Here is a 72,089-nt window from a genome sequence, read left to right on the forward strand (position 1 = left end):
CATTATATTAACAATATCGTCGACGATCATTTTATATCGGTTCTACTATTACCCAATAAAGACATACCTTATTGAGATCTCTTTTTCTTATTATTTTCAGGTACCTGAGCCTCTCCCATGAGGTCTTATGAAGTATTATGTCGTGGTGCTCTTCTAGAGCACTTGCCTCCTTATTATGACTATCTTGAACATTTGCTCCTCTCCTTCTTCAAGGAGTTTTATCTTTAGAATCGATTAGTCTATTATGCTTTATGCATGCCATAAACTATATTCATTATGAATTTTATTTTATTTGGAGTATTAGTAGTTGAATATGATATTTAGCTTTGGGTCAGCAAATACGCCTGGCAATATTTTACAAATAAATTATCACTTGAACTTAAAGTTCACAATTTTCTCGTACGAGAATCTAGATGTACTCATAATAATTCATTACATGCATTACTTTTTCAGCTGTACATTTTCTCCTCCTATTGTTGGGATCACCAACACATACCCTTAGCTTTATTTGGGGATCCATCTTTGTGCATTATGGTGGAATAATTAAATCATATAGCACATTCATATTTCTAGATGGAAATTATTTGGTTCCTCACACTGAATCAATTGTGATAGGGAGAACTTATCATAACTTAGCTAGATGCGTATAAGTGTTGTTGTATATTAAATAATACATCACATACCAAATTTTATTTTGGCAGTTTTCTTATTATAACCAATGGTTTAGATATAATTGGAAGCATACAATTTCTGCTAAACCAACTTGAATTTAAACCAGTATTATCAAGATAAATCATCAAAATTTATATTCTGGAACTGTACTCTAATAATTTGAGCAATCAATCTTACAAAAACCAAACTGCAAGTTGATAACAAATGCACATGTGACCATATAATAGATGCATCTATTAAAATTATATAATAATAAACGGTCCACATGGCAGGTGACTGGGCCCATATACTTGTTACCTTTTATTTGTTCCAGAAATTAAGAGATTCAATCGTGTCATGACCCGAAATTCCAACCTCCGGACCGTGATGACGCCTAACATTTCACTTGCTAGGCAAGCCAACGTTAGAATAACATTATCCATTTTTAAAATAATTTTTTAAATTTATAAATAACAAGGAAGGAAATGCGGAAGCAATTTTGAAATAATTCATAATAATAACGATGTCTAAATACCATCCCATAATTGGTGTCACAAGTGCACGATCTTCTAGAATAAATACAAATAAAGGTCTGAAAAATATAAAACTGTCTGGAAATAAACACATAACTAAAGTACAATAGATGGGGACTTCAGAACTGCGGACGCCATGCAGTTATACCTCAAGTCTCCTCCGAGTAGCTGAAGTCCGAGCAAAGCTGTGGCACGCAGCTGGGACCAACTCCAAAATCTGCATAAGAAGTGCAGAGTATAGTATCAGTACAACCGACCCCATGTACTGGTAAGTGCTGAGCCTAACCTCGACGAAGTAGTGACGAGACTAAGGCGGGTCACTTACATTACTTGTACGCAATATTAGATACAACAACAATAATAGAAATAAATCAAGTAACTCATTTATAATAATTGAAGCCAACTCAACAGTCATAACCAATTATCATTTCCATCAATTCAGTTGCAGCGTGCAACCCGCTCTCACAATATATTCACATTCAATTCTGTTGCAGCGTGTAACCCGCTCTCACAATATATTCACATTCAACCAAGTCTGTTGCGGCGTGCAACCTGATCCCCCAATATTGACTTTTTAATAAGTCTGTTGCGGCGTGCAATCCGATCCTCCAATATTGACTTTTTAATAAGTCTGTTGCGGCGTGCAACCCGATCCTCCAATATTGACTTTTAATAAGTCTGTTGCGGCGTGTAACCCGATCCTCCAATATTGACTTTTTAACAATATATTCATATTCAATCAAGTCTGTTGTGGCGTGCAACCCGATCCTCCAATTTTGACTTTTAATAAGTCTGTTGCGGCGTGCAACCCGATCCTTCAATATTGACTTTTAATAAGTCTGTTGCGGCGTGCAACCCGATCCTCCAATATGGACTTTTTAATAAGTCTATTGCGGCGTGCAACCCGATCCTCCGATATTGACTTTTAATAAGTCCGTTGCGGCGTGTAACTCGATCCTCCAATATGGACTTTTAATAAGTCTGTTGCGGCGTGCAACCCGATCCTCCAATATATTCATTATAATCAATCCTGTTGCGGCGTGCAACCCGCTCCTCCAAGATATTCATTTACCAATCAATTCTTATAGAAAGAATTCCCCAATAAACGCAACAATTAATGTAAAATCATAAGACAACAAGCATACAATAATTATGATTTAATTATGAAGCAAACAATGACAAATAACAAATTATTATGCAAATCAGGGAACAAATAGGCAGTTTAATATTTAATATGCTAAATGTCAAATAACAATTAAGGCACATAATTCAAATAACATGTAACAATTAATGCAGGAATTCAAGAATTAATATTTGACAAAGAATAAGAGAGAAACAATTATTATAATAATTAATTTATGATTAAAAATAATTTATGATTTTTTAAGTAAGCAGGCAAACAATTAATTTGACGACGTATAGACACTCGTCACCTTGCCTATACGTCGTTTACATGTAATTTACATAACAAACAATTTAAGGGTTCTATTCTCTCAAGTCAAGGTTAACCCCGACACTTACCTCACTTTGCAAATTCCAATCAATTATTCAACCATAGCTTTTCCTTTTAAATTTGCCTCCGAAAGCTTCAAATCTATTCACAAACAATTCAATATATTCAATGCTAATCATATGAATTAATTCCATATGAATTTACAAATTTTCCGGATAAAAATCCGAAATTCATTAAAATATTCGACAATGGGACCCACATCTCAAATCCTGAAAAAACTCACAAAATCCGAACACTCGTTCCGATACGAGTTCAACCATACTAAATTTGTCCAATTCCGATATCAAATGGACCTTCAAATCTTAATTTTTTCGTTTTTGAAAAGTTTTACAAAAATTCCAATTTCTTCAATCTAAATACGAAATAAATGATGAATATAGACATGAATTTGTGAAATATAATCACTTTTGGTTATGGAACACTTACCCAATCCAAAGTCGTGAAAATCTCCCTTGATATCGCCCAAATCCGAGACTCAAAACTCAAAAATGAGTAAAAATGGCTAAGACCTGATTTTATGTATTCTGCCTAGCATTTTCGCATCTGCGGTGCCTGGGCTCGCACATGCGAGCTCGCATCTGTGAGAAAAATCTCGCATCTACGAATAGGGGCTGCCGGGTGAGGTTCCGCATCTGCGGACAAAATGTCGCACCTGCGACGTCCGCTTCTGCGCACAAGGGCCGCACCTGCGAAGGCCGCATCTGCGATGGATGTCTCGCTTCTGCGAGCTCGCACCTGCGGTCAAAATTCCGCAGGTGCGATTATACTAGAACCCAAATTTCAGATTTTCGCTTAAGTCCAATTCTTGTTCCGATTTCAATCCGTTTCACTTTCGGGGTATTCGGGACCTCGTTCGAATATACCAACAAGTCCCGCAACACAATACGGACTGACTCGGGGTCTAAAATCACGTCAAACAATACTGAAATTACAATTCACACCCCGATTCGAACTTTGAGTTTTAAACTTTCAATTTGCAAATCTCGTGCCAAAACATATTAAATGAATCCGGAATGACTTTAAATTTGGCACACTAAGTCATAAATGACATAACAGAGCTGTTCAAGTTTCCAGAATCGAATTCCGGTTCCGATATCAAAAAGTCAACCCCGTGGTCAAACTTGGAATATTTAGGTTTTAAATTGCTAGTTCCGTGGTCATAACTTGAGCTAGGGACCTCCAAATTAAATTGCGGGCAAACACCCAAGTCCCAAATCACGATACGGAGCTACCAGAATTTTTTCAAAATACTGATCCGGATCCGTTTGCTCAAAATGTTGACCAAAGTCAACTCACTTGAGTTTTAAAGCTCTATTTCCCATTTTAATCTATTTTTCACATAAAAACTTTCCGAAAAATTTTTCGGACTACGCACGCAAGTCGAGGAATAATAAATAGTGCTTTTTGAGGTCTTAGAACACAGAATTACTTATTAAATTTAAAGATGATATTTTGGGTCATCACATTCTCCACCTTTAAAACAAACGTTCGTCTTCAAACGAAGTTAGAAAAAGTACCTGAGCTGGAGAAAAGATGTGGATATTTACTCCGCATGTCCGACTCGGACTCCCAGGTAGATGCCTCTACCGGCTGACCTCTCCATTGCACCCGAACTGAAGGATAACTCTTTGACCTCAACTGTCGGACCTGCCAGGCTAGAATAGCCACCGGCTCCTCCTTGTAAGTCAAATCTTTATCCAATTGGACTGAGTTGAAATCTAACACATGGGACGGATTACCATGATATTTTCGGAGCATAGACACATGGAACACCGGATGAACCGCTAATAAACTAGGTCGTAATGCAAGCCTGTAGGTTACTTCACCCACCCTTTTAAGAATTTCAAAGGGTCCGATATACCTAGGGCTCAACTTGCCCTTCTTTCCGAACCTCATTACACCTTTCATAGGTGAAACCCGAAGCAATATTCGTTCTCCAACCATGAATGCAATATCATGAACTTTACGGTCGGTATAACTCTTTTGCCTAGACTGAGCTATGCGAAGTCGATCCTGAATAATCTTGACCTTATCCAAGGCATCCTGTACCAAATCGGTACCCAACAACCGAGCCTCTCTCGATTCAAACCAACCAACTGGCGATTGGCATCGCCTTCCGTATAATGCCTAATATGGAGCCATCTGAATGCTCGACTGGTAGCTATTATTATAAGTAAACTTCGCAAGTGGTAAGAAATGATCCCAAGAACCTCCAAAGTCTATAACACAAGTGCGAGGCATATCTTCCAATATCTGAATAGTGCACTCTGACTGTCCGTCTGTTTGTGGATGAAATGATGTACTCAACTCCACCCGCGTACCTAACTCACGTTGTACAACCCTCCAGAAATGTGGGGTAAACTACGTACCTCGATCTGAAATAATAGACACGGGCACACCATGAAGGCGGACAATCTCACGAATGTAAATTTCAGCTAACCTCTCTAAAGAATAGGTAACTGCCACTAGAATGAAATGGGCTGACTTGGTCAACCTGTCCAAAATGACCCAAACTGCGTCAAATTTTCTCTGAGTCCGTGGGAGCCCAACAACAAAATCCATAGTGATACGCTCCCACTTCCACTCAGAAATTTCTAACTTCTGAAACAAACCACCAGGTCTCTGATGCTTGTACTTAACTTGCTGACAATTCAGATACCGAGCTACATGTGCAACTATATCCTTTTACATTCTCCTTCACCAATAATGTTGCCGCAAATCTTGATACATTTTAGCGATACCTGGATGAATAAAATACTTGGAACTGTGTGCCTATTCGAGAATTAATTCACGAAGCCCATCCACATTAGGCACACAAATACGGTCCTATATTCGCAGAACTCTATCTTCCTCCACAACAACTTATTTGGCATCACCGTGCCGCACTGTGTCCTTAAGGACAAGTAAATGAGGATCATCATACTGCCTCTCTCTGATGCGCTCATATAAAGAAGACCGAGCAACTGTGCAAGCTAGAACCCGACTGGGTTCTGAAACATCTAACCTCACGAACTGGTTAGCCAAAGTCTAAACATCTTCAGCTAATGGTCTCTCACCAACCGGAATATACGCAAGACTACCCATACTCACAACCTTTCTACTCAAGGCATTGGCCTTTCCGGGGTGATACAAAATGGTGATATCATAGTCTTTCAACAATTCCATCCATCTTCTATGCCTAAAATTAAGATCCTTTTGTTTGAACAGATACTGGAGGCTACGATGATCAGTAAATACCTCACACGAGACACCGTAGAGGTAATGCCTCCAAATCTTCAGCGCATGAACAATGGTTGCCAATTCTAAGTCATGAACAGGATAATTCTTCTCGTGAACTTTCAACTGCCACGACGCATATGCAATTACCTTGCCATCTTGCATTAATACTGCACCAAGCCCAATGTGAGATGCGTCACAATATACCGTATACGATCCTGAACCTGTGGGTAATACCAATACTGGCGCCGTAGTCAAAGCGGTCTTGAGCTTCTGAAAGCTCAACTCGCACTCGTCTGACCATGTGAATGGAACACCCTTCTGGGTTAGTCTGGTCAAGGTGCTTGCTATAGATAAAAACCCTTCCACGAACCGACGATAATAACCTGCCAAACCCAAGAAACTCCGAATCTCTGTAACCGAAGTAGGTCTAGGACAATTCTGAATAGCCTCAATCTTCTTAGGATCCACCTTTATGCCTTCTGCCGATACAACATGTCTCAAAAAGATAACTGAGTCTAACCAAAACTCGCATTTTGAAAATTTGGCCTATAATTGATTATTCTTCAAGGTGTGAAGCACACTTCGAAGATGCTGCTCATGCTCCTCTCGACTGCTAGAGTAAATCAAGATATCATCAATGAATATAACCACAAAAGAATCCAAATAAGGCTTGAACACCCGATTCATCAAATCCATAAATGTTGCTGGAGCATTTGTCAAACCAAATGACATCACTAGGAACACGTAATGCCCGTACCGAGTCCAAAAAGCTGTCTTAGGGACATCAGACGCCCTAATCTTCAACTGATGGTAACCAGATCTCAAATCAATCTTCGAAAATACCTTGGCACCCTGAAGCTGATCAAATAAGTCATCAATTCTTGGCAACGGATATTTGTTCTTAATAGTTGTTCATGATCAATTATCGAACTGCAAATTAACTTCATGTTAAAAAACAAATCTCGTTGCAAACCTTCACAATACTGATAACAAGATGTGAGGCATGAAGACCTCATAATTATTTACCCGAATTAACGAGTAACATTTAACGTTACCTGGGCGAGCACCTACTTCGTAAGTTAAAATTCAATAATTACAAACACGAATTTTGGCAAATGTGCACAGAGAATTTCATACAAGAATTCTCAAATAAGCCTAACAGGCATGACGCCCTATTAGTACTATAGTACAAATTTAATTTCACAAGGGAGAGCTTAAACACAAGAATTTTCATCACAAGGATCGCGTCCTTATATAACTTCCACCGCAGCTCGTAGCCCGATTTAAACATATCAATTTATTTTCTTTTAAAAAGGAAGGATCTCGTCCTCAGTTCTGAATCACAAGTAATATGCATATCGTGCTAATCAAAAATTTTCATTTTTCTCCTTTTAAATAATTTCGGTTACACAAAATCACAACAAATAATGAACCCCACACCGATAGGGCATATAATTCATAATTTGTAATTAATTATCCGTAAATCACATCAAAACTTACCGAAATAAGCAACCGAAAGCCACATTTAGCCTTACAGCTCTTATTAGTGACCAACATGGAATGATAGGTGTAGTTATCTCCATAGAATCTCCCAACAGGAGTAAACACATAAGTAGATTATAGAATTACGAAGCTTTCACATATGTGGAGCACAATAGGAGGACTCGTCTTGACATTCAGAATCGAATCAAGTTAAGGAAATTATTCCTATATTTTAAATTGAGGTCGTACCCATAACGACACCACCTGATGTAACGACCTCCGCTATACCATAAAACAAATATAACAATGGTTGGGTCTCCACCTCTAGGACGCCTTCTACCCGCTTGTCCTCCACCTCTAACGGTCTGACCTCCACCTTTAGGTACCTGACCCCTGGCATAAGTACCCCTGCCTCCAGACGAGGCACCACCGAAACCACCGAACTAACGAGGCCTCTTATCAGACCTCTGTCCTCCCTCCTGTGCAAGAACCATCTCGATCTTTCTCGTGACATTAGTAGTCGCCTGAAAAGAAATCACACTCCCGGTCTCCTTGGCCATCTTAAGTTTGATAGGATGAGTGAGTCCCTCCATAAACCTCCTCAGTCTCTCTCCCTCAGTAGGTAGTAAAAGGAGAGCATGACAGGCCAAATCTACTAAACGGGACTCATACTGAGTAGCAGTCATACTGCCCTGCTGTAGACGCTCAGATTGCTTTCGGTAATCCTCCCTCAGTGTGATAGGAAGGAACTTCTCCAGAAATAGCTGAGAGAACTGCTCCCAGGTAAGTGCAGGCGATCCAACTGGTCTAGTCAATGTATAATCTCTCCACCACCTCTTGGCAGAACCCGTCATCTGGAATACAGCAAAATCAACCCCATTGGTCTCAACTATACCCATATTCCGCAGTACCTCATGGCAGCGTTCAAAATAATCCTGTGGGTCCTTAAAAGTTGTACCACTGAAGTGAACTGGAAAGAGCTTAGTGAACTTATCCAGTCTCAATAAGGCCTCAAAAGACATGGCGGGCCTATCACCGGTCTGTGCCGCAACAACTAGCTGAACTACCCCAACTGGCGGGGCTGCTGGAGTGGCTATGAACCTTCCGGGACCTGAACTGGTCCAATTGGTACATTTTGAACTGCAACCTCCTCCTGAAGATCCACCTAAGGTTCTACAACAGGTGCAGATGCTCCAGCTCTGGACTAAGCTCTACCTCTGCTTCTACCTCAGCCTCTGGCGCGACTTCGGCCTTGGCCTTTGCCCCTAATCGTCGTTGTCACTGGGGGCTCTGGCTCCTGTCCAGTTGTAGATGCAGTGCGTGTTCTCGCCATTTGCGAGAGGACAAGAATAGAAGAGTTCAATCGTCGATGATAGAAATAAATCGCACGACAGAGTAGAATAGAAGTGAAACTTGTTCCTAAACTTCATAATTTCTGGAAGATAAGCACAGACGTCTCCATACCCATCCTCCAGATTCTACTAAGCTTGCTCGTGACTCGTGAGACCTATGTAACCTAGTGCTCTGATACCAACTGTCACGACCCAAAATTCCCATCTCCGGACCGTGATGGCGCCTAACATTTCACTTGCTAAGCAAGCCAATGTTAGAATAACATTATCCATTTTTAAAATAATTTTTAAAATTTATCAATAACAAGTAAGGAAATGCGGTAGCAATTTTGAAATAATTCATAATAATAACGATGTCTAAATACTATCCCAGAATTGGTGTCACAAGTGCACGAGCTTCTAGAATAAATATAAATAAAGGTCTGAAAAATATAAAACTATCTGAAAAGAAACACACAGCTAAAGTACAATAGACGGAGACTTCAGAACTGTGGACGCCATGCAGTTATACCTCAAGTCTCCTCCGAGTAGCTGAAGTCCGAGCAAAACTGTGGCACGCCGCTGGGACCAACTCCAAAATCTGCACAAGAAGTGCAGAGTGTAGTATCAGTACAACCGGCCCCATGTATTGATAAGTGCTGAGCCTAACCTCGACGAAGTAGTGACGAGGCTAAGGCGGGTCACTTACATTACCTGTACGCAATATTAGATATAACAACAATAATAGAAATAAATCAAGTAACTCATTTATAACAATTGAAGCCAACTCAGCAGTCATAACCAATTATCATTTCCATCAATTCAGTTTGCAGCATTCAACCCGCTCTCACAATATATTCACATTCAATTCTGTTACAGCGTGCAACCCGCTCTCACAATATATTCACATCAATATGGACTTTTAATAAGTCTGTTGCGGCGTGCAACCCGATCCTCCAATATATTCATTATAATCAATCCTGTTGCGGCGTGAAACCCGCTCCTCAAACATATTCATTTACCAATCAATTCTTATAGAAAATATTCCCCAATAAACGCAACAATTAATGTAAAATCATAAGACAACAAGCATACAATAATTATGATTTAATTATGAAGCAAACAATGACAAATAACAATTTATTATGGAAATCAGGGAACAAATGGGCAGTTTAATATTTAATATGCTAAATGTCAAATAATAATTAAGGCACATAATTCAAATAACATATAACAATTAATGCAGGAATTCAAGAATTAATATTTGACAAAAAATAAGAGAGAAATATTTATTATAATAATTAATTTATGATTAAAAATAATTTATAATTTTTCAAGTAAGTAGGCAAATAATTAATTTGACGACGTATAGACACTCGTCACCTTGCCTATACGTCGTTTACATGCAATTCACATAACAAACAATTTAAGGGTTCTATTCCGTCAAGTCAAGGTTAACCCCGACACTTACCTCGCTTTGTAAATTCCAATCAATTATTCAACCATAGCTTTTCCTTTTAAATTTGCCTCCGAAAGCTTTAAATCTATTCACAAACAATTCAATATATTCAATACTAACAATAGGAATTAATTCCATATGAATTTATAAATTTTCCAGATAAAAATCCGAAATTCCTTAAAATATTCGGCAGTAGGACCCACATCTCAAATCCCGAAAAAACTCGCGAAATCCGAACACCCGTTCCTATACGAGTTCAACCATGCCAAATTTGTCCAATTCCGATATCAAATGGACCTTCAAATCTTAATTTTTTCATTTTTGGAAAGTTTTACAAAAATTTCAATTTCTTCCATCTTAATCCGAAATAAATGATGAGATTTGTGAAATATAATCACTTTTGGTTATAGAACACTTACCCAATCCAAAGTCGTGAAAATTCCCTTGAAATCGCCCAAATCCGAGACTCAAAACTCAAAAATGAGTAAAAATGGCTAAGACCTGATTTGATGTATTCAGCCCAGCATTTTCGCACGTGCGGTGCCTAGGCTCGCACATGCGAGAAAAATCTTGCATCTGCGAATAGGGGCTGCCAGGCGAGGTTCCGCATCTGCGGACAAAATATCATACATGCGACGTCCGCTTTTGCGCACAAGGGCCGCACCTGCGAAGGTCGCAGGTGCGATTATACCAGAACCCAAATTTCAGATTGTTGCTTAAGTCCAATTCTTGTTTCGATTTCGATCCGTTTCACTTTCGGGGTATTCGGGACCCCGTTCGAATATACCAAAAAGTCTCGTAACATAATACGGACTGACTCGGGGTCTAAAATCACGTCAAACAACACTGAAATTATAATTTACACCCCGATTTGAACTTTGAGTTTTAAACTTTCGATTTGCAAATCTCGTGCCAAAACATATTAAATGAATCCGGAATGACTTCAAATTTGGCACACTAAGTCATAATTGACATAACGGAGCTGTTCAAATTTTCAGAATCGGATTCCGGCTCCGATATTAAAAAGTCAACTCCGTGGTCAAACTTGGAATATTTAGCCTTTAAATTGCTAGTTCCGTTAAATAGTCATAACTTGAGTTAGGGACCTCCAAATTAAATTCCGGGCATACGCCCAAGTCCAAAATCACGATACGGAGCTACCAAAATTTTTAAAATACTGATCCGGATCCGTTTGCTCAAAATGTTGACCAAAGTCAACTCATTTGAGTTTTAAAGCTCTATTTCCCATTTTAATCCATTTTTCACACAAAAACTTTTCGAAAATTTTTTCGGACTGCGCACACAAGTTGATGAATGATAAATGGTATTTTTCGAGGTCTTAGAATACAGAATTACTTATTAAATTTAAAGATGATATTTTGAGATATCACAAATCCCAACCTTAACTGGTATATCATGAGAATAAGCAGCACAAGCTAATTTTTGAAGAATCTTCTATTTCTTCAATGTATGCCAATGTAATTCTCAATTAATTTTTCGCATCATAATTGAATCGGGATGGTCAACCAGTCATGCCAACTAATATTTGTTTCAGTAAACCTCTAGTTTACTTGTGACATATGATTCCATCATCATGCTTATATTTGTGTAGTACAAATAGAAAAAAAATCGGGCAACCTTTCATATTTACCCGTTATGATTATAGAAATATGAAGATATTCAATATTTCTTTCATTTATAGTCTCAATATGCCAACCACTTTGACTTATACATTTGAAATTCAAAAAGTTTCTTTTGAGACTTTACAATATCAATGTCGTGAATAATTTTATTCATCCGGGTAGTAACAAATTAATTTTTTCGGAGCTCTTAATAACTTTGTACTACAAGATCTTTTGTCACACCATTCATATGGTAAATGTCTCCTTCACGGAGAAAATTATATTATAATAAATTATCATGGTCAAAATCATCATAAGCAAAATTATTTTTTGCTTTAATTTTGCCTTTAATAACCTTTTATAAGGCACAACAAAATATGTATTTTTTGGCGTATCACATGTACGTGACCAATGACATATTCATGTAACCACACAATAATATTTATTCTCTTTATTTCACTCAAACCTCCCTTAGAGTTGAGTTGTGTGGTATTCATCTAATCATGCATTGCATATCTTTATTTATTACTTTTATCACATATTGTCACATTCATCTTTAGGAATGAGTCTGTATTCTTAATGATTATCACAAGTCACATTCTTTTCAAGGAATAGATTATAATCAGTGGCGTGCTTTATTATTTGTATACCAATTTAATGGTAAGCATTGCCTTCACATTTTAAAGGACTATTTTGAGAACCCTTATTGTTCTCCTTCTATAATCATAATGATTATTATTATTATTTTGATCTTTGTAATCATAATGATGATTATTATTATTTTGATCTTTGGAACGTCCACGTTCATTGTTCAACCATTTGTCTTCATTTAGACTTATTATGCGCCGCTACCACATTCACTTAAAGAATAGAGCAAATCAAGTGGGACAATATTTATGCCTTTTCATGAAAAATATATTATTTTTCTTTAGTTATCATTATATCATCAATATGGTATAGTGGGACTCAAACCCAATGTCTTACTAATATAAAGGCATGTTAGACCATAATGAGTTGGGACTCAAACCCAACTCTTATCATCATGGAGCATGGACTTGATCCTGATGTCTTACCCTCATGGTGCATTGCGACTTGAACTCATTGAAGTTGATATCATTAATAGCAAAGGACAAAAATAATTTCAAATACGAAGGAAATGCTTACCTCTTGAGTTAAACTCTTCATAATGTCATTTGGATATAATTCTCAACAATAGACTTTCGTTTACTCAAATCAGTTAAGTAATTAGTGTCAAACAGATATATGAAAATACAAAATAATATTAAAAATTTACATGTGGTCTTTGCTGCAATAAACTTACTTCAAAATGAAAGTGATATGACCAGAACATTAAGAAAAAATTATGTATCAAACAAAATAATCGTACTACTAGTTACCATGCACTTTTATGGAAACTAAGTATTATGCTTTCTAGAAAAACAAAAGGATATAGCAGAATCTTTTCGTCAATCAGGGAATCAAAAAAATAGTGGACAAATCTATGTCTACTATCTACTAATATATGTTTTCCATATAGAAATGATTCAACATCTTAATTTGATAAGAACTATCATCAATGAAAAATTTGGTGTAGTACATACTTCTTGTACTAATATTTTATCTTATTAAAATAAAATAGTTACGATTATTATTATTATTATTATTATTATTATTATTATTATTATTATTATTATTATTATTATTATTATTATTATTATTATTATTATTATTATTATTATATTTGACAGTAAACTAATGTATAATCATTATACTAGGCATACTAAAATTATATTATAAGGTAAGACCATAAGCATACATAATAAAGTATAATTTTAATTTTGTAGATTATTTAGTATGCCGCATGCCACCTATTATTTAGTTCATGTAAATTTAACAAGGTGACATCCTTAGCAGCCACATAAATACTAATTTTTTAATAACCAGACCATTACTTATTCTAAATAGTAGTACAAACTTATTTGGTTTATCGTGTCTATAACACTACATACCTTTCTGAATAAAATCTGGATAATTTTGACAATAAATCATCGAGCTATACCTTACCAGAAGTGAAATTCAACCTTGAGGTTAGAGACTTCGTGCTGATAACGTGTTATAAAATATAGCTCAAAGTAACAATATAGAATAACGAAAAACAAGCTAAGAGATATAGAGAGAAAAAGAGGAGAGATTCTTAGTTCTTCTTCAATTGTGTGTATTTTCCTATCTATTACAAGGTTTTTATAGAGGCATGAAAAGTGAAGAAAAATATATCATTAAACATAAAAATATGCCATTGAATATGTCATTAAGCATTTGAGAAGATTATGGAGGAAGAGTGGGCATCCACCATAATTTGATTTTTCTTATAACAATTCCTCATTTAACATTAACATTTAGATAGTTTTAACATGTCAATAATTAATTTATTTTTTCAAGTTATCGATCAATGTTTACTGTAAACATTACACGTAATTTTCTTTTATGTATTATAATAACATTATAATATAACAAATAGGCATAGAATCTTTTGATATTTTTTAATGAAGCGATAAGTAGATTCATTATCATGCAATGTAAGGTCTCCACAAGTTGAATTGCTGTAAAAAAGACTAAAGTAGATTCACTTATCCTGTAATGTTGTAAAGGTTTTCCACTAGTTGACTGCTTTTAGATGATAAAAAGACTAAATTAACCCTTCCACTTGCATGAGGAATCAGATGTTCAAAGGATTTGATTTGAGAAACGACAATATATGCTTATATAACTGGACCGTACGAATCCGTCTTTTCACAATTCTCATCTCATGGATAACCCTATGGTCAACTTTAAGGTTGAAAATAAAAATACAAAAAAGGTATGATTCGACTTCCATTAGCAGTAATTATCTATGATTATCACCCACACGTTCTATGTTTATTATTTACAAAAAGGACAATACCCAATTTAGTAAATTGACTTCTCATAAAACCAAAAGCTAAGTGGAGGTGTTCTCATATTATTATTATTAGTAGTAGTAGTAGTACTAATTTACTAGTAGTAGTAGTTATAAGATAAAATATTTATCTCCCATTTGATGATTTTAAAAAAGAGAGCACCAACACATGCGTACCGTTGAACTATCATTAATATAATTTCCAAGAAAATTGTTTAAGTTATCTTAAGTAAAATAATTTTAGCCCCAAAAGGTGAGTAGTGACCTGTTCCAATAAAACTCGAGCATTCAAAGGACAAAAAAAAATCATATTCTCCGTTCCATTTGATTGTATTGTCAGTTTCTCACCATAAAAACTATACAACACACCTCGAACAATATTCTTAATTTTCTCCTTTTTTTTTTCTTTTATTCGTTAAAACAGACAATGTTGGTAAATTAAGTAAGTTCTGTTAGGATTTTGCCTTGAATTTTTTTAATTTATTAGGACTTTTTTACTTAAAGAAAGGAAAAAAGACTCCCAAAAGTAATAAATCTCATTCATACGAGTTATTCTTTTAGAAATTTTATAATTTTATAAATTAACGTTTTCTTCTCACAACAAGAATAGTAGCCTTCACAATGCGGTTTTTAAGAGAATCATGTTCAGGGATATTATTCTCTTAAAAACTTTATTCTCTTTTTATACTTAGTGATAGATCATATGTAAGTCGATTGATCAAACCATATTAGTATATTTTTCTTTTATCTTATGATTTATCGTTCATCAACCATTGCATTGTTAGCTTTCGCATGCACCATGTTATTTTGATCCTAACAAATTCCAAGAATTTTTAAGTAAAATTCGGCTAAGTTTCTGCTTCAAGATGCTTCCAGAATCTATACTTCAATGTCTAAATCAGTGAACTAATTGATAATAATGAAAGAATCTAGAAAAGAGTGGATGTGGGAAAAGGATTACAATCTCTTAGCTTGTGCTGCATTAAGTCCTTGTGACTATTTATAGTAACCATACTTATCGTCGATAATGACCTTTAAATTAGTCGTAAAAATAATAATGGTATCTTTCACTTGATCCGTACATGATGTGATATATATCTATTTGATATCACAGTAACTAGTGATGCTATCAAGTTGTGGAGCTCATATGGAGAAATCGTGTCGTTCAAACGAGTTAATACCCTAAATTCCCCCAAAACTATTAGTCCCTCCGTTTCAAATTAGATGAGATACTTTTCTTTTTAGTATGTTTCAAAATAAATGACACATTTTTAAATTTGAAAATAATTCAACTTTAAACTCTCATTTTACCTATTTTACCCTTAATGAGAAGCTTTTAAAACCACACAAATATTATGACCCCACAAAATTTTTAACCTTTAAGCTTTTAAGGTCACGAGTTTTTAAAGTCTTTTTTTTAAAAAAAAAAAAACTCCGTGCCGAGTTAAACTACCTAATCTAAATTGAAACAGAGGGAGTATATATTGTCAGTTTCCTACTTAAATTATTCGGTGTCTCCAAAAAAAACCCTGAACTATATTGCCCTTCATACTAAAACCCTCTCGTTGCATTCTTAGAGGTGTGTCTAGTACACGCTCCAAATTATATATAAAACGTGTCATGTGGCACTACACATGACTATTTAACCCAGCCTAAAACTCCCATAAACTATAACTTTTTTGTCAGTTACCTACTTAAACTATCTAGTGCCCCCAAAATTCCCCTGAACTATATTCCCCTGTATATTAAAACCATATGTTGAATTATCATAGATGCGTCTGTCTAACTATATTAACTTATAGTTTGTACTAAATTTTTTATGTAGTTTACTCATGATGTATTACTCTCGGATAACTGATTAATTCTACGAGTTTAATTTGGCCAAAAATAGTATCTAACGTAATGGGTTAATTTTAGGTTTAACTGTGGTTGTGGTTTATACTAGACTTAAATTGAATAATTCCTTATTTACATTCACTTTACAACACAATAAAAAATAAAATAAAGGCATATAGTGTTGCATTTATGAAAATTCATCTTATATTACATAAACAAGATTACACAAAATAAAATTTTACAAATAAAAAACTAATCGGCCAACAACTACATTCTCTAATTCTAAATTACACAAACAAAGTTTAAGAGATTCAACTTTATTCTCTACAACAAGGTGTTGGTTTAATAAGAAGATTTAAATGGGTGTTCGTTCAACAATATGTGTCAAAGACATGAAAGAAGACCAAAAAAGAAAAAGAAAAATAAATTATTTCGGAGGTAACAAAAGAGTGAGAAAGTTTTTCAAAGGAAACCATATGGAGAACAGAAGAAAAAAGTGAAAAATATAAAGAAGAAGGTGAAAAAAATAAAAATAAAAAAAGGTGAAAAATAAGGAAGAATGGCGAATATAAAGGAAATAAGAAAAATATTTAAAACAAAAACAAAGTTGAAAAGTGGTTAGGCTAATTAGCCATTACATTATGTAAGGTGGCCATTTTGATGGCTTTTTTCAGCCGCCACATGCTCTCAAGCGAGTGTGTACACACGTTATGCTAGGTAAGTAACGAGAGAGTTTAGATATGAAGGGCAATATAGTTCAGTTTTTTTTTTTTTTGATACCGAATAGTTTAAGTATGAAACTAACAAAAACGGAATAATTTAAGGGTTTTTTAGGGTATTAACTCCGTTCAAATATATAAGGTGATCGGCTTTAAGCATGACTATCTTTTTCTTAATTTAATTGAACCCTTCAAACTATATAACTTACGCGTTTCATTAGATTCTACTACTGTCAACAACTCTTAATTACTCCCCGATTACTTATTCCAAGTTTATTTAATTATGCATTATCAAGCTTAATTTTATGTCACCTTTCATAACTCACGGCTAAAATAGCTTACATATGAAATTCGTAATATTTATTTGGCATAAGAATAAAGGTACCTACTGTATCACCGTCCACAGTGTCCAAAAAAGCCTCTTACAAGAAAAACTTAAAATACGAAAAGCCAAAGAAAAAAACGTACTAGTAATTGAAAAGGCAGAAACACTAGGGTGGCGTTTGAATTTGATTTTAGTTCAACTTTTAAAAATAATTTTGTGAAAAAGTTTTATTTTGGAATTTTTATACAAATAGTCGGTTGGTTCTGTTTAATTTTCCTTTGTTAGTATACATAGATTAACAACAACAATAACAACCAAGTAAAATTCACTAATGGGGTCTGGAGAGGATAGTGTGTACGCAGACCTTACCCCTACCCCGAAGGAGTAGAGAGGCTGTTTCCGAAAGACCCTCGGCTCAAGAAAACAAAAAGACAAAAGGACAAAAGGAGACAATGTTAGTAACACCACATCAATCATAAGAAAACTAGGAACATCATGAAATTAGTATACATAGGTTATATAGTAGAAATGGCACCAAGTAGCCACTCTGAAAGACTGCTATTTAGGAATTAGTCAATTCATCCTGAATTTTAATTTAATTTTTCGGGATAAATATTCTGAATTGTACTAAAATTAAAATTTTTAATTTAAAATTTCATAACAAAATAAATACTGGCTAGTTCCTAAATAACAATCCTAAAAATGATAGTTTGTGCACTTTGCCCCAAACTACACATATTATACGTTCATCAATTATTTTTTAATTTAAGCGAATGGGAGAGCTACTATTTAGGATAATTCTTCTTCTACATTTTTTTTGTTGGAAAATGTTATTGAAGAGTATTTGTTTGGAAAAATATGTTGATCAAAAATTAAAATTTGCTTCTTAAGCCAAAAGGCTTTTGGTTGTTTAATTTCAGAAAGACTACTTTAAACCCATGAGTTCAGAACCCATTTGTGGTTCTTTTGGACAAGTGTGACGGAAATGTGTGTTTAAAAAAAATAATGACATTTTTATATATAGCGCTCTTTTAAAGAGCGCTATATATATATAACGCCACTGTAAACCGCGCTATACATCTATGCATAGCGCGGTATATAACCGCGCTATATCTGTTTTGTGAGCCCACCAATAAGTCTCCTGCGTTTAACTGACATAACAATAATTCAAATGGGTATAGCGCTCTTTAAAAGAGCGCTATACCTAAAAAAATACAGCCCACCAAGCTAGGCATTGCCTTATTTAAAGGCGTTAGGATTTTACAAAAATCCATTCAAAAATATTCCTAAATCTCGTTCAAATTTTTCTTCTTGTTAAATTCCCAAGCATTTTTTCATAATGTTTGAAGAGCGAAATGAATAGAGTATTCGAATATGTTGTCGCTTGTAAAAGCGGCAAAAATCCACATACGTCATGCTGGGTGCCCATGCTCGCCCGGCACAGATGCCTGTACAAGTAGGCGAGAACAGCAGCACCCCAGCTGTACTGGGGTAAATCATCTAGCAGCTGAAGATGATGAAGAAATCGCAAGATGACTAGGTTCCCCAAAGTGTTCGGGAACAAGACCCCCCCAAACAGAAGGAGCAGCAGCAACCTCGTATACCAGTAAATATGCAAATCATCTGTCTCCCCGATGATGTCGGGGTGCAATATCTCCAAATGATGTCGAATAGCTGTCAAACTCATGCGACTGGCCCCTGAGTGTGCAGTCTCATCCTGTGGCATGAAACCAGTGAGTTGCTGCAGCATGTCCGAATACTATCCACGCGTCATCTCTCTCATAGCCTGAGGCAGTGCAACGGGCAGTCCATCAACAGGCATCCCATATAAAACTTCCATGTCCTGCAGCGTGATGGTGGCCTCGCCAATGGGCACATGGAAAGTGTGCGTCTCAGGTCGCCACCGCTCTATCAGGGCCATGATCAAAGACCAGTCGAGCTGCAGCCACCCGATCTCCAAAATTCTGTAGAAGCCCGTATCCCGCAGGCGATGGACTACACGGGGATGGAGATCTCTGTCCTTCATAAAATCCCACATGTCGTCCACTCTCCTGGCGCGAAGAGTCTGGGCCAGTAACTCTTTCTCCCATATATAGGCGGACCTATGATCGCCCTGTAACACTAATAGCTCATCGGAGACAGGTCCGGGATGCATAGGCGGCACGCCCATATCGTCTACTGTAAATTAAACAACATTAATTGTATGTTTGATTTGTAAATTAAATAATTATTTTTTATAATTATATAATATTTAATTGGACAGAGTATATATCTATAGGTTCCAGGCTCGATATTTATTGCTCAGTAGCACCAAGCTATCCTGAGTTCTTGTATGTGTCAATTTTATTATTTTCGTAATTTTGTATGTTTGATCTGTAAATTAAATAATTATTTTTTATAATTATATAATATTTAATTGGACAGAGTATATACCTATGGGTTCCAGGCTCGATATTTGAGACCCAGTAGCACCAAGCTATCCTGAATTCTTATGTGTGTCAATTTTAATATTTTCATAATTTTGTATGTTTGTTTTGTAAATTAAATAATTAATTTTTATCATATTTAATTGGACAGAGTATATACCTATGGGTTCGATGCTCGATATTTGAGACCCAGTAGCACCAAGCTATCCTGAATTCTTATGTGTGTCAATTTTAATATTTTTATAATTTTGTATGTTTGTTTTATAAATTAAATAATTAATTTTTATCATATTTAATTGGACAGAGTATATACCTATGGGTTCGATGCTCGATATTTGAGACCCAGTAGCACCAAGCTATCCTGAATTCTTATGTGTGTCAATTTTAATATTTTCATAATTTTGTATGTTTGTTATATAAGTTAAATAATTAATTTTTATCATATTTAATTGGACAGAGTATATATCTATTGGTTTCAGGCTCGATATTTGAGGCCCAGTAGCACCAATCTTTCATGAATTCTTATGTGTGTTAATTTTAATATTTTCATAATTTTGTATATTTATTTTGTAAATTAAATAATTAATTTTTGTAAATTGGACAGAATTTGTGTTTGATCTATCAGCATAAAAGATACTTAAACTATAGGGATTCTACGCTAAAAGGCTCTACATTTTACTACGCTAAAAGGGCACTAGTCTTTAAGCAAATAAATAATCTAAACTAGATAAAAATAACAAATACATTTTAATCACAAAACAAACACAAAACACTAATATCTTAGTCCGGATAAAAATAACATACTAGTTTAATCGCAAAAAAAAATACAAAACAACATAGAAACACATTCAAAACAACTAATATGCATTATTATACGAGTTTCGACATAAACTAAATTGGAATACCTCGAATTATATTTTTCGGAAAGTCGATGAATTGAAAATTTGAGCCCAAAACGAGGAAACCACAACAATAGAAGGCTTGGCTAGGATGTGGGACTTACAATCTTATCTTTTTGTGTGACGGGTGGGGTCCACTATAATTTTTTTAGAAGGAAATTTGGGGGGGGGGGGATCGATTCAGAATTTTGAAATTGGGGAGGGGAGGAGGGGAGTCGTCTGGTTCGAATGTGGGGAAGAAGGAGGGGGACTGTTTATTTATCTATGTATAGCGCGGTATATAAATGCGCTATACATATATAGCGCGGTTATATACCGCGCTATGCATAACTGTCTTATCAGCCCTGTATAGCGCGGTTTAAAAGTAGCGTTATATATATATATATATATATATATATATATATATATATATATATATATATATATATATATATAACGCTCTTTTAAAGAGCGCTATATTTTAACGGCCAAAACTCCGTTAAAGTATAGCGCTCTTTAAAAGAGCGCTATATATAAAAATATCACTCTTTTTTTTAAACACATATTTCTGTCACACTTGTCCAAAAGAACCACAAATGGGTTGTAAACTCTTAAACCCACTCTCAACCAATGGGTCCTACCATTTGACACTTTTTTTTATCAATCAATCATTTGGTATATCATTGTATGGTGATTTTTTGTAGTATTCCATTTAGCCTTTTCAAGCTCAGAGCCATTATATAAAGCTGACAAACCATTACCACCCAAAGCCTCAAATAACCTTTTCTTTCTCCAAAACGCTCTTATAACAAACACATTGTCAAGTTGCCGCATTTCCATCTATAAGGTACTTCCCATCCGTACCCATTTTCGGATCGAACCGGACACTAATTTGTTTGAGATTGAGACGTTGTTGTTATCGTCCTAGTATGATTGGAATGAGAAACTCTACATTAATGTGCAAACAAGTATGGCCAAATTTGCTACACCTTCGAAATTTGCCTCAAAAGGATAAGGTTTTGTTTGTGATGGGAGTCACCGGCGCCGGAAAATCAAGACTCTCTATAGACTTAGCCACTCAATTCAGAGGAGAAGTAGTGAACTCAGACAAAATACAAGTGTACAAAGGCCTTGATATTGCCACTAACAAAATCACACAAGAAGAACGTTGTAATATACCACATCATCTCCTAGGCGTAATTGATCCTTACAAAGAATTCACCACCAAAAACTTCTGCAACATGGCTTCACTTGCAGTTAGCTCAATAACCGACTGCGGTAAACTTCCGATCATCGTTGGAGGTTCCAATTCGTTTATCGAGGCGCTTGTACACGACAACTCTCATAATTTTCGTACGAGGTATGATTGTTGTTTCCTATGGGTCGATGTGTCTATGAACGTACTAAATTCATTTTTGTACGAACGAGTGGACAAAATGATGGAGATAGGTATGATTGAGGAAGTAAGAAACATGTTCAATCCAAAAAACACAGATTATACCAAAGGCATTCGTAAAGCAATTGGTGTACCAGAATTTGATAGTTATTTTCGAGCTGAATTATCAAATTCTGTTGACGTGGAGACACGCGAGAGGCTACTAAAGGAAGCAATTAATGAAGTGAAGATCAATAATTGTATACTAGCTAGTAAACAACTAGAGAAAATAAAGAGACTGATAAATGTTAAGGGATGGAAAATTCAAAGATTAGATGCAACAGAAGTTTTTAGGAGGAAACAGAGAAATGCAGAGGAAGAAGCAGAGGAAATTTGGAAGAATATAGTGATGGGACAGAGCATAAAGATTGTGGGTAAATTTTTATGCGAAAATAATAGGAGCAAAATGGTTTACAGAAATGATGTGACAGCCATTAAGAGAGCAGCAGCATCGGCCATAGCTCAATATTAGAGCAAGTTGTGCATTAATCTGAAGACCTTTTTTTTGTACCTTAGTCGCGTAATCGATCGCCAGTTTTGGGAGATAGTTTATTTTATTGTATTTTTCACTGATCACTTTCGAGTTTTAGTTTTTCACCATTGTAACTACATAAAGAGTGTAACCCTTACTGCTATATGGAACATAAAATAATTGACAGAGACAATAAGAGTGCTAGTTCTTTTCATGGACAAAAAGAGTGGCAAAGTACTAATTGTTGCAATTTATTGGGTTGAATTTCTTCAAGTATATGTTAATTGTTGCAACAAAGGATGAATGACAATTCTTCAGTTAAGAAGTTGAAGAACAGTTTAGGATCATTTCCTGTGTTAATCATAGTTATTTCTAAGTCGTGTGTAAAATCAAATTGTTTTATTGAATTTTTAAAACAAAACCACAAAAGATGGTGTGGGTTAGGCAGACTTTTTTTTTTTTTAATCCCTCCCAAATTAGGAGGATCTATGGTGTGAGTTAGTCATTTTCTTGAACAAACCAAAAAGAAGAGAATTATAGTATAAAATAGAATTGAAGGAATAATAACTATTGTCACTCTACACACCACCAAGGAGTGTGATGGATAGACGAGATCCTTCCATCCTTAATTAGAGGTCTCGAGTTTATGTCTTGTAGGGGACGCTTCTCCCTTTAATAGTTCCTAAATAGTATAATTCTGTTTAAACGAGCCAATAAATTTTAAATACCATAAGATTGTTAAAAAAAAAAAAAAAAAAAATACCCGTACAATATTTCATTGAAAGTGGAGATAATTAGAAAAATGAAGAAAATAAGAAAAAGATTCGATAGGGTTACTGCTGTAGTCTCTTTAGGTATTGATGGTTCGAAGGAAATATCTTTCGAGCTCACTTATAATTTGAATAGAAGAAAATACTTCTATCAACAATTTTTATGTTTTATTTACTGATTTTCTGTGTTATTTTTCTTATCTCATACAAAAAGGTTATATAACTAAAATAATATACTTGTCATATTGAACAAGGTATTAGTAATAAAAGAAAAGGAAGAGCGCATATGATTAAATAAGAAGTGAACAGTAAAAAATGAAAAGAATCACATAATTATAGTGTGTACTGTGTACACACACAGCCACACATATGAGGTAGCTTTCTTTTTCAACTAGTTATATCAAAAGGATAAGATCCATCGAATTTTAATTAGTTGGATGAGATTGCTAGTATCAAGAACAAAAAGAAAAGATCTCTCTTTATCTGTGACTGGACATCATAACATAATATTAGTTTCACCACATTAAAATATATTACATAAATTTATCATCAGAAAATTTTTACAAGCAATGCTTCTATTTATCTGCGTGTGGAATTGTAAAATTCAGGGCTAGGGAATTTTCCAACGATGTTAGACTGGAATAAGTAAACACGCTACAAATAAATTAAAGTGGCGTAAACCCTAACACTACCAGAATACATGAATATTTTGACGGTAAACGATATCCGTGAGAGTTCGTTACACCGCGGTACAATAAATGTAGGTTCGATTATCATTGTTCACATTACACGACAATTTTTATATTATTGGTCTAATTTCTTATATAAAGTTACCTTCAGTTATTGTTTAACGGCCTAACTATATAAATATTTTTTACACTACAATCATTACATAAAACTTATTTTAAAACTGTTTGTGAATACACAACAAGTTGAAGGAATATTGACTCACTCTAATCCTAAATTCTAAACTCTATCGAGAGGGCCTATTTTCAGAAATCCGGAACCAAAATGTGGTTCTTTTGGACTCAAAGAACCAAAATATGTGGGAAAATATTTAGGGACCATAATATGTATAGCTCGATATTTCACCGCGTTATACCTTAACGGCATGTTTGTCCGTTAAGGTATAGCGCGGTGCAATATCGCGCTATATTTGAACTTTAAATGGGCGGGAATAGCGCGATATATATGCGCGATATAGCTAGATAAAAAAGCATGCAAGTCTCCTTCCCCAAAGGCACGAACCCAAAGGCACGAACCATAACAACCTTCCCCCCCCCCCCCCACAGCCGTCCCCATACCATTTTTAACCCAAAAAAATTTGAATGGAGCCCACCGGTCCCACAAAAAGTGTAGATTCTCGGTCCCACATCGTGTATAAGGCGTTATTTCGTAATGGGTTGCTCGTTGCGACTCCAAATCACCAAATCTTCAACTTTTCAAAAAGTTAAAATCGAGGTATTTCCGACATATTTTTTGTTAAAACTCATGTATAAAAAATGCCTATTAGTTGTTTTTACTGTGTTCTATGTTATTTCGTGATTGTTTTGCGATTTATCTAATTTGTTATTTTTTATCTAGATTATATTATTAGTGTGCTAAAAAAATAGTAAAATAGAGAAATTGTTATTAGTTGTTAAAAATAATGTTAATTAGTTAATTTTTACTGTGGTATATGCTTTTTCGTGATTATTTTGTGATTAAATTAATTTATTATTTTTATCCGGTTTAGATTAGTTATTTGCTAAAAGATTAGTAAAATAGATAAATTATTATTTTAGGAATAATTAATCTTATTTGGATGTTATTGTTGTACATATTCATATGTGGCTTTAGTACCATGTAGTGGTATCGTGTGCCCGTAATTTTAATGTAGTGCTCGTATTTGTAATATAGTGCCCTTTTATCGTAGTAAAATGTAGTGCCCTTTAGCGTAGTATCTTTGTAGCTATTGAAATTAATCATTTAATTATCTGTTAAACCCAAACATATCTTTAAAAAGTTGATAGTTCAAACTTCAAACACAAACTCTCTCGAATTCTAGTCAACAAACGTAAGAAAATAACATTAGAAAATAACAATATTTGTCAAACTAAGTATTTTTATATAAATATTTAATAATTAAATCTTGTATAGTTAAAAAAATTAATTATTTAATTTTATTATAGTAAAAAATATGTGAGTAATAAACTAATATATAAAATAATAAACTAACATATAAAATAATAAACTAACATATAAAATAATAAACTTAACATATAAAATAATAAACTAACGTATAAAATAATTCAATTTACAGTAGTAGTCATGGAGGTTCTGCCTGTGCATCCCGGACCTACATCGCTAGAGCTACTGTTGCTATAGGCCGAGCATAGGTCTTCCTATGTTTGGCCCAGACATTTCGCGCTAGATGGGTAGACGATATTTGAGACTTTCTTAGGGCCCACCCACATCATCCTCGTATAGTCAGACTCCTTCAGGATACGGGTTTCTATAGGATTATTGAGATCAGCCAGTTGTAGTTGGACTGGTTGTTGATCACGGCTTTGATAGAGCGGTGGAAACGGGAGACGCACACATTTCATTTACCCATTGGCGAGGCTACTATCACGCTTCACGACATGGAAGTTTTGTATGGGCTGCCGGTTGATGGACATCCAGTAGCTTACTCGCATGTGCTCAGAGATTACACGGGATTGCAGTACCTAGAGATGTTGCTCACCGGGTTCCAGCCAGCGAAGAAGGCTGCATTGAGTGGGGACAGTCGTTTGCACATGTTGTGCAGGCTATTGGCTTACATCTGTTCTACCAGTTAGGGCTACAGATATAGCAGTATACTGGCGTAGGAGCGATAACTTTGCACGAGTATGGCCGTCAGGTTAAGGATCTGGCTTCCCGGACATTGAGGTGAGCCCGAGATGACGAGCGCTTAGGACACGAGGCTGATTATTTGCCGCTAGAGTAGTACCATCATGGGCCAGCAGTGGAGCCTGAACGTGATCGACACGGCAGACATGCCTAGAGAGGAAGAGGTGTCCCACGAGGTCGCAGGGGTCGGCGAGGATATGGTCCCCAGCAAGGGGGCGTTGAGCCACCTGTTCAAGATTTTGGAGTTGATCAGTCGGGTGACCACCCTAAGCCACATGATGCTCCCCATGATATGCCGCCATTCAGCCTTCAGCTGACGCCAGGGACTTTGCAGGTGACCCTGTCAGCTCCATTGTTGATCGCGGGCACGTCCATTACGCGACATGAGTGAGATCAGTATTTTCCTGGTCCTCCAGAGCCATCGACGGTTGCTGATGATCGTCCGACACGAGATGTGCATAGTGGGTGCCGACTGAGTTATGGGTCATCATTGAGGGATGCTGAGTATCTTTCATAGGTGCAGGTTTGTTTGTATTACTATTATTTATATTTATTTTTATCTCATTGATTAGTCATTAATATCTAAAGCAATTTTTTTTTAAAGGCATCATCCTCGCCCGTCACGGAGGCCACTTTGTGTGACACGGACATGCCTAAGACGGATGATTATATTCAGGAGCCCGCCGAGATCATGGTAAGACCATTAAATTTGTTTTAGCTAATACGTATATTAGTAATATATATTTCATATACTAAAATATATTATTATTCTGTAGGTTATGCTGGACCGACGACCCCTTCTACCGAGCCTGCCATCCTTACCGACGATCATGCTTCAGCGCATCCTCCGATAAAGAGGCGGCGTGATGAGGATGATCCTGATAGTGTAGCCGGGCGGGATGGGATGCGCCTCAGGCCAGCCAATGCTTTAAAGCATACAGGTTGTGGGACACACTGTATTTTTTATTATCTGTACATATGACATTCAGTATATATTAGCAACATTATTTATGTTTTACATTATTTGCGCATGTGTTTTTATTTCTCGGGTTATTTATTAGTTTAATACTACAACACAAAAACAAAAATGACAACGGTACAAAATCCTCCTCAAACTCTTTAAATAAGGAAAAAATTGATGTATAGCGCCTTAAATATGCATGTCATACCCAGTTAAATTATTGGTCTATCAATTAAGTACAAAAGATTTATTAGTGGGCCCAACTTTTACGTATAGCGCTGTATTTAATCGCATTATACCATGTTGAATTATTGGCGTGTCAGTTAATACCAGAAGAATTATTAGTGGGCACAACTTTTACGTTTGTCTGTTAAGGTATAGTGCGGTGCAATACCATGCTATACATATTATGGTCCCCAAGTTTTTTTCCCACATATTTTAGTTCTTTGAGTCCAAAAGAATCACATTTTGGTTCCGGACTCTAGCTGGATGGTAATTTTCTTAAGGATGTGTTAAAAGGTGTATTGGAATGAAAAAATAAGCTGGAAATAAACTCAAAGTCAATCAAATCAATCAAAATCAGCATGTAATTCCATTCGAAGTCTCTTTTTTTGGCTATACTATGATACTCTATTAGTCAAACTCTACTTTATTCCTCATGTGTGCTATTTGTGGATAGTGAATAAAGTTACACGATCTCGTATTATTCTACTCGTGCTCTTGTTTAATTTGAGGCCTTAACAATCATTAATTTTTCTAATACTTCTTTACAAAGAGCACAAGTCCCATCAAAGTTAGTACGTAGTGGCTATGTTGGCCTACATGATATTTGATCATTTATTCAAAGAATAGACTATATAAACGTTAAAATATATATTTGGTTGACTTGGCAAAAGCTAATTTTAACCCTTTATTTGGGCGCCAGATGCAGTAAGACCAAAGAGAAGGGCTACTTTTCATGTTTTATTTATTGTATATATAAAAGAGAATGATGACTTTTAGAATGATTGTGATGTTATTATATGTATTCGTGTTTATTTCCTTAGTAATGAGTTGAGTTAAACGGACAAAATCATACTAGTTATACCTCCGCTTAGAAGGTATAGGTAAAAATGCCAATAAAGGCTTTCTTAATTTGGGTTCAGTGTTCTCAATGTTAGCAAACAAGAACCAAGAAAAACTTTAAGCGGTACATATTTGAAGAGAAACAGAGAAGTTACAAGGCGCAGAAAAGGTTAGCACAAAATTGATGGAAACAGATACTACATCACTTTATTTCTTTAGTTCAACTACACATTAAAACTTTCATCAGCATTAAAACAAAATAGATCATTATTACTTTTCTTTCTTTCTTTTTTTAAAATTTCAAGAAGCTATAGTTAACAAAGATAAACAAACACCAGTATCCCATAATTCCTGTGAAAGGTTATTTTGAGATGGGGGGGCATCAAGGAAACTGGGGTAACATTTGAGTTTCAAACTTTATCCTCGAACCACACTCGAAAGTAACATTGCAAGATGCATCAACCACAACAGTGTACTGGTGTACAGGCCTAGAAAGGAAAGGAGGCAAGTGAACCAGCAGATCACAGATACATTCACTATCGACTTGTTTCATCCACCTACAGCACTCCTCTTCTATAGGAGTTTCCTTGTGAACGTGGCGTCGTCCATGCCTGTGTCTGTGTCTTCTTTCTGGAGGAGGAGGAGGAGAAGGAGGTGACGGCGGTGGTAGAGGAGGTGATGGTGGAGGCCCTGGAGTGTATGGAAGCAATGAGCATGCATGATTCACAAGTGCAAATTGAGAGGCACAAAGTGGACGAGTGACAATAGGTGGCTGAGGCACCCATTGGCTTCTTGATCCACTTGGGTGCAGCACTAGGAAAACCACAATCAATACTATCTTTGTTAGGCTGTGTATGTCCATCTCCCCGATTGACAAAACGTTCTGCTACTTGACACTTGAAAAAGCAGCTTTCAAGGTCTTTGTTATATCCTCACTAATAAGTAGTAAGTACAAGTATCTACCTGCCACCAATCTATCTTTCACTTATATAGACTATAACCCTGCATTCACAAGCTTTCCATGGTATTCAAGTTAGGTACTGATTTTTAGGTTTCATCAGCCAAAAAAAATTGAAAGACAGAAAAGAGTGAATTTTGGTATGTATCTTATAGTAGAGCATATTAGGTCCATGGTTGAGAAAGCCTCTCTTTTTGTGTGAATGGTGCTTCTTTTTCTCAATGCAAAAATTGAGACAACTGAAAGCTTCCGAACTGTTACAAACAAACATACATAAATAAATAAATAGAAGTACTAAAAATCCAAGTGCTTACAATAAGTACTCATTTTTATCACCTGTTGAGGGAGGAGATGGGATTAGCAAACTATTTATCACATTCAATGTTTCTGATTTTCTTCCTTTTATTCCAAAGTTATTGGCAGCTGCCAGCTTGTTACTCTAGAGACTTATTGTTCCAAATTGGAGATGTCTATGAATCAGCAAAAGCATATAATACAAGGAATTAAACAAAAAACAGTACCAGTTGAAAAACATAAAGACAAGCAAACTAAAGGATTTATCATTCACAATCAGAAGGGCCTGGGTTTTACTTCTAAGAGTGCTCAAATACAATAAGAATTTTTTTTTAGAATTTCTATTACATTGGGGAATTTTTTAGAGTGAGTTGCTCTAGTGGTGAGCACCCTCCACTTCCAACCAAGAGGTTGTGAGTTCGAGTCACCCAAGAGCAAGGTGGGGAGTTCTTGGAGGGAGGAAGCCGAGGGTCTATCGGAAACCGCGTCTCTACCCCAGGGTAGGGGTAAGGTCTGCGTACACACTACCCTCCCCAGACCCCACTAGTGGGATTATACTGGGTTGTTGTTGTTGTTGTTGTTGTTGTTGTTGTTGTTTATTACATTGGGGAATCAAGGAAGCGGACGGGGGAGAGCGAGAATTAAACTCACTTATTTTAAGCCTTGTGATACAAAATGTTGCTTATACAAAAATGACTCTTTATTTCCTGACCCAACGTAGGTCAACATTACTGAGGTACAAATGTGTGCTGCAAACCATCGGTAAACCCCTTAATATATAAGCTTGGCTAGTTGTTGCAAAAATTATGGACAAAAATTTGGAAAAGAAAAAAAGAAAATGATGTATAGCAGGATCAAGGAGTTCCTATAAGCATAATATACTTCCAATACCAAGAGGTAAATGCAGCTAAGTCCAGCCCTAAACAATATCTTTACGAAGTTAAATTACCAATTGGAACTCCTCTAACAATTTGATCATAAAATATTACTCTACTTTAAAGAAACTTGGAAGCAAAAATATGAGATAGTTTCTGGTAGCTATGATGATGCCAGGAAATCCAACCAGTGCATATTATCCTCACAAAGGAAAAGTTTTAGATGGAGATCTCAATAACTACAACAAACAACAACGAATATGCCTCAATCCCAAATAGAGGGAGATCTGAATATTAACCAAACTAGAGGAACAAAGTCACACTAGTGTCAAACGTTAGTACAAACTAGACCATTTCCCTGGCCCTTACCCTTCTTTTTTGGCATAAGGGAAGGTGCTCAGAATTTCAGGAAAGGAAGATGAATATATACTGATCATGATTAACTCCATCGCACCAGACTTATCTTACAAAGAAATTAGCATCTGTAGCCTGTTCTCGGTCTGCAGGATGCTTATACTGAAAATTTAAATCATATTAAACATCCCCTGCAGTTATCATTAGGCCCATAAGTTTCCAACCACATCCCTTGCTCCACGAAACATAACTATTGTCCGGTCATCATATTGTCCACCTCTTTCATCTGTTCAATCACCACTTGGCTAGATAATTAGCATGTGCTCCCCTGTCATACCCAATGGAGCAGTCCACAAGTGCAATTATTATTGAGAAACTGCAATCTTCAGCAATTTTGCTAATTTGGTATGATCAATGATTTTATCACATCAGATATGTTCCACTTCCAGGATTGGCGCTTGGTAGTCATCATCTCACATTATGAACTGAGTTTATGCGAGGCTGACACCTCGTTTACAAGGCATGTTATATTTGCAGGTCGACAACAGAATAGCATAATCCATATTACTCGAATTTATTATGAATTATTCATCCTTCATGCTCAAATCTCCCTTCTAATGCAGCTATCGACATTGAATTAAAGATGCCTGCAAGAGGAAAATGCATTCAATCAGTTTCTTCTGTACAATATTCGAAACTTCTAACTTGTTGCATTAAGACCAAATAAAATCTCTGGCTACATGCTGGATCTTGCCTCCTTTCCACTGGAATTCTTCCTGCTGGTGACCCTTCTTGTCAGTCATTATCCTTTTTAGGAGATAGTTTGCTGCTTTCAGGGTCTTGAGCCGAGGGTCTATCGGAAACAACCTCTCTACCTACATAAGGTAGGGGTAAGGCTGCGTACTAACTACCCTCCCCAAACCCCACTTGTGGGAATACACTGAGTTTGTTGTTGTTAGTTTGTTGCTTTCAGGGTGTTTTACGGATAGAAAGCAATCCCCTGAGCGATTGGCATTGGACCATTCTTTTAAGATGCGGAGACATGAAACCTTAGTTCAGGAGCTATATTGTAGGTTTCATAGGTGCTCTCAACTGTTTGCAACTATTCACTGAACCATGCATGACGAACCAGATGAAAGTAACAATTGTTCAGGGACAAGGTAGACCTAAAATCACATGAAAGGAAGTTGTCTCGAAAGACCTACAAATTCTTTGAATCAATGCAGACTTAGCTAAAGATAGGGCACAATAGAAGAAAAGGATCCATATATGTGATACTTACTAGCTAGGAATAGGGTTTAAATTTGTTAGAGAACTTTTAATATTATTATTATTATCATTATTATTATTATTGTTACTTTATCTATATAATATTTAACTTATTTTCACTACTCTTATGTTATTTTGGCAATGATGATGATATGAGTTGAGCTTAAAAAGAAAAGTGAGGATCCATATTGCCGACCCCAACTTTATTTGGAACTGAGGCGTAATTGTTGTTGTATATAGGACTCATATCCAGCTTCATCTGCCATATTTTGGTGGATAAGATTTGTCATTTAATGAAGCTTTATAGGCACACCAGGAACGAAACTTGCTAAAATCAGGAAGTCCTGAAATGATTATCGGCTTAATAGTAAATGGAGGATAACTCATCAATAAGAAGAAGGAAAAAAATGTAACCAACGGATAAGGCAGTATTATCCTCCGTTATAGGGCATAAGAAGAGAGATGGTTAAGTTCTCATTATTTCATTTCAAAACCATCATATCAGCAACTCTTACAGCCCTTAGATAATGGAAAGGAAACAAAGAAGAGTAGAAACAAGAGACATCAGGGTATGGGAGTGTGGGGAAAGAGAGAGATGCATGCCAAAGAAGGTTTATAAAAATTAAGACTCTGTTGGTCTCAAAATATGTCGAGAATAGATTGTCAGCTTGAACTCCTTTTCAGAAAGAAAAGGAGATATTCAGGTTGAACTTAAATTCTCGTTGAACTTAAATTCTCATATGAAGCAATTAATTTTAAACTAAGAATGTCCATCCAAATTTGTGAAGTTGGGTTTCTCAACAATAATATCTTGTCCCAAATTTTTTGAAAAGACGCAGCTGCTTTGCAAAAACAGTGTCTACTAAGATCATAAGTGCTCTGTTAATTTGCAAGTTGCAATGAGCAGTAAATAATTACCCAGAAATCTCAACTCTCTGCTTTGCTAGTCAAAGTCACCAAGAAAACAAGAATTTGCAGAAGCATGTGCTGAAACCCAAAGTGATGTAACCCTTGGTCTGAGGGAAGTAGAAGTTTGCAGAGAAAAAGAACGAGTTGGTACAAACAACTGAATCATATGAACAGCATCTTTTGGTTTCATTTGTCAGAAGAAATCCTCTCTGAAACGTAGCATATTCAAAATGAATATTCCCTCACTGAGACCCAGGAAATGAAGACTCCTTGTTCTAACATCACTAGCCATTTTGTATTTACACCCAACTTGACTTTCAAGATGAAGTTAGTGTTGACAGCTCGGCATCTACCTCCTCGTCCAGGAGCTCCTCCTCATATTTATGATAGTCTAGTCCAGTATTGCTAACTGACATCATTTTCATGTCCTTCTGCACCATCTCTCTTTGCAATCTCAATCGATCAGCTTTCTGCTTGTGGCCCTCAGCAAGTAACTCAAGAAATTTGTCTTTAATCTCGAGAAGTGGGTCTCGATCAATCAGCTCACTATCCTTGTATGCTTCCCTAAGCATTGCAGTTTTAATCCCACACTTCAACGACATATAAAATATCCCCGAATGCCTAGTAAATACATTCGAGAATGCGTTTGAGAACCTACATTCGTCACTAAACTTCCCCAAAATGTCGATAGGAACCCTCTTATAAATAGAAAGCGATAGCAACTCGTGGAAAAACCCCACAGTCCTCTTCTCCATCTCTCGTGAAGATTGATCCAAATGTGATACATCATTGTAGGGTGATATATAAGGAAGCTCCATCCAATCTCGAATCCACTCTCTCACTTCCTTCCTAATGAAAAAGCCCGGAGGAAGTTTCCAGTTAAACGCTGGCCTAGTTCTGATCCCCGTTAACCTTGATTCTTCCTCAGCTCTAAGCTCAATCACCGACTTCACAAACTCCGGGTTCCATGTAACTAATTGTAAAAATGATTTTCCCTCCCCAGGTTCACCAATTAAGTTAAAATATTCTGGATATTTTGGCACCAAATTTACCAAAAAATCATTCGGGAACCCGAATTCCCTCTTTACCTGTACTAATTTATCTGCACTTACAACCTTATCCTTAGACATCATTAAAAGTTTGCATAACTTAGAAACCAAAAAGTTTTCATTTTTAACATAAATACTACTCTCCTCTTCCAAGAATTGCCTTAATCTATCGCTTGGCCGAATGAACGCGACCGGGTCGGATTTAGGCCTGACCCGATCCATATAAGTATCGAATAATCCGGGGTTCAAATCAAGAAAAGTTTTGATTTTAACGGGCAACTTCAATCTTTCGCGGCGTTTCTCCAAATAGTGAAGTGGAATTACCTGACCCGGTTCGTTTAGCACTTCTTTAACAACTCTTGCACAATGCTTCCATTTTTTGTCGTCTTCGATTGCTTGGTCTAGCTTTGAGTCCTTGCGCCATGCTACTTTAAGGCTTGAGATTGATGCTGTGAATTGCGTGAAAACCCTAAATTCATGGGGTTTCCGATTTGAGCATCTGAGCAAATAGACAAGCCGATTTGCGAGTTGCATACCTGGGTTTAGGGTTTTGGTGTAATTGTGGAACAGGAATTGCGTTGAATTCTAGGGTTTAGGGTTTTGGTGAAATTCCGGGACCCGTGTTTCAACTGAACGGGTTTGATTTGGGCTTGGTCATATAATGCTGGGGCATTTGTTTTGGGGTCACAATTGAGTGGAAATGACACCCGGTAGCCACTTTTAAGTGTGTTGTTTAATATATATATTCACAATTTACAATATACTTAAAAATTAGTCAATTTTGCTCAAACTTCAGGGCACGGCGTCCTAGAGCTTAAAACACAAAATTCAAACTTCAGGACATTGTGTCCTAAAGTTCGAAAATTGTGTCCAGAAGTTCGAATCTTATGTCCTGAATTTTAAATTAGTAGTTTAGAAATTCAGGATATTTGGTCTTGAATTTCAAATTAGCAGCTCAAAAATCCAGGATACTAAGTCCTGAATTTCCAAATTCAGGATACTTAGTCCTGAAATTTGGGTGAATTGGCTAATATTTAAATACATTATAAATTATGGATATATTTTAAATAGCGGGCTTAAAAGTGACTATTGCTGCACTTCGCCCCACAATTGACGTTATACCCATTTTGCACAAAAAATTGCAAGTCTACCCATTTTAGGATCACTTCGGACTTATCAGGTGTGAAGTTAAAAAAAATAGTCTGAAGTGAAATACGCTTAAGATCAATTAAGTCTAAAGCGCAAAAATTGCACTTAAGATATACGTAAGGTCAAATAGATTTGAAGTGCAACAAATGTTTTCATACACTTAAGGTTAAATAGGTCTGAAGTGAAAAACTTGCACATCGGATGCATGTAAGGCTAAATAGATCTGAAGTGCAACCAATATTTTCATGTATTTACGGTCAAATAGGCCTCAAATAAAAAAAAATTATATTTCAGATGCATTTAAGGCCAAATAAGTATGAAGTGCAAATTGCCGAGAAATAGAAATTATTTTTCGAATTTCAACAATCCAATACACAATTCAACACTTAAATCTACTCCAAATGAGATCAAATTTGAAACATAACCTCCAAATATCATCAAGAACAAACTCCAACATCAATTTGTCAAAAAAATAATAAATCTAACAAATCCATTTTACAATTAATAAGAAAAAGAAGAAGAAGAAGAGGAAGAACAAAGCCTAAGCAGTAGTAAAAAAATAAAGCGTCACATCACCTCAACACTGTAAAATACCATAAACCACCTTAAAACATGCTCACAACCACCATATAAATTTGCCGTCACTTTATTTTCACGGCGAAGAAGAAGAAGAAAAAAAAGAAGAAGCACTACAAAAAAAAAGCAAATTTGCGACCGTCAAATCAGTCGGAAATCGTGTTTTTCCGACGGATTTCCGACTGAAAAGTGTCAGTCGGAAAACACGTGGTATCAATATATTTGCGACAGAATCAATCGAAAATTTACAATGAATTCAATCACAAATTGAAAAATATGGGGACATTTGAAATTAGGCCATTTGCGTCCGAATCAGTCACAAATTTAACGACTAATTCAGTCGCTGACTAGAATTAAAAAAATAAATATAAATTAAAAGTTGTAATTGATTCCGTCGGAAAATTAAAAAATAAAATTAATTTTTAATTAATTATTCCGACTGAAACAGTCGAAATATTGATTATTAATTAATTAAAAATATCGATATTTCTTCATTTGCGACTGAATAATTAAATTTTGTTAGAAATTTTCATTTTGCGACTGAATCAGTCGCAAATCTGGGTAATTCCTGGTGAGATTTGCGACTGATTCAATCGGGCATTTTTAAACAGAATTCTGCTGTATTTCTAATTACACAACCATCCAAATAAAACAACCAACCAAACACTTAACAACCAAACAAAAACCTAATATAGCAATCCAAAACTTAATATAACAATCCAAATTCAATATTTACTACAAAACGAACAATAATATTTATAACAATTCAACCAACTAATCAAACAACCAACTATCAAACAACATAAATTACACATCTCTCTAACTTCAACTCTAAAATATTCAAATAGCCTATTCAGAATCAGTCTCCTCCTCAGATTCAGACTCCATTGCAGCTCCTTTGTTGCTTTTTTTTAAACAATTTTTGGATCAAAGCCTGAGTTGTTTGAAATTCTTGCGATGTTTGATCCACTTTTTGATGCATAGCTTCCATGTCTTCTTGGGAAACTGATGCCCCCAGTGAATAATGTTGCTGGTGGACGGCTGGAGGATGGTTGTACTCCAATCCCGTAGACTCGACCTTTATTTATTATTTTTACGAGAAATAAAGAAAAGAAAGTAAAAGAGAGTAAGAAAACAAACACACAACTTTCAAACTAATACCAAAATAGATAATTACATAATATTTATACCTTTATTCACGCCACCAGCCGCATGTGTCCAAATTGCAGTCATATCCTCCGGGGCTGGCTGAGTTTGTCGCCATGCATCAAGATCAATATGATACTTGTCCTGAAATAAAAATAATACACGTTATATAAATAAAATAAATCAGGAGGAAAAATAATATAGTGTTGGTGTTGGGATCATACAAATGTCTCTGAAGCACGCGATTCGACTCATCCTTCTCGTGTGCCGTCTTTTTTCTTCTTCTTATGGGTCTCCGCAAAGACCTCAACATAAGTCACATCTCCCCCACGATCCTTTTTCATGAAAATTAAAAAGTAATTAGAGATATATATGTATATGTATATATATGTTCAATTTGCATACTTGTAAAACTAAGAATATTTTGTAATGAAATTACCATTCTCAAATGATGGGCTGCAAAACTAATAGAACCTCCAGTATGTAATGATCCACCCTTAGTAGATGCTCGGTTTAACTTTGAATGTTCACTCTTCTTCTTCTACTTAGGGGTGTTCCTCTTCGCCAAGAGCTGACTCCAGACATCTTCACGTATCCAATCAGGCCTGAAGATGATCGTATTGTACACTGTCTCACGGTACCGGCAACTGTAGAAGTACTGGTAGATGGGGATGCAGCTGCGTGAGAGCCTCCAGGAACATCTCAAAGGCATCCCTCATCATGTCATTGAATCTATAATTTTCAACATTATTCTCCATTACAAGACTACCCTCCTCACCACTAAAAGAATTATGAAAATCAACATCATTTACGCTATCAAGATTCTCCCCTTGAGCAGTCCATACATAATAATTTTTCATAAATCCCTTTTGAAAAAGATGACATGTAACAACATCTTCTCCCAATAACTTAACACACTTGCATTTCACACAAAGGCACCTGATCACGCCCAACTATGCATTTTAAAAGGGACTAAGCGGTCGTTGTAAATATAATCTGGTTTATAAGTCCGGAGTCGAATCCCACAGAGAAATAAGGCTTAGCTACATTTGTTCAATATTTCTAAGAAACACAAGTCCAAATAATTTTCTAGTTATAAAGATTGATTTTTATTTCTACTAATTAACTAACAAATATTATAAAGTAGTAAAATTATCAACTAACAAGGATGAAATTGGAGACAAGCCTAAGGAGGTCTAGAGTTATGATTTCCTCAATTGTCGGAATCCTTCCCGCTACGCCTTCTATAATTTCTCCTAAGTATTCTCTACCGATCGTGAGTACTTTGGGTCTCTCTCTCTCTCTCTCTCTCTCTCTCTCTCTCTCTCTCTCTCTCTCTCTCTCTCTCTCTCTCTCTCTCTCTCTCTCTCTCTCTCTCTCTCTCTCTCTCTCTCTCTCTCTCTCTCTCTCTCTCTCTCTCTCTCTCTCTCTCTCTCTCTCTCTCTCTCTCTCTCTCTCTCTCTCTCTCTCTCTCTCTCTCTCTCTCTCTCTCTCTCTCTCTCTCTCTCTCTCTCTCTCTCTCTCTCTCTCTCTCTCTCTCTCTCTCTCTCTCTCTCTCTCTCTCTCTCTCTCTCTCTCTCTCTCTCTCTCTCTCTCTCTCTCTCTCTCTCTCTCTCTCTCATATATATAGAGAGAGAGAGAGAGAGAGAGAGAGAGAGAGAGAGAGAGAGAGAGAGAGAGAGAGAGAGAGAGAGAGAGAGAAATATACACACTAAATAGGTACAGTTAATTGATGGTCATTCAATCAATAACAATAAATACATAGTTGAACAAGTAGAGGAATCCAACGACTCAATTATATAAAAACATAACAAGAATTTATCCTACAAAAGGTTCTATCAAAACTCTAGATAAAAAATTAGCTATGCATAATAGTATGCAAAACTACAATACTAGAATTCATAACCAATAATGAAAATAGGAAGAAGGAAGTGAAAAACGCATAGAAGAATTCGCCTTCTTTCTCCTAGCGTGTTCTTGCATCCTTAGGCCGAATCCCATCTCCAAAAACGTCTTCCTTGGTGGAGTCAGACCCTCAAAATGACTCTCCTTCAAGAGTGGAAACTCCCTTTTGCCTCTCTAATCTTCTCTCCCCTAAAAAATAGGTTTAAACTTTTATACATGTTGAGGGCATGTAGGGTGAAACCCGTCCTTAGCCATCTCGCTTGGCGCCTGGCGCCAACCAGGACACCGAAATGTTTCACATTATGCTTTTGGCGTTTTGGTTGGTTCCTGGTACTAACCTGGGCACCAATCTCATACTCCCTCCAAATTATCCTATTTTTACTTCACTTTGCATGCAAGCTTGCCAAATCACTTCAAATTGACTCCTACACATATAAACACCATTATTACGCTCAAGTCACAAATATTTACACCAAAGTTAACAAGATTGAGGTATAATGCAAGGCAAATTACATGTGAAAATATGGATTTTTAGTTTAACATCACCACCCCACAGTTAAACTCTTGCTCGTCCTCGAGCAACCTAAAACCTTGCTAACCAAACAATGCACGCAAGACATCATACAATGGAGGAACATTTGGAAATTCAAGACATGACACATATGACCATGGTTGATACTAACAATTGAGCCCTTGCGTACACATTCATACCTTTCCCAACTTTCACATGCCGGAATATTTGTGACCAATTAAAAACACTCAAACAACCTGCACATAACTACCCAACCTCAAAGATCAACTCATCACTAATAAGCACTCTCAACACGTGCACTCACCCAACAAGAGATATTTAATAACGTCACATATCCGTCATGGACTCGTGTGTCTCACCAAAGAATAAGAGGGTATTTCGTCCATACATTCAAATATACATTCGAATATAATTTAAGGACATCACATATATAAACAAAGAACCACTCTACTAATATAAGCTCGCACAGTCTAAGATCAATTAGGTCTTTACGGGTTGTAATGTAGGCTACGGGACGGGTAGTATATATTTTGGATATAGTGACTAACCCTCCTAAGCACTTTAATACACTATACTTAACTTTCAAATACACACCTTTCATGACCAATTCAAGCAATGCCACGAAACCATATACAACTTGGACCTTTTTCTTTAAGCACAACTATGCATTCACTAGCCCGGATCACGATGAATATGAGGTGTATTTTCTATATATACTTTTTCTCTTTTTTGTAATTTCTTATTTTTTTTTCTTCAACGCTCTCCATAAATTTAGGTTGCCCAGCTAATGATCTTTCAAAACATACATGCACCTTTGGCCTTTCTATGGTTCCACTCAAAAGCTACCCCAACTCTCACCTTACTCTTCTAGCGACTTAAGTGTTTTCGGAGGTAAAGGTTCGAAAAGATTTAATTAAGAACAAAACGGGAACCGGCTTGTAATGTGGGTGCCAAAGAAAAGGCTTATAGGTTCAAATGGGCTATCTACGGATAATTTTATATATGGTGGCATAATATCTCAATGGACAATCAAATAAATGCCTACATCATCTCTTAGACTCACAAAACTTACTTATTTTGCTTCGACTAACACACGGGGCAAGTTCTAGACAAATACAGATAGCACAGAATGTGATCAAAACCTCACATCACACAATGCACATGACCACAGTTGGGACGGTTTAATTCCAACTCTCAAGTTTAAGCAAGTAATCACAAAATCAAGAGTCAAGTAACTGAGAGAAAATGTCACAGACATGCTATTTAATCTTTCACGGCATCAACTTTCATTAAAACATGTTAGGAATGTAATTTGCATGCTAAAGCCTAACTATGCTAGCATCAAACATGTCAAAAGGCACATAAGACCACTCAAGTTTTCTTTCCTCAATTTCCTAAAAATAAAAATTATCCGGTTCAAGTTACATCCCCTGAAAAAGAACCGATGCCGAAAGAAAAACCAAGGGAGATTATTATATACCTACGACTAAATAAAAAATATTTTTGAATCTTTTTCATTAAACCTTAATCCCTCAAGAAAACTGTCCAAGAGATCCATCGTCAGGAAATGTCCCTCTTTTTAAAAAAAAGAAGAAGTTAAATTAACACAACTGAAATAGCATAGAAAGTCACCCCTACAATCTCATCACTCCACACTTAAAATTGTGCATTGTCCCCAATACACACCCATAAATATAAGAGGGTAAAAGAAAATTCCTAGTAGGCCAAAGGCCGAAGCATTAGCATCTGGGGTACTCAGACTTCCCACATACTTGATTCTTTATGCGGGCACCCCACACTTAATTCTAACCATCTCACTTGTTTTTGCTTTATTCCAATGGCCTTGCTCCCCATGCTACTAGAAAAATCAAAAATAACACTACAAGAATAATACAATAATAAAAAATAAAAATGGCAGCACATACAATACAATGCATCGCACTACACTCGGGCCTTTAAAGTAGAATGATCAGAGAATTCTTTGCCTCAAGTCACTACCCACGCAATTATGATACACTACAATTTAATGAAACACCTAAAAGAGAGGAAAAAAAATACAATACATGACAAGTGCACACAGATAGGCTCACACATACGACCTTTGTGCACGACATTACTCTCTAATACCCACACTCACACCTTAGCACCAACAAATAATGCTCGGCAACTCAGACTTCGCCGGCCATCAATAATGTTCTTTCAATAATTTCATCGAATACTTGGTGCGAAACACTTTTATTCAAGTCTTTCAAACCATTGGACAAGTGCCATACCCTCCCAAATTAAATGAGGTGGTGAAACTTTGAGTTTTTCCACCTCGTAGTCAATTAACAACGCCAAAACAGCATACTATTCACTACACACTTGCCAACACTCTACGCTATGAGAAGTTGGGTGGGGAAAGAAGAGTGAGAGATGAGAAAACAACTATAATACAAAATCAGGAAGTAATTAAACAAAAATAGAAGAAAAGACAACAAGAAAAAAAAATGAAAATAAAAGAAGAAGAAGAAAAAGAAGAAGAAGAAGAAGAAGAAGAAGAAGAAGAAGAAGAAGAAGAAGAATTACTCACCTTGTGCTTGAGAGAAGAAGAAGTAGCGAATGGGGGAAAGGGATTACGGAGAGAGAGAGAATTGGGCGGGTAGGGGTTAGGGATTTAGGGAGAGATGGGTCGGGTTGGGGGTAAGATGGGTCGGGTTGGGGGTAATGTTTTATTATTATTAGGTGGGGTGACGGGGTTGGGGTAAAACGGGTAGGGGACTTACCTGGGCGTTTTCATCCGCGCTTGGCACTGAAGAAGGCAGTTGTGCGTTTTTTTTGTTTCTGCCTTTGCTGTTTTCATTGGCACTCGGCACCTAGCTGGGCGCTGAACTGCTTCTAATTTTTTTTAAAATAAAACTAAATGACAGCTAGACAAAAACAAGAAAATTGGGTAGCCTCCCAACAAGCGCCCGATTTAACGTCGCGGCACTATGTGAATCACTTTCTGCCTCCATTTTGAACTTATGAATTGAACCCCAAGTTTTGGTTCAAGCTTATGATTATGCTCCTGGGATGGTGGAATGAATCTAACTGGCCCAAGAAAACAATGTAGTATTCTGCACTTCTTGGCCTTTAGATGAGGTGTGTAATTCCGACTTTCTCGCAAGAAGAATTCGAGAATGTAGTCACCTTGTTCCTCATTCCTTGACTCCTCAAGTGGCTCGGATGACTCTATTTCTATATCATCATCCAAACACAATGTGGAAAAATACTTGGAGTGTGGACCAATGCGCTCAACTACATGAACATTGGGACTGTCTACATCCTCAACACCAATGACATTAGAGTCAACTAAATATATATCCTCAATATCCTTGGTTGACTCTAGTATCTCTTCTACAACATTGGCATCCTCAAATTCTAGTTTGATTGATTATTGGTATTCTACTCTGACCTCCTTCATTAGAACCTCAATTTCGGTATCTAATTCATGCTCTTCTTGGCTACTATCCACAATATTGGCTTGTTGAGCATTAAATGTTTCAACTAGTTGACTCACTTGTGCCTCCAAGTTGCGAATAGTAGCATCTTGCCTTTGTATGTGCAGTTGTGTCTCATTATTTTGTTCCAAAAGGTACCATAGCATATCTTTGATCTCTTTCAGGTCATTATCCCTGGGTTCTTTGTTCCTATTAACTTCACAAGAAAAATAAGAACCATCAAAGTAAGGGGTTGGGAGAAGATAAGAAATATAAGCACAACCATAAAAGTGACCATCTTGACCACCACACATATCACATACATTCCACACATAAGATTGAGTTGGTGCACATAAGTCGCTCTCGGGAATATTTTGAAAATTTTGCCACAGGAGGTTTCCTCCACAATACACACAAGGAAGATCAACGGTAGAATTACCAACATCAAAACTCCCATAAGTCCACGATGCCATGTTTCTAAAATCAACAAGTAAACAAAAATAAAAAAATCAAATAAAAGAAAATAAAACTTCAAACTTGCAACCTAGCAATATGTACACCTACAGCTACACTGTTAGTTCCCCGGAAATGACTCCAAAATTTGATCACGCTCAACTATGCCTTATAAAAAGGACTAAGCGGTCGTTGTAAATATAATCCGATTTATAAGTCCGGAGTCGAATCCCACAGAGAAATAAGGCTTAGCTACAATTGTTAAATATTGCTAAGAAACATAAGTCCAAACAATTTCCTAGTTATAAAGATTTGATTTTTATTTCTACTAATTAACTAACAAATATTATAAAGCAGTAAAATTATCAACTAACAAGGATGAAATTGGAGACAAGCCTAAGGAGGTCTATAGTTATGATTTTCTCAATTGTCGGAATCCTTCCCGCTACGCCTTCTATAATTTCTCCTAAGTATTCTCTACCGATCGTGAGTACTTTGGGTGTCGTAGATCTCTCTCGAGCAACTACCACAATTTACTAGGCGTATTCTCTCGAACTATGCTAGTTGGCACTAATTCAGTGCTCACTACGATCGCACCAAGGTTTCGTTATCTCTAATCCCACCTCTAAACCCTCCGTATTGATCTCTCACATACGTTATGAGTGATGTTGTTCAACAACTACCAAAATGCATACTCTCTCTCTCTCTCTCGAGCAATATACATACTAAATATGGACAGTTAATTGATGGCCATTCAATCAACAACAATAAACACATAGTTGAACAAGTAGAGGAATCCAACGGCTCAATTATATAAAAACATAACAAGAATTTATCTTACAAAAGATTCAATCAAAACTCTAGATAAAAAATTAGCTATTCATAATAGTATGCAAAACTACAGTACTAGAATTCATAACCAATAATAAAAATAGGAAGAAGGAAATGAAAAACTCATAGAAGAATTCGCCTTCTTGCTCCTAGCGTGTTCTTGCATCCTTAGGTCGAATCCCATCTCCAAAAACGTCCTCCTTGGTGGAGTCTGACCCTAAAAAATGGCTCTCCCTCAAGAGTGGCGGCTCCCTTTTGCCTCTCTAATCTTCTCTCCCCTTAGAAAATAGGTTTAAAACCCATTTTCTACATGTTGGGTGCGTGTAGGGTGAAACCCGTCCTTAGCCATCTCGCTTGGCGCCTGGCGCCAACCAGGACACCGAAATGTTTCACATTATGCTTTTGGCGTTTTGGTTGGTTCCTGGTACTAACCTGGGCACCAATCTCATACTCCCTCCAAATTATCCTATTTTTACTTCACTTTGCATGCAAGCTTGCCAAATCACTTCAAATTGACTCCTACACATATAAACACCATTATTACGCTCGAGTCACAAATATTCACACCAAAGTTAACAAGATTGAGGTATAATGCAAGGCAAATTACATGCGAAAATATGGATTTTTAGCCTAACATCACCACCCCACAGTTAAGCTCTTACTCGTCCTCGAGCAACCTAAAACCTTGCTAACCAAACAATGCACACAAGACATCATACAATGGAGGAACATTTGGCAATTCAACACACGACACCTATGACCATGGTCGATACCAACAATTGAGCCCTTGCATACGCATTCATACCTTTCCCAACTTTCACATGCCGGAATATTAGTGACCAATTAAAAATACTCAAACAACCTGCCCATAACTACCCAACCTCAAAGACTGACTCATCGCTAATAAGCACTCTCAAAACGTGCACTCACCCAACAAGAGATGTTTAATAACGTCACCTATCCGTCATGGACTCGTGTGTCTCACCAAAGAATAAGAGGGTATTCCGTCCATACATTCAAATATGCATTCGAATATAATTTAAGGACATCACATATATGAACAAAGAATCACTCACTCTCACACGGAAATTCATATGCACTCCATGGCTATACCATAGGCTTGCCCGTAGTGTATATCTCCACTAATCTAAGCTCGCATAGTCTAAGATCAATTAGGTCTTTACGCATCCTAAGTACTTTAATACACTATACTTAACTTTCAAATACACACTTTTCATGACCAATTCAAGCAATGCCACGAAACCATATACAACTTGGCCCTTCTTCTTTAAGCACAACTATGCATTCACTAGCCCGGATCACGATGAATAGGAGGTGTATTTTCTATATATATTTTTTTTTTCTTTATTTACCTATCCAGCACTCTCCATAAATTTAGGTTGCCCAGCTAATGATCTTCCAAAACATACATGCACCTTTGGCCTTTCTATGGTTCCACTCAAAAGCTACCCCAACTCTCACCTTACTCTTCTAGCGACTTAAGTATTTTCGGAGGTAAAGGTTCGAAAAGATTTAATTAAGAACAAAATGGGAACCGACTTGTAATGTGGGTACCAAAGAAAAGTCTTATAGGCTCAAATGGGCTATCTACGGATAATTTTATATATGGTGGCATAATAGCTCAATGGACAATCAAAGAAATGCCTACATCATCTCCTAGACTCACAAAACTTACTTATTTTGCTTCGACTAACACACGGGTCACGTTCTAGACAAATACAGATAGCACAGAATGTGATCAAAATCTCACATCACACAATGCATATGACCCATGTCAGGACAGTTTAATTCCAAATCTCAAGTTTAAGCAAGTAATCACAAAGTCAAGAAGTATTAATCAATAAAGCACTACATGAACAATGAGTCAAGTAACTGAGAAAGCGTCACAGACAGGCTATTCAATCTTTCACGGCATCAACTTTCATTAAAACATGTTAGGAAGGTAATCTACATACTAAGGCCTAACTATGCTAGCATCAAACAGGTCAAAAGGCACATAAGAGCACTCAAGTTTTCTTTCCTCAATTTCCTAAAAATAAAAATTATCCAGTTCAAATTACATCCCTAAAAAGAACCGATGCCAAAAGAAAAACAAAGGGGGATTATTATCTACCTACGACTAAATAAAAAAAATATTTTTGAATTTTTTTCATTGGACCTTAATCCTTCAAGAAAGTTGTCCAAGAGATCCATCGTCAGGAAAGGTCCTTTTTTTTTAAAAAAAAAAAAGGAGTTAAACTAACACAATTAAAATATCATACAAAGTCACCCATACAATCTCCTCACCCCACACTTAAAATTGTGCATTGTCCCCAGAGGCGGATCCAGGATTTCAGGAGGATGCGTGCACCACTACCCGACCACCATTTGATTTGATCTTCTAAAATTTTACCATGCACTGACAACAACTTGACAAGTACAGAACAATCAATATTATTATTACAAAAACTTATCATTCCATAGACAAATATCAATAAATAGTTTTCTTACCTTGGAGAACTATCAATGATAACATCGTTATTTATAGTTACAAATACTAAGCTCGATATATTAAAATTAAATAACTAATCAAAAAGAGAGTGGTAAATGAAAAAAGAGGGAACTTGAAATTGAAAAGATTCAAATTAATTTAAATTTCATTTTTAGAGTTTTTGAAACTCAATGATTGAACCAAAAAAAAGAATAAAAAAAACACAAAAAAGAATCCAATAAAAATGAAATTTTAATATAAGGATATATCAAATGGTGAACCCCAAAACAGAAGAATGCATGGAAAAAGAAAGATAGGGCATGAGATTTGAACAGAAAAGAAAGAAAAAGAGAAATAGAAAAACGGCTGAGAGGGGATTCGAACACTAGACCTAGAGACTAATGGTGCACAAAACTGCCACTACACCAAACGCTCTTTTGACCATGGGTTCCTACATGGCAAATTAAGTAGGTTATCCGAAAAATACCACTGTGATACACAGTTTAAGGAGGGGAGTATGGGTTCACGTGCCCCATGTCCCTACACGTGGATCCGCCTCTGATTGTCCCCAATGCACACCCATAAATACAAGAGGGTAAAAGAAACTCCCTGGTAGGCCAAAGGCCAAAGCATTAGCATCTAGGGTACTCAGACTTCTCCCATATTTGGTTATTTGTACGGGCACCCCACACTTAATTCTAGGATGAAACCCATCCTTAGCCGTCTTGCTTGGCGCCTTACACCAACCAGGACACCGAAATTTTTCACATTCTGCCTTTGCCGTTTTGGTTAGTGCCTGGCACCAACCTGGGCACCAAACTCATATTCCCTCCAAATTCTTCTATTTTTACTTCACTTTGCATGCAAGCTTGCCAAATCACTTCAAATTGACTCCTACACATATAAACACCATTATTACGCTCGAGTCACAAATATTTACACCAAAGTTAACAAGATTGAGGTATAATGCAAGGAAAATTACATGCGAAAATATGAATTTTTAGCCTAATATCAGCACCTAATCGTTCCTTCAATACGAAAATCTTCAAGTGTCCTTGCCTTAGCAATAAATCCAACAACCCCTTCTTTAAATTCATCCCTTAACCCCACACAATTAGGATGATTCCTATTATACATTCTTCTACGATGAGCAAATGCCATCTATATAAATAAATAAAAAACTAGAAGTTGACATATTTATTTTATTTATACTACTTACTAAGTTATATTCTCCCAAAGGTTATCTGTCACGACCCAATTTCCCCTCCGTTGGGTATCGTAATGACACCTAGTCTTAGGGACTAGGTATGCCTAACATTTACTGAATAACAACCATAATAAATAACATCTAACAATTTAAAATGGAATTCTTTATAAAAATTTACAATTCCCAAAATCGGTAGTACAAGTCATAAACTCTACAGAGATTGCTACAAATTTCTAAATACAAATGTTTGGAAATAGGTAAAACAGTGTGAATACAAAATAGGAAGGTGACTCTAAAGCCTGCGAACGCAGCCGCATGTTTACCTTGAGTCTCCACAGCAACAATCCGCACAGCTAGCTAATGATCAACTAACTTCGAAATACCTGGATCTGCATAAAAATATGCAGAAGTGTAGTATGAGTACATCACGGCGGTACCCAGCAAGTATCAAGACTAACCTCAGTGGAGTAGCGACGAGGTACAGTCAAGACACCTACTGGACTAAATAACCTGAACAAGTATAAGTATAAAAACAATAGAGTATGATATCTACATAAAGACTACGCGAAGTGGCAATTAATACGGTAATTGCAATAAGGAAGGAAAACAACAACTATCAGCGGAACACCATAATAATGACATAGAAGAATGAACGGAAACACAGCCTAAGTCCGATAATCACAGATAAAGAAACGACAAGTAACAACTCAACAATATGACAACTTTCACACCGGGTTTTAGTCAATAAACTCCACGAGGTATCGAACCTCACATTATTCATAACTCACGGGTCTCAATACCTGAACCCTAACACTTGGCATCTTGTGCCCTCATTACACCTCATAACCGCACTGACGACTCGCGTGCCAAATAGAGCCATTCTCACATAGAAGGCAAGTAAGCAAGGGTGTGCATTTATACTCAACAATATCAAGAAAACCTCTTATCCGATAAGAGTGGTTAACTACGTGTATGCTTGTGCAAGTGTCCTAACATAGTTCATACCGGCTAGTGAGAATAAGAAAAAGAATGGACATCACGTAGAATATTTTTCTCACAACCTTCACAAGATAAAGATCATACAGATAATTGTACCACTACACAAATATCAACACAAGAATGCCCCCAGACCATCAAAAATCATCACAAATCAATCTCTGACATAGCCCACTTTGTCTCGTCACATGTGCAATAGTAAAGTAAATGCCCGCCTTGTCTCGCCACACGTGCATAATAATGTTCCCACCTTGTCTCGCCACATGAGCAACCTACATATATATATATTCCGCTTCGTCACGTTGCATGTGCAAATATCAATAGTAACAATAGCACGGCAGAAACCTCGTGCAACCCTATAACAAGGAGATGTCAACAAAGGGCACTCCCGAGATACCGTCTCGTAGTCCCAAATGTAAATGCTCAACAGGGGATCTCCTGAGGTACCGCCTCGTAGTCCCAAAAGTAAATATGCAAGACAAGGGGGATCTCCTGAGGTACCGCCTCATAGTCCCAAAGTAAATATGCAAGACAGGGGGATCTCCCGAGGTACCGCCTCGTAGTCCTAAAATAAATATGCAAGAACAACAAGTACAACAACAACAATAACACTAATACAAGGGTACGACAAATAAATCAACTCAGAAATTCCAGAACTCAAAGGAACGGAGGAACAAATTCACAAGGAGTGGCCACAATAGAGAATGCTAGTCATAATGAGAACAACTCAACAAGGGAGAAAATAATATATAACAACGGTCCCACAAAGTACAGTTCAACAACGAGGGAGATATCACGAGTCATTAATTCCAATAAGGATAAGTCAACTAAGATATAGGATATCTAAACTTCTTTTAAGGTTGTTCAAGTACGAAAGAGACACAACAACTACAATTAAGGATTAGCAGTATAAAGAAAATTATAGCCTTAGTTAAGGATGAACAATTACAGAAGAAATAATTATAACTTCAAATGAAGATAAGCAGTTAGGGAAAAGACAACCCGGCGATAGAAGAGATAACAATTTCAGTTAGGGCACATATGACTCAAATAAGCAACAAGGGGAGATCATGAAGTAATTAATTCTAATTAAAACAGGTAGAAGTGAAACTAGTAATTAAGAAACGTAATCATAATGAGAACAACTGCATATTCAGCGAATATAAGGACCTAGGAACCCTAAAAGGCCAATTTTCCGCAAATAAGTCGGAGCACGTTCTTGTCACCTCGCGTACACGGACTACAATTAGCATATGAGACTCAAATCCTAAGGGGTAGTTCCCCCACACGAAGTTAGGCAAGATACTTGCCTCGAATCAAGCTCAATCAATTCGTAACAATACTCTTTCCACGAATATCCAACTCTGAATGACCCAAATCTAGCCAAAATTAATTACATAACATAAATATAACTACAAGGAACTAATCTAGCTAATGAAATCAAAGCTATAGCAAGAAATTGGAAAATCGCCCTAAAAAGCCTCCCCGGGCCCACATCTCAAATAGGGTAAAAGTTACAAAATATGAACATCCATTCACTCACGAGTTCAATCATACCAAAATTACTCAAATCCGATACCAAAATCTCGATCAAAATCCCAAAATTCGGCCTAAGAACTTTTCTCAACTTTTCCCCAAATTTTCAACCCCAAATCCGAAATTAAATGGAGAAAAAAACTATAGATTAATGGAATACAATCAAAAACGAGTTAGGAATTATTACCCCAAAGCTTCCTCTGAAAATCCCTCGAAAAATCGCTAAATTCTGAGCTCTCAAGTCCAAAAATGAAGAATGAAATCAAACCCTCGCATTTAGTCCTTTTTCTGCCAGTCAAACAGCTTTTGCGGGCCTTCAACCGCATCTGCAGTTCCGCACGTGCGAAAATTCCATCGCAGGTGCAATTTTCACTTAAAACTCATTGCCTGCTTCTGCGATCAAAAGGTCGCACCTGCGTGTGCGCACCTACGGACCTATGTCCGCTTCTGCGGTCTTCCACCGCTCCTGTGATCTCTCTGACGCATCTGCGGGCATCACAGATGCGGAACTCACCTCACACCTGCAGCCCCTGACCACTCCCTCCAAATTCGCTTCTTCGCTTAATCATCCGCACGTGCAGCTACACCAGAAACCAGCAAACTTCAGAAATTTCCTAAGTCCAATATTTTCTCCGTTAAGCATCCGAAACACACCCGAGGCCCCCGAAAACTCAACCAAACATACCAACCAATCCTAAAATACCATACGAACTTAGTTGATCCCTCAAACCACATCAAACAACTCTAAAATCACAAATCATCCTCCGATTCAAACTTAAAGAACTTGAAACTTCAAATAACTACAACCGATGCCGAAACCTATCACATCACGCCCGATTGACCCCAAATTTTGCACACAAGTCATATTCAACATTACGGACCTACTCTAACTTCCGGAATCAGATTCCGACCCCGATATCAAAAAGTCCACTTCCGGACAAAATCTCCAAAAATTTAACTTTCGCCATTTCAAGCATAAATCAGCTACAGACCTCAAATTCATAGTCCGGACACGCTCCTAAGTCCAAAATCACCTAACGGAGCTAACGGAACTGACGGAACTCCATTCCGGAGTCGTCTTCACACAGTTTTGACTATGGTCAAAATCTTAAGACTTAAGCTTCCGTTTTAGGGACTAAGTGTCCCAAATCACTCTGAATCATCCGGTAACTGAATTCAACCACGCACGCAAGTCAATACACATAATACGAAGCTGCTCGGGACCTCATGCCGTCGATCGGGACTTAAATTTTCAAAACGATCGGCTGGGTCATTACATCATTCCCCTCTTAAATAAATGTTCGTCCTCGAACGTGCTAAGAATCGCCTCGAAGTCTTCAAATCACTGAAAGCTCATATCCAACATACACCCGCGGGTGACCCCACGTCACCCCAATCCACATAAGCCTGACGACACCATCCCAACTGTAATTTATCCTTTTTACCAACATCGATAAGCCTTAGAGTCAAAATTCTCACCTTCCATTCTCCAAAAGACCCGATTCTAAATTCATACCTGGTATCAGTCTCAACCAGCTGTAACAAATCATGCCTACACCCATAAGGTACGACCACTCAACATGACCCGCCACACATAGGCCCATAATAACATTTCTTATCATAATAGTTCCCCGTAATCAAAACTAGCACCGACAATTAGCCTCATATCCGTTAGAACCCTATTTCAAACCTCTACAACACTAACAACGATGCAAAAAACATGAAAACCTCTTAACTCTACACCCAAATCAACAAGTCACAACTAATACCACCGGGCACACACCCCGCAAGCTAAAACTCAAGAAGCATAGAACGAAAATGACTGAATATGTAAAGAGAAACACATAAGAGAAATATCAAACAAGCCTGACAGGCACAACTCTCTATCAGTACCATACTATGAATCAATTTAAAAAGGAAGAATCAAGGTATATGAACAAATCACCAGGATCTCATCCTAATATAACTTCCACCGCGGCACGCAGCTCGGCTCAAACATACCAAATCACATGGAATCGCGAGGGTCTCACCCTCAACTCTGAATCACAAGTCGAATACACATCATACCAATGGAAATCTTCCACTAACTCAATTCTGCCAATAAAATCACAACACTTACTAAACTCTCACCCCGGTAGAGTATCGAATCACAAATTGTAACCAAATTACTCAGGAATCATATCAAACTAACCATAATGGACAACAGGAATTCACTTCTAGCCCTGTAACTCTCAATAAAGAGTAAAAACAAATGATAGACATGGCTATCACTCATAGAATCTCCCAATAGGGGCAAACACATAAACATAATACTACGTCATGAACTCACCCATAGGTGGGACAACAAATAGGGGAACCCGCCCCGATAAGCAGAGCTGAATCAAAATACGAATGGTGCCTATCTGTAACAAATCAAAAGCATACATGTATGACATCATCTGGCGCAGTGACCTCAAGCCTACTATACGAAACACATCAACGGGCCGGGCCTTCCCCTCTTGGACTCCCGGTTCTCACCCGAATACTCCGTTGTGACACACCTGTCCGGAGTCTAGGGCAATCTCTCACCCTGTGGCTGGTATCTCCACACTCGAAGCAACCTCTCTGCTACCGTGGCTATGGGAACTGTGCGGTACGGGTACTCTGAGACCTATGAGCACCTAAAACACTGTACGAAGCCTGAAGTGCAAACTGAACTGGCTGACCTACAAAACCTATACCATGCCGTACCCTGCCTCTAAAATAAGGACCAGTAGGTATCTCCGGTCTACGAGGCCTCCTCGCCTCCCTGTCCTCTCTCTCCTGACATCACATGTCTCCTCTCTCCTGATCCCACATGCCCTCTACTCGGCGAGCGATCCCTACTACATGATGAAACAAAATATCCGACTCTAACTCCCGAGCCATGCTAAACCAAATATCATGCCCGAGTCCCTCAATGAATCTACGGACACGCTCTCTAACTGTAGCGACCAAAGTAGGGGCATGTCTGGCCAAATCACTGAATCTAACGGCATACTCTGACACTGACATAGTTCCCTGGCGCAGCTGCTCAAACTCCGCGTGCCATGCATCTCGAAGGGATTGAGGTACAAACTCTCTCAGGAACATCTCTGAAAACTGAACCCATGTAAGTGAAGCTGCATCGGCCGAGCTACCCAACTCATACGCCCGCCACCACTGATAAGCCGCTCCCCTGAGATGGAACGTAACAAAAGCAACCTCGCTCGTCTCCACAATACCTATAGTACAAAGAATACGGTGACACTCTTCCAGGAAACCTCGGGCATCGTCTGTCGCCAATCCACTGAAGGTAGGACGGCGGCACTTCTTGTACCTCTTAAGTCTAAGTTGTTTTTCCTCAGATGTTGCTGCCCTAACCACGAGCTGAAATGGTACCACAGGTTATGTCGCCATGACACCTGGAACCTGATCAACATGAACTCACTTCTCTAGAGGGTGGGCAGCGGGAGTCTGAGCTCCTCCCCCGATCTGTGAAATAGCTGGTGCAAACGGAATTAACCCCGCCTGAGCCAATGTACCAAACATGCTCAGGAACTGTGCTAAGGTCTCCTGAAGTCCGGGGGTAATAGCAGGCGCCTCCGGGACCTGCCCCCCAACTAGATCTACTGGAGGCTCCTCAACTGCTGCTCTGGTAGGTGCCCTAGCTGCAGCACGTGCTCCTCGTCGGCCTCTACCCCTAGCGACATCTGCTCGGGGGGTAACGTCATCAGTAATTGCAGCTCGTGTCCTCACCATATGTGAGAGAATGGAATGATAAAAGTTCAAACTTCGAGATCAATGAACTCGCACGATAGGAATGGAGGAAGTGAAATTGTCCTAATAGTTCTGTAGCCTCTCGAAGATAAGTACAGACGTCTCCATACCGATCCGCAAGACTCTACTAAACTTGCTTATGACTCGTAGCACCTATGAACCTAGAGCTCTGATACCAACTTGTCACGACTCAATTTCCCCTCGGTTGGGTATCGTGATGGCACCTAGTCTTAGGGACTAGGTAAGCTTAACATTTACTGAATAACAACCATAATAAATAACATCTAACAACTTGAAATGGAATTCTTTATAAAAATTTACAATCCCAAAATCGGTAGTACAAGTCATAAGCTCTACAGAGATTGCTACAAATTTCTAAATACAAAAGTTTGGAAATAAGTAAAACAGTGTGAATACAAAATAGGAAGGTGACTCCAAAGCCTGCGAACGCAGTAGCAGGTTTACCTTGAGTCTTCACAGCAACAATCCGCACAGCTAGCTAATGATCAACTGACTTTGAAATACTTGGATCTGCACAAAAATATACAGAAGTGTAGTATGAGTACACCACGGCAGTACCCAGCAAGTATCAAGACTAACCTCAGTGAAGTAGTGACGAGGTGCAGTCAAGACACCTACTGAACTAAATAACTTGAACAAGTATAAGTATAGAAACAACAAAGTATGATGTCTACATAAATACTACGCGATTAATACGGTAATTGCAATAAGGAAGTAAAACAACAACTATCAGCGGAACACCATAATAATGAAACAGAAGAATGAACAAAAACACAGCCTAAGTCCGATAATCACAGATAAAGAAAGGACAAGTAACAACTCAACAATACGACAACTTTTACACCGGGTTTTAGTCAATAAACTCCATGAGGTACCGAACCTCGGTTAAATCATAACTCACGGGTCTCAATACCTGAACCCTAACACTTGGCATCCTATGCCCTCATTATACCTCATAACCGCATTAACGACTCGCGTGCCAAATAGAGTCATTCTCATATAGAAGGCAAGTAAACAAGGGTGTGCATCTATACTCAACAATATCAAGGAAACCTCTTATCCGATAAGAGTTCTTAACTACGTATATGCTTGTGCAAGTGTCCTAACATAGTTCATACCAGCTAGTAAGCATAAGGAAAAAAATGGACAACACGTAGAATATTTTTCTCACAACCTTCATAAGATAAATCTCACCCATATAAGGGTACCACTACAGAAATATCAACATAAGAATTCCCCCAGGCCATCACAAATAATCACAAATCAATCCCTGACATAGCCTACCTTGTCTCGCCACGTGTGCAATAGTAAAGTAAATGCCCGCCTTGTCTCGCCATACATGCATAATAATATTTTCACCTTGTCTCGCCATATGAACAACCCACACACACACATATTTGTCTCACCACATGCGCAACCCACACACATATATATATCCCACCTTGTCACGCCGCATGTGCAAATATCAATAGTAACAATAGCATGGTAGAAACCTCGTGCAACCCCATAACAAAGGGATATCAACAAAGGGCACTCCTGAGATACCGTCTCGTAGTCCCAAAAGTAAATGCTCAACAGAGGATCTCCCGAGGTACCGCCTCGTAGTCGCAAAAGTAAATATACAAGATATGGGATCTCCCGAGGTACCGCCTCGTAGTCCCAAAGTAAATTTGTAAGACAGGGGGATCTCCCGTGGTACCGCTTCATAGTCCCAAAGTAAATATGCAAGAACAACAAGTACAATAGCAATAATAATACTAATACAAGGGTACGACAAATAAATCAACTCAGAAATTCGAGAACTCAAAGGAAAGGAGGAACAAATTAACAAGGAGTAGCCACAATAGAGAATGCTAGTCATAATAAGAATAACTCAACAAGGGAGAAAATAATATGTAACAACAGTCCCACAAAGTACAGTTTAATAACGAGGGAGATATCACGAGTCATTAATTCCAATAAGGATAAGTCAACGAAGATATAGGATATCTAAACTTCTTTTAAGGTTGGGCAAGTACGAAAGAGACACAACAACCTCAATTAAGGATAAGCAGTATAAAAAAAATCATAGCCTTAGTTAAGGATGAACAATTACAGAAGAGATAATTATAACTTCAAATGAAGATAAATAGTTAGGAAAAAGATAACCTGGCGATAGAAGAGATAACAATTTCAGTTAGGGCACATATGACTCAAATAAGCAACAAGGAGGATCATGAAGCAATTAATTCTAATTAAAGCAGGTAGAAGTGAAACTAGTAATTAAAAAACGTAATCATAACGAGAATAACTGCATACTCAGCGAATACAAGGACCTAAGAACCCTAAAAGGCCAATTTTTCACAAATAAGTCCGAACACGTACTCGTCACCTCGCGTACACGGACTACAATTAGCATAGAAGACTCAAATCCTAAGGGGTAGTTCCCCCACACGAAGTTATGCAAGATACTTATCTCTATTCCTGCACCAAAAACGAGTTAAACAACTTGGGAACAAAAATTGGGGGGGGGGGGGGGGGCTGGACGGGGGAAATGGAGCGGGTGAGGGAGAGGGAGAGTGAGAGAGAAGAAAATCATACCTAATATGGCTAGATTAAAGGAGAAAATCACGAAATAAAGTGAGTGGGGGCAGAAGAGGAGAGGGGATGAGGGGGAAAAAAGTTAAAGAAGAAAGAAGAAAAAACGGGTTAGGGTGTATTACAAAAAAGGATTCGGTCGCAAATTTGAAATTTGAAATTTGAAATTTGAAATTTGAAATTCCGACTGATTCGGTCGCAAATCCCGTTGACCAGTCATACCTCATTTTTATTGCAGATTCCGACCAAATTAGTCGAAACATTTAATTTTTTTAATTTTAATGTTTGCGACTGAATCAGTCGCAAACCATAAAAAATATTTTCGCGGTATTTTTCGCGTAATTGAGGGACTGAGTTAGTCACAATTTTGAGCCAAAAATTTAAAAAATTTAACATGTATTTTTAATAAAGTTTCTGACCGAATCAGTCAAAAATTTCGACTGAACTAAATCAGTCGGAATTATTCAGTCGTAAATTTTCTATTTTTTAGTAAAGAAGAAGAAGAAGAAGAAGAAGAAGGAGGAGGAGGAGGAGGAGGAGGAGGCATGAAGTGGTCTATATTTTGGGTACTAGTTTAAAAAAATTTAAAAAGTTGGTACATGTTAAATGGGGGTGACCAAATAGGACACCCCATAAAAAGTTTACTATACATTGTTGATGTTGGCTACCAAGACTGCCGCCAACCCGGGGAAATGCACAAATAGTGCTTGAGAGATCCTATTTAAGACACAATCCAAATTTAGAGGGTGTTTGGCTAAGCTTGTCAAACTGGCTTATAAGTATTTTTTTGATTTATTTACACGTTTGGTAACAGTTAAAGTGCTTATAAGTCAAGTGCTTAAAAGCTAAAATCAGTCATAAGTTGGTCACCCCCAACTTATGGCTTTTTAACTTATAAGGAGTTTTAGTTTGAGCAAAATTTTTACTAATTAATCCTTAATAATATTTTTCTAATTTACAAAATACTTTTACCAAAACAAATTTTTTAACTTTTTCTTCATTTCATATTCGTTGTTCATCCTTTTCTTACAAAGAAACTTTTCAATTTATAATTTTTTGTCAAGTTTTAAAGGGTATTTTAGCCATTTTAATAAAAGAATATTTTATCAACATTTTTTACCAAAATACATCAACGACTTATTATCAGTTTTAGCACTTCTATCCAAACACGTAAATGCTTATTTAAAAAATTAAGTTTCAGCACTTAAAAATATTTTTCAACACTTCAAGCTTATGAGTTATTTATAATCAGCTAACTCAAACGGGCTCTTATAAATTATTTATATTTTAGTCATTTCGGAATCAAGCTTGCAGAGTGTGTTTTGTCTTTCTAATTCTTTTAATAATTGGTTGGTGCAAATGTTTCTCTATTTTGAAAATACTAGTCTTTAGGGAACACACTTTGCATGTGTCCCCATATTATTGCATACAAAACTTTAAGAAACAACATAAATATTATGAAATATTCTTTATAAAATAAAATAAAATAAAATAAAAAATCTTAAGAAAAAAGTGCAGATACCTAATAATTATTAATATTGATTTATCCTATTTAACTAACTCAATAAATGAAGAAATATTATCCTACGACGGAATATAATTCAAAAGAATGTGCACCAAGTACTTGTGGAACGATTTTTGTAATTTCTCTCACTATTAGTGCTCTTCTTACGAAAATTAATTTATGTACCATACGAATTCTGTCAACTTGACAATTTTTTTTTACTTATTTACTGAATTTGAAAAGTAATGAATTGAATTCTTGTGCTAATTAATTAATTTAAAGACTTAACTATTTATTTTCAACATTAAAAAAATAACTTATTTTTGTTAATTTAAATTTTTGATATTAGCTCATCCCAAATTTTTAATATTAACTATAACTATAAATTTATTCTATAAAAATATTACTTTCAAATAGTCAAAAATTTATTAGTATATCAATGTTGAATTGGTGTGCTTCCGGAATCATAGTGCTTTTTAATCCTAGAAAACTTTCCTAACGCATAATGTCTGGAGTTTTAAATAATAAGAAAATCTTATAGTTTGATACTCCCTCCGTTCACTTTTACTTGACATGTTTTAAATTTTTACGGCCCTTAAAAAATAATAAATGAAGTGCATAGTTTACCATGATACACATATGTCATGACCCGAAATCTCACTCGTCGTGATGACGCCTATCTCAATAGTAGGCAAGCTGACATAATTAATAACCCACAATACCTTTTAAATACGGAAAATATTATTATTAAGTTTAAGAGAGAATCCCACAAATACTAGATATAAATACACTCCCAAAACCCGGTGTCACCGAGTACATGAGCATTTATACATTACAAGTCTGGAAAATACGGTATATAACAGTTTAAGACCAAATACAGTAAACAAGGAGATAGGGAAGGAGAGACAAGGTCTGCGAAACATGGCAGCTACCTCCGAAAAATTAACTGTGCGGAAGAATCAACACCCACTGTATCTGGGATCACCTAATTCTGCACACGAAGTGCAGAGTGTAGTATGAGTATAACCAACTCAGTAAGTATAAATAATAAATAAAAGAACTGAAAGTAGTGGTGAGCTTCTCAGCTAAGTCCAAATACAATAGTTTTCACTATAAACGAGTAGTCAAGCTCTCAAGTTCAACATTTAAGATTTTACCGAAATTTCATATCGAGTTTGACCAAAACAAAAAATAATATTTTTCCGAAATTTCCAAAATAGTGATATATGACAGCTGAAATGCATCAAATAATGAAATCAATGCATCCTGTCAGAGTAACAGTCACTCAATCCTCCCATTCACTCCAACCTCACAGTCACTCTTTCCTCACAGTCACTCTTCATTCGGCACTCAGCACTCGGCACTCGCACTCAGTAGGTACTTGCGCTCACTGGGGGTGTGTACAGACTCCGGAGGGGCTCCTTCAGCCCAAGCGCTATATCAAGCCAATCATGGCATAAATCAATAAAAGTATGATGCGGCGTGCAACCCGATCTATAAATATTCTCACAATTAGGCCATCGGCCTCACTCAATCATCAACTTCTCCAGTCTCTCGGGCTCTCAGAAATCATGATAATCAGCCCAAAATTGATAATACTATATTTTAATAAATAGCAGCAGAAACTGAGATATGATATGAAATGAATAAACATGACTGAGTGTGAAATTACAGTTTGAATACACAATCCCATGAAATGACTAAGCATGATTTTTAATACGAGTCTCAGCTCAATTTTTCCTAACACGTAGAGAATGTACGGATATCAACAGATAGTTCAACTACATAGTCCCATGGAATTTGACCAAGTCACAATTTCTACAGTGCACGCCCACACGCCCGTCACCTAGCATGTGCGTCACCTCAAAACCAATCACATAACACATAATCCGAGGTTTCATACCCTCAGTACTAAATTTAAAGCTGTTACTTATTCAAAGCTGTGGAATTCTTTACTCTGCTTTGCCTTTACCTCATAAATCGGCCTCCAAATATCTTGAATCTAGTCACAAATAATTCGATTCAGTAAATAAAATTTATTAGAATTAATCCCATAAGAAAATGCTAATTTTTCATAAAAATTCAAATTTTAGCTCAAAAATCGCATGTGGGACCCACATATCGGAATCCGACGAAACCCACAAAATCCGATAACCCATTCAATTATGAGTCCAACCGTACCAGTTTCACTCAAATACGACTCCGAATCGACACCGAAATCTCAAAAATTCGTTTCTTGAGATTCCTAAAATTTTCTCAAATTTCAATCACAAAATACTAATTAAATGGTGAAAACAAATAATGAATTCGGGTAATCTAATCATAATTGAGTTAAGAACACTTACCCCGATATTTTCTCTGAAAATCTCCCAAAAATCGTCTCTCCCCAAGCTCCAATTTGACAAAAATAAAAAATGGGACGAAGTCCCCTGCTTTATAACTTACAGTTCTGTCTCGGCCCTCGGCCCTCGATCCTGACCCTCGATCATGGCCCTTGATCATGGCCTCGATCCTCGGCCTTGATCCTTGGCCTTCGATCCTCGGCCTTCGATCCTCAGCCTTCGGTCCTGCCCCCGAATTTCCAGCAGAATAAAAATTGCAGCAACTTTTGCAGCAGCTGTTTAAGTCCAACTTTTGATCCATTAACCATCCGAAACCTCCCGGACACAAACCATATATGAATTTCAATCATAAAACATGCTACGGACCTGCTCGCACACTCAAATTATTGAAAAGAGGTTGTCTTGACCAGATATTGACCATGGTCAAACTCCCAAATTTCTTAATCTTGCTAGTCTCTCAAACAATGATCCAAAAAAATACACCCAATCCCCTCGGGACCCGTCAAATTATACCAACAAGTCCTATAACATCATACGGACTTAGTCGAAACCTTAAATCATATCAAACAATGCTAAAACCATGAATCATACCCCACTTTAAGCTTAAGGAACTTAAGAATTTCCAACTTCTACATTCGGTGCCGAAACCTATCTAATCAATTCCGATTGACCTCAAATTTTGCACACAAGTCATAAATGACATAACAGAGCTATGAAAATTTTTAGAACTGGATTCCTACCCCGATATCAAAAAGTCAACTCCCCGGTCAAACTTTCCAAAAATTTAACTTTCGCCATTTCAAGCCTAATTCCACTACGGACCTCCAAATAATTTTCCAGACACGCTCCTAAGTCCAAAATCACCATATGGAGCTATTGGAATCATCAAAACTCTATTACGGGTTTGTTTACACGTAAGTCAGCATCCGATTAACTATTTTAACTTAAGCTTCCAACATGAAATTTATTCTTCCAAGCTAACTCCGAAATACCTTAAAACCAAAACCGACAATTCACACAAGTCATAATACCTCGTAGGAAGTTATTCAAGACTTCAAATAGTTGAAAAGAGCATAAATTCTCAAAACTACCGGTCGGGTCGTTACAATCTCCCCCCACTTAAACATACGTTCGTCCTCGAACGTGCCAAGAGTTGTTCATACGCCTTTAAATCATTGTTCCTCTTTACCATGCACATACCTGGGGGTGATCTCACGTCACCCTATTCTATATAGGCCTGACAACATAACACAACTGAAAATCATTAATTTAACCTTAGCACAAAACTTGGAGCCCAATTTCTAACATCATGAATTCTTTCCAAGATCTAAATCTCACACACTATATAAGTCTGAACAAGCTGTATCAAGCCATAGCCATAACCCCAGATATAATCACATTACATACTACACATCTCACATGCTTGCAGCACCATTCCCGATCACAATCACAGTAATTACTCCAAACTAACCAAGTACAAGTATTAAATCTCATATCAAGCCAAACCTCGTTCCAAAACCTTCGTACACTGCTCATAATAAAAGAAACATGCAGAAATCCCATGACCCCTTATCAGAGCAACAAGTCATGGAGCTATCTCGCCCCAACCAGAATCACAATCACTTTCTAAGCCGACTTTCAATATTATCTTCCTGAATATACCGGAATCAAACCTGATAGTACCCATTCTAGGTCAAATGAACTTATATTATTAAATACAACTATCCCACAGAAATGCCACATCAATATAACTCAAGCCACAACTGCGCAATCCGTGTACCCAAATATGGGAGATGTCTCAAGGAAGAGAACCGTATTGCAATTTCAACAAGCACCTCCACAATCGCAATGTTACAACCAACTCCTCAAAATTCGTAGAAGGGATAACCGTAGGCACATATGCACAATTTTAGAGGAAGGAAATTAATAAATCAGATAAATTATCATAGAAATAGAATTTTCACACACGACACAGACAACTCACGTGCCAATAATATAAATCGCATGGCATGGTCACAGGCCTTCAGTCCCAGCATATCATACATGAGAAATTAAATAAATACACATGTATATGATAATGAAATAAGATTCTCATGCTCCTGGATTGGTATAAATAACACGCCATAGCGTAAGCATGTGCAAAGTCTGTTATCACACTTCAAATCGGCAAGTTAACACAGAAATAGTAACTACCCCGTTTATCTAGAGGAATTAGCCTCTTTGTAACCTCAAATGTAGCCCAGATAGTTCTCAACAAAGGTACGAACACGAGAAACGTTATAACTTTACGCTTAACAGTCAACTGTAGGCATATCATAGCCTAAGCATTCTTTCGAGCATAAATACTTGCCCCGATGCCCGCACATTGGCTCAAACCTCACATATATGCACACTTATAGCGCGTAGCTATCACAAATAATTAACGCCACTAGTGCCTCCACTGAGTTAAAATAAAATACTCACCTCAAATAGGCCACAACCCGAAACAATATACTTCTGAGAACTCCCAGTCTCCAAATTCATCAAATACATGAATCACCGTAACTGATCCCAACTCCAGCACTAGAATGACTAACACATCTTCCATTCACGATCTTCCCATAAGGAATACTTTCATAATTCTTCCGTACAACATAGCAATAATTTGAATATCAGTAGTCTATCAACTAGGTGAGTACTGCAATACCAATAAACATCCGTAAGTCAAAACACAATGCGCTTTTTGAAATACGCACCCTTTTCAGGGATTACCGAGCAGTTATAACATTCATCTAATTATCTGAAATTGACCATTCTGTCCAAAATTCGTGATCTTCCTTTCAAGAATGAACTGTCACCTTGTACATGTAAATCTTAATCCCGCGCCACAAACCACATCTATCATGCCATCATGTGACAAGCACGAAAATCTCATTATCAACTTTGGGTAACCAACAAATTACATACCCGGTCATTCAGTAACCTTCATCTTGCTTCCTTCCAGGAGGAATTCATAATACACAACATGTTCCCTACATCGGTAGAATATATACGGTTCAACCCATGGTAGAAACTATTAAGAACACTTTGAAATCCATTTGCACATAACCAAGCTATCAGAATTGAATCTTCTAGCTCGACCAAGCCACGCAGGTACCAAACCCAAGAATATTGCCACCAAAATTTCTGTAAAGTTTCACAACATCATAATTACCCCATAAACACCACAACTGTAACACTCACTCTGAAAATACCTTATGTGAGTTTAAAATTGTTCTTCTTTCCTTTCTTATACTGAAATATAGAATCCATAGTCATACAAAATTACCACAAGTCCCGACACCTTCAAATGCAAATCTCAAATTTTATCCATACACAAGTCCGGAAACATTCTCAATTGCTATATATAATTCTCAAACCCACTAGAATTTTCTCGGGAGTCACCCACTTTGCTCAAATCTAAATTGCACCGCCCAAACGGGCCGAAAGGCACAAGCCCCGTTAGCACAACAACCCCCAAATAAGTAACAATGCCTTAACACCACCAATCAAATTCATACTTCGTGCGTACTACGATTTTCAAAATAACAATTTAATCATTTCATGATTTCTGTATTTCTATAAAGTGCCATATAACCCGTATTCAGGAATTTCCTTACTCGAGTCATCCTCGATCTCCATCTCTGTAAGTCATAACTGATCCACAAGTATGTCTCCGACCAAAACTAAAATTTAACACATAACCATGAAATCAAATTGTCAATAGCAGCTCCCCCCCCTATCAGGCTCCCCCACTTAGCTTTAAGCTGCAATTATATAAACTTAGAACCCGCAAGGATTTCTCCTTTTCAATTATCATGATCTCGCACCGTTAACCCGCCAGACTTCTCGAAGTCTTTTGTTAAGATTTTCATGAACATCCTGAATCACCAGCCACAGTCATACACTCGACCTCTTACCGGGTAGCAAGTAATATTCCTCGCAGAAGCTTCATCAACATCACGTCACCGCTAACTGCTCACAAGAGATAACCCACCTATGGAATTCCTTACCGACATCTTCTAACGACGTTTCACTGGGTACAATGACCACGTAATCAGTAAATTACTCATGAGCTCATGTTCGACCACCATTTGTATAAGTCTGCACTTTCCCTATTGACGCCAACTGAAAGTTCAACAATACCTTCCGAACTCAAGTCATATTGTGCCTGAAACGATAATCATATCTTCACATCCCTCTTCATTTCAAACAAACTCCTTTCTGCCATATTCAATATTTCTTCATACAGTAACCATCACTCCAAATAAAGTCCGTAGGCCAAATCACATTCTATCACAATTCCAAACCATTTTACACTTTCTCAAGGCGCGCGACTACCCTACCACATAATCCATATGCTAATCTGCCACTCTTACTTTGGTTAAACCATCTCCTTTAAGCAACTTCTCAACCACTACTTCTCCTACTTGATCTGCTAGTACTTCAACCACCGCGAAACACTTCCCGTCATGTATTCCCTCATAATTTGCTGCCCAACTATTGCATCAAATCAAAATGCATCTCTGTAGCACATGAACCAACAAATTGTTACCGACCCTAAGCCTCTTCGAAGATAATCTTTCTCGAGCCATCAACATTAGAAATACTCATTCGATTCTGAACCACTGCACACAGCTATCTCTGGCAACCGACCCTCATGCACCATTTTATAACACCCTGCCTCGAAGGCGAAATCCAAGAAGACCGTAACACCGGCGGACCATAATGCGTTCAAACAAGGACGGTGACACAACATCACAATGAAAATTTGACCATGCTCGCAAATACCAAGTCTTGTTACTTTAACAACCAAACTTGGACATCTATAGTCCGATTGCCTTTCCTCCGCTGAAATTAATTGTTGAACCCCTTAATCATGTAATGAGAAATCCTCTCTTCGAACCATTCACCGCCTCAATACATAACGAGCACCTTACTATTATACCAATATTGTGCGATAACAACGCATAGCCATCGTAGCAACCCATGCACAGTCTCAAAATCATAAAAAAAAAATACAGATACTAAGCTGGAATAAAAGAATATTCAAATCGTCTTAACACATCCCGCAGTTACATCATACTCATCACAAAGTCATTCCACCGCTCATCGAGCCACAAATTTCACTCGTAGGGACATTACCGTACATATGAGTCCAAATGTACAGGTTACAACTGAAGCTACCAAACCTAGACTGCGGTCTAAACCTGGCCTCAAGTTCTCCAGACTGTCCCATCACCAAAATACAGAATACACATCTTGAACCTCGTTCATAAAATCATAAGCCGACGATGCACAGCTGATATTAAGCGCTCATATGCGCATACAAAATGCGTGAAAGGAATTCAAAGAGTTATGTTTCAAGCTGAATCAATTTCGCACAATAGAATTCAAGAAAGTGAAATTTTCCTAAGGGTTCGGCAGCCTCTCGAAGATAAGTACAAATATCTCTATACCGATCCGCAAGACTCTACTAAACCTGCTCATGACTCGTGAGATATATGTTACCTAGAGCTCTGATACCAACTTGTCATGACCCGAAATCTCACCCGTCGTGATGGTGCCTATCTCAATACTAGGCAAGCCGATACAATCAATAACCCACAATACCTTTTAAATACGGAAAACATCATCATTAAGTTTAAGAGAGAATCCCACAAATACTGGATATAAATACACTCCCAAAATTCGGTGTCACTGAGTACATGAGCATCTATACATTACAAGTCTGGAAAACACGGTCTATAACAGTCTAAGACCAAATACTGTAAACAAAGAGATAGGGAAGGAGAGACAAGGTCTGTGAAACATGGCAGCTACCTCTGAATCTCCGAAAAATCAATTGCGAGGAAGAATCAACACCTACTATATCCGGGATCACCTGAATCTGCACACAAAGTGCAGGGTGTAGTATGAGTACAACCAACTTAGTAAGTAACAATAATAAATAAAAAACTGAAAGTAGTGAGGAGCTTCTCAGCTAAGTCCAAATACAATACTTTCCAATATAAATGAGTAGTCATGCTCTCAAGTTCTACATTTAAGATTTCACTGAAATTTCATATCGAGTTTGACCAAAACAGAAAATAATGTTTTTTTGAAATTTCCAAAATAGTGATATATGACAGCTGAAATGCAACAAATAATGAAATCAATGCATCCTCTCAGAGTAACAGTCACTCAGTCATCCCATTCATTCCAACCTCACAGTCACTCTTTCCTCACAGTCACTCTTCACTCGGCACTCGTCACTCGCACTTGACACTCGCACTCAGTAGGTACCTGCGCTTACTGGGGGTGTGTACAGACTCCGGAGGGGCTCCTTCAGCCCAAGCACTATATCAAGCCAATAAGGCATAAATCAATAAAAATATGCTGCTGCGTGCAGCCCGATCCATAAATATCTTCACAATTAGGCCCTCGGTTTCACTCAGTCATCAAACTCTCCAGTCTCTCGGGCTCTCAGAAATCATGATAATCGGCCCAAAATTGATAATATGATGTTTTAATAAATAACAGTAGAGACTGAGATATGATATGAAATAAATAAACATGACTGAGTGTGAAATTACAGTTTGAACATATAATTCAACCATAGAAACGAACCCAGTAGGTACCAATAATAACATCATATGTCTAAGCATGATTTTTAATACGAGTCTTAGCTTAATTTTTCCTAGCACGTAGAGAATGTACGAATATGAACAGATAATTCAACTACATAGTCCCATGGAATTTGACCAAGTCACAATTGCTACAGTACACGCCCGTCACCTAGCATGTGTGTCACCTCAAAACCAATCACATAACACATAATCTGGGGTTTTATACCCTCAGGACCAAATTTAAAACTGTTATTTACTTCAAGCCGTGAAATTCTTTACTGTACTATGCCTTTGCCTTGCAAGTTGGCCTCCAAATGCCTCGAATCTAGTCACAAATAATTCGATTCAGTCAATAAAATTTATTGGAATTAATTCCATAAGAAAATGCTAATTTTCCATAAAAATCCGAATTTTAGCTCAAAAATCGCTCGTGGGACCCACGTCTCAGAATCCGGCGAAACTCATAAAATCCGACAACCTATTCAATTATGAGTCCAACTATACTAGTTTCACTCAAATCCGACTCCGAATCGACACCGAAATCTCAATAATTCGTTACTATGAGATTTCTAAAATTTTCCCAAATTTCAATCTCAAAACACTAATTAAATGTAATGACTCGGCCAGTCGTTTTAAAAGTTGTAGCCCCGTTCCCTTATTTACTGCTCATTATGTGCTTTATAACTGTTATGTAACTTGCCGGGGTAGTCGGTTCAGGTCCGGTGAGGTTTTGGAACGAATTGGAACACTTAGTTCTAAGGTTTTAAAGCTTAAGTTCAAATAGTGACCGGATGTCGACTTATGTGCAAATGACCCCGAACTAAAATTTTGATGATTCCAACAGCTCTGTATGGTAATTTTGGACTTAGGAGTGTATTCGAAATTTTATTTGGAAGTCCGTAGTTAAATTAGGCTTGAAATGGCTAAAATAGGAAATTTAAGTTTGGAAGTTTGACCGGGGAGTTGACTTTTTGATATCGGGGTTGGAATCAAGTTCTAAAAAATTTCATAGCTCTGTTATGTCCTTTATGACTTGTGCGTAAAATTTGAGGTCAATCGGACTTGATTTGATAGGGTTCGGCATCAAATGTGAAAGTTGAAAATTCTTAAGTTTTATTAAGCTTAAATTGGGGTGTGATTTGTGATTTTAGCATTATTTGATGTGATTTGATGATTTGACTAAGTCTGTATGATGTTTTAGGACTTGTTGGTGTATTTGGTTGAGGTCCCGAGGGCCTCGGGTGAGTTTCGGAAGGTTAACGGATCATTGTCGGACTTGGGAACAACTGAAGGATTTCTAGTGTCCAGCTCTGGTTTCCTTCTTCGCGTTCGCGAGAGAGGTCTCGCGTTCGCGAAGCAGAAAGTTGGGCAAGCGAGAAATTTCTCTTCGCATTCGCGAAGAAGGGACCGCGTTCGCATAGAACGGTAAGGCCAGGCTGGGGGATTGGGCATTAAAGCTTCGCGTTCGCGAAGGAGGGATCGCGTTCGCGAAGGCCAAGTTTGGTAAGGCATCGCGTTCGCGAGTGGACCCTCGCGTTCGCGAAGAGGAAAGTTGGGCAGCACATTTTTGTGCTTCGCGAACGCGAGGCACTGACTGCGTTCGCGAAGAAGAGACCATTGGACAGGGAGTTTAAGTTCAGAAAATGGGTTTTTGACGAATTGGAGCTCGGGGAGAGGCGATTTTCGGGAGAGTTTCAGAGTAAACATTGATGTAAGTGTTCTTAACTCAATATTGGTTAGATTACTTGAATCTATCACTGTTTTTATCATTTAATTGGTGAATTTAGTTGGAAAAGTTTGAAAACCCTCTTAGATAAATTTGAGGATTTGAGGGCCGAATTGTTATCGGAATTTAGTAATTTTGGTATGGTTAGACTCGTGGTTGAATGAGCGTTCATATTTCGTAACTTTCGCTGGATTCTGAGACATGGGCCCCACGGGCGACTTTTGAGTTAATTTCGGATTTTATTGAAAAATGTAAGATTTTCTTATAAACTTGATTCCTATAATTTTTGTTGACTGTATCGAATTATTATGACTAGATTCGAGTCGACCGGAGTCGGAAAATCGAGGAAAAGACATACTACTTTATTAAATTGGAGCAAGCCGAGGTAAGTGACTTGTCTAACCTTGTGTGGGAGAAATTTTCCCTAGGATTGGTATTGATGTGATAATTATAATGTGATGAAAGTCGTGTATACGAGGTGACAAGTGTGTACATGGGCTAAATGTGAAAGATTATATTTTTTTGAATTGTGTAGAAATTTTTTGCATATTAATTAAATTATTAAATCTTGTTATATTCTCCATCATTGATCTGATTTATATACTTTAAATTTGCTTGACTTTCTCCTGCTAATTGTTTTTACATGTTTAGCTGAAACTTGTTTTCTTTTATTCTGTGCATTATTTGAAGGTGAAATTTCTTTAATTTAAATATTATTAATATGAAGTATTTGATATTTTAAATTTGGAACTGAGGCAACGTATAAAAAAAATTTAAATATTATTTTTGCTGAGTTATTTAATTTTCAAATATTTTGTGAGATTTTTGTACTCATTGTGATTGAGCCGTGAGCTCCCTGTTATGGAAAATATTGTTGATGTTGTTTATTTTGACAAATTAAAATATTTGGGCACTTGAGGTGCAAATTGTGATATTTGTGATATTGATACGCATGCGGTGGTATAAGATCTAGGGTTTGAAACGCATGCGGTGAGATAAGGGTGGCTTGATACGCGTGGCTAGTAGAGAAACTACTAGAAGTCATACGGTGTGATAAGGGTGGCTAAAACGCGGGATGCTATTTCGTAAAAAATATTTTTCTTTAAAATTAAATGTGAAAGCTTCTGCGGTGATATAAGGAAATGAGATATTGTGAATTTATTTATGATTTGGGACTACGAGGTGGTACTTCGGGAGTGCCCTTGTTGATATTGATTTATGGCCGCAGTTGCCTTTGATTATTGTTGTGATTTTCTTAAAGTTGAAAAGAATTCTGTTTTGGTTCCACGAGGTATTATTTGCCATTATTTTGCGTAATTAATTGGTGACATACTACTTACTTGATTCATTTCCATTGTCATTTCATTTTTATTATATTGTTAAACATTTCACCTGGTCTTTTATTATTCCAGTAGGGCCTTACCTGACCTCGTCACTACTCCACCGAAGTTAGGCTTGGCACTTATTGGGTACCGCTGTGGTGTACTCATACTATGCTTCTGCACATCTTTTTGTGCAGATCCAGTTATATCCTACCAGTCCAGACATCAGTGAGCTACCTGTGTACGGAAACTTCGAGATTTCTATTGTTATTCCGCATTGATAGGCTTACCTAGTCATAGAGACTAGGTGCCATCACGACATCCTACGGGGGGGAATTCGGGGTCGTGACAAGTTGGTATCAGAGCTCTAGATTCATAGGTATTATGAGTCACAAGCAGGTTTAGTAGAGTCTCACGGATCGGTACGGAGACGTCTGTACTTATCTTCGGGAGGCTATGGAACTGTTAGGAAAAATATTCACTTCTTTGATTCCTTATCGTGCGCATTTGTTGACTTCAAAGTTCTAAACTATTATCTTTCTATTCTCTCATAGATGGTGAGGACACGCACTACTAAATCCGATGATCAGACATTCGCGCCCCCTATTGGAGCCGCAAGAGGCCGGGGTCGGGGCAGAGGCCAAGCCAGAGGTCGAGGAAGACCACGTGGTGCGGCCAGAGCACCTGCACGAGCTGCTGCAGCAGAGCCACCAGTAGCTCCAGTTGGAGAGCAGGCACCTGAGACGCATGTTACTACTCCTGCACTTCAGGAGACCCTTGCCCAGGTTTTGAGCATGTTTGGCACTCTAGCTTAGGCAGGGTTGATTCCACTTGCTCCTGCCACATTTCAGGCCGGGGGAGGAGCACAGATTCCTGCCGCCCGTACCCCAGAGCCACGGGCCCAAGTTGACCATGCCCCAGAGGTTATACCAGTGTGGCCAGTTATCCCAGTTCGGCCTGAGGTTAGGACAACAGTTTCAGAGGGGGAGCAGCTCAGGCTCGAGAGGTATAAAAAAATACCACCCTCCCGCTTTCAGCGGTTTAGCTTCAGAGGATGCTCAGGGTTTTCTGGAGGAATGTCACCGTATCCTCCGTACTATGGGTATTGTGGATTCCAGTGGGGTTTCTTTCACGACATTTTAGCTTAGAGGAGCAGCCTACCAGTGGTGGCGGGCATATGAGTTGGATAGTCTGGCTGAGGTAGCTTCACTTATTTGGACTCAATTTTCAGATATGGTGCGCGGAGTTTGAGCAGCTGCGCCAGGGTTCTATGACAGTGTCGGAATATGCGGTCTGATTCAGTGATTTGGCTAGGCATGCACCAGCCTTAGTTGCTACTGTTCGAGAGCAGGTTCGCAGATTTATTGAGGGTCTTCACCCTAGTATCAGATACAGTATGGCCCGAGAGCTAGAGATGGACATCACATACTAACAGGTGGTGTAAATTGCTAGGAGATTGGAAGGTATGAGGATCTGGGAGAGGGAAGAGTAGGAAGCTAAGAGACCCCGAGATTCTAGCACATATAATAATTCTCGTGCCCCAGCTGCAGCCCATCATGGTAGAAGTTATGTGAGCCGTCCTATTCATTTAGCACTTCCAGCTTCCAGTGGTATTCCGGCTACTCCCAGACCTTAGGTTCCATATTATGCACTGCCGGTGTCTTCTGTACCTCCTGTACTGGGTGCCTTCAACGGGTAGT

At 37.4% G+C, this 72,089-nt stretch overlaps 3 protein-coding genes across 3 annotated transcripts; 1 reads left to right on the forward strand and 2 right to left on the reverse strand.

Annotated features, from left to right (window-relative positions):
• Nucleotides 1-21,615: 21,615 nt before the first annotated feature.
• Nucleotides 21,616-23,097, forward strand: LOC107781850 (adenylate isopentenyltransferase 3, chloroplastic-like). The gene has a single exon (XM_016602651.2). It carries the CDS (start codon nucleotides 21,859-21,861, stop codon nucleotides 22,834-22,836), a length of 978 nt encoding a protein of 325 aa, XP_016458137.1. The 5' UTR covers nucleotides 21,616-21,858; the 3' UTR covers nucleotides 22,837-23,097.
• Nucleotides 23,098-28,885: 5,788 nt separating this feature from the next.
• Nucleotides 28,886-29,365, reverse strand: LOC107781842 (uncharacterized). The gene has a single exon (XM_016602640.2). The coding sequence runs from the start codon at nucleotides 29,363-29,365 to the stop codon at nucleotides 28,886-28,888; it is 480 nt and encodes a 159-aa protein (XP_016458126.1).
• Nucleotides 29,366-30,830: 1,465 nt separating this feature from the next.
• Nucleotides 30,831-34,899, reverse strand: LOC107781859 (protein WHAT'S THIS FACTOR 1 homolog, chloroplastic-like). The gene is made up of 2 exons (XM_016602662.2): nucleotides 33,172-34,899; nucleotides 30,831-31,631 (listed from the first exon to the last, which is right to left on the reverse strand). Exon 1 carries the CDS (start codon nucleotides 34,743-34,745, stop codon nucleotides 33,480-33,482), a length of 1,266 nt encoding a protein of 421 aa, XP_016458148.2. The 5' UTR covers nucleotides 34,746-34,899; the 3' UTR covers nucleotides 30,831-31,631; nucleotides 33,172-33,479.
• Between the last annotated feature and the right edge of the window lie 37,190 nt (nucleotides 34,900-72,089).

This window comes from Nicotiana tabacum, chromosome 19 (genome assembly GCF_000715075.1).
Source record: "Nicotiana tabacum cultivar K326 chromosome 19, ASM71507v2, whole genome shotgun sequence".
In the NCBI taxonomy this organism is placed as follows: Eukaryota; Viridiplantae; Streptophyta; class Magnoliopsida; order Solanales; family Solanaceae; genus Nicotiana; species Nicotiana tabacum.

Excerpts from the sequence above, each read along its gene's own strand:
- LOC107781842 (XM_016602640.2), bottom strand. The coding sequence starts at position 29,365 with ATGGACATACACAGCCTAACAAAGATAGTATTGATTGTGGTTTTCCTA.
- LOC107781850 (XM_016602651.2), top strand. The coding sequence starts at position 21,859 with ATGATTGGAATGAGAAACTCTACATTAATGTGCAAACAAGTATGGCCA.
- LOC107781859 (XM_016602662.2), bottom strand. The coding sequence starts at position 34,745 with ATGCAACTCGCAAATCGGCTTGTCTATTTGCTCAGATGCTCAAATCGG.